The following is a 72089-nucleotide window of genomic DNA, read 5'->3' on the forward strand; positions in this document are numbered from 1 at the left end:
CCCAAAAACTCCTATAGCTGGTTTTTAAGTTCCTTTAACTCTGTCGGCGCCATTCAATAGGGTGCTGTAGAAATTGGTGCAATTTCTAGTGCAAGCTCGATTACAAACTCGATTTCTCTGTCCGGGGATAATCCTGGTAATTCTTCGGGAAACACCTCCGAGAACTCACAAACACTACAAGAAAAAATGTTTTTAATAACACCGAAAATGTGTTATCAAAACATACCATAACACTTTTTGATGTGTTAAGACCGACTATGTTATCGTAGGTCAAGGTACTTTACATAACACTTTATCATTGTTATATAGATGTGTTATTATACTGTGAACGATAACACACTTTCTGTGTTATTTTAATAAATAGATAAGTGTTTAATTATGTTATTTATACTCGATTATATAACACATTTCATTACTTATAAATTTGTGTTATACTGCACTTTAGTATAACACATTTTTTGTGTTATACTACACTTTAGTATAACATTATTTGTGTTATATAATGAAGTTTGCATAACACAATTCTTTGCATAAAAAGTGTTATTGTAATAGATATTATAACTACAATTTTTGTATTATTTTAATATTTAGATAAGTTTAAATTCTCATTATATATTTCATTTTTATAACACTAATTTATTCTATTATATTTAATTTTTTTTTATAATTAAAATTAGCTTTCTAATATATACTAGCATCATCAAATGAACTTGATTTTCAAATAACAAAAAGTAAAATCATTCAACATTGTATTAACAATCCACAAATTAGTTTAAAACATTCAACACTGTCATCAACAACAAAATATATTTTAAGTATTCAAGGAGTCTTAAATATTCAACATAATGACAAGTTACTACTTTCAACACAAAATGTTCTACAGCTGCCCAACACAAAGCCTTCAAAATTAAGTATCATTTTTTACTTCGCTTGACACATCTGCAAAATAAACAAAGAAATATTTTATTGTTATTTTCTAGCATCACAAATTACTTCAAGAAAAATGCTATGAAAATTATATCGAAGAAAGGACACCACATACAAAATAATGAATTCAAAACTACACCAAAATAAACAAAGAAACCAAACACTAAATTATAAGACATTGGTTGTTTTTTGAGTATGAAAATGTACCTCTTATAAGAGTTTGGATTTAATATATTTTGGGTTGGTTTTCAGTCAATCCAAGTCTGAGTACGTAAAACCAAACACAAAATACATTACATCCAAAATTAACTAGAAAAAAAAAAAGATCAAAGTAAACAAGATAAAATCCAAAGCCTATATGGAGGTCATTTCAGAAAGCTTAAAAGAATATGGCTATTTTGCAACATTAAAAAAAGAAACTATTTTCACCAATTAATCATCCTTTAATTTATCAGATTATAAATTGATGTAATCATCCAAAGCACTTGGTTTGCTGAGATAGTTGAGAAACAGAGGCTTATCAACCAACTTAAGCCAGCCTTCATACCACAAAATCACCACTTTTGAGTTGATTACTAAAATCTGCTACTAAAATTAAAAATCATTACAAAATCTATATGATTAAGTATTATTATACTCAGGGTGATGTCCACGAAAACCAGAAGTTTACCATGATGAATCCATGTAGTATAAAGAGCAAAAATTCATCCTCCAGTTATTCTGAAATCATAACCTTTTCTCAACTACCTGTCATATAGCCACACAAAAAATAAGCATAATAGACAAAATAAGCCAAAAAAGCCAAAAAAGATCATTTAGATATGAGAATTAACACTAATACAGTTAGTGTAACACCCCAACTCCAGGGATCGCTACAGTGCACATTGCAAACAGTGCTAAACTTGCTAATCGAGTCATTTGGCCATAAACGTGTAACTAAGTGTGATTAGCGATTTAGGGGTTAAAAACTTTGGTTAAGATATAACGTTTCACTAGAACGTTTACTGTATACATTGGGATCCCAAAAATATAATTTCAGAGTTTATTACAAAAGATTAATTACAACAAGCCGTACTAAGCGGCAAAACAGGGTTCAGCCCTAGTTCCACTTTCAAACCTCGCCCAAGTATTGGTCGAGCAGCTGCATATGTACACATCATCACCTAAGCTCTCCAACTCAAGGATGGTCCAGCTTCCTTTTGCCTTTACCTGCACCACAGAGCACCCGTGAGCCGAAGCCCAGCAAGAAAACTCATATGCTCATAAACAGTCATATCATGATATCAAATCATATCTAGCATGCCTAGCATTCATAGCTCTACTCAGCATGCAAATGAATTCAAACAGATGCTGGGGTATCCAGGATAAGAAATCCTGGCCTTCTGATTGGAGGACTATCAAGTCAATCCTAATCAGATGAGTGTCGTAACACTAAAGGTTCCGATAAACCATGCTGAGTGACCAACAAGCAAGCCACTAGGGGCCTCAGTGCCCAAGCCATGCATATGATGATCGAAATGATCATGCAGAGCCCATAGCTCTGATCAGATGAGTGAATATCACTTGAGGTTCTGGTAAACCATACTGAGTGACTGACAACCAGGTCACTAGGGGCCCAGTGCCCATTTCCCGCAATGGCTCTACATGGCTAGCCCTTGGCTAGATAAATGCTTGTTTATATTCATCGAACTTGAGTTCGGTCCTGCATTAATGCTCTTTGAGTCATTCAATGCAGAGGGTCGATTAGATCCAATCGACAAAGCTTGCACTACACACTAGGGTTGTCATGACTAGTGAGTTAGCGCAATGTGACCAGTGCCCAGTACCACTGCCGAACCTGACTAATGAGTCACAGCTTCACAGTTGATACTAACACCTTTGCCAATTCTGACTAATGAGTCAGCCCTGTGTGACCAGTGCCCAGTACCACTGCCGAACCTGACTAATGAGTCACAGCTTCACAGCTGATACCAACACCTTTGCCAATTCTGACTAATGAGTCAGCCCTGTGTGACCAGTGCCCAGTACCACTGCCGAACCTGACTAATGAGTCACAGCTTCACAGCTGATACCAGCACCTTTGCCAAATCTGACTAATTAGTCAGTACCATGCACAAGTAAGCAATGCTATCAATGTGTATCATATGCCAATTATCCAAAGATGAGGCATTCAACATGCTTACTTAACAGTTGCGAGCATAATAATGATCATGCACAAACACAGAGACTCAAGCTCTGACCAATCTCATATTCATCATTCATGGCATGCCCTAATCACATGTTTCTCGTGCATCACATGCATCACACTTAACCATCCAGCATGCCTCAACAATAATCATATGCAAATGGGCAAGATTGCCAAGCACTCATTATGCTATCAATGTTTACATTTAAACATTCAACATGCATCAATCATAACCATGCATGTCACATATGGGGTGCAGTTTTCTTACCTTTAGTCCAAGCACAGGTTACCAACAAATGAGCCACAAGCACGATCCTGATCCAAGCCTCTAGTGTTAACCTAGTCACAACCACAAATGGTGATCCAATGAGTTCAAGTTCTAAAACCAACCCTTGAACTAACACTTAGCCTCCAAGACATCAATCCTCACTAATCCGGGTAGTAGGAATGATCCCGAGGCCCAAAACCATGTTTCTGGGGTCAAAACGAGCAAACGGGGTCAAAACAGGGCAAGGGCTGCGGCCCTAGCACCTTGGGCCGCGGCCCCCAGGGTTCTCTGAGGCAAGGGCCGCGACGCCCAGCAAGGCCAAATCCTGGCACCTGCTTCTTCGAGCAAGGGCCGCGGCGCCCAAGAACAGGGCCGCGGCCCAACTTCGGGGCAGCCATTTTTCCTTCGTTTCAACCTTTTAAAACCTCCCAAAAACATGTCTAAACATTCCCAAATCATCAAATCAAAGTTCCCAAACTCCCCAATGGTCCAAAACCACCAAAACCCGAGGTTCAAACAACCTAAAAGCTCAACGATTCACAAAGCTCAATTCAAGCTTAAAAAACTTAAAACTTAAACTTGAATTACCTCTGATTGAGTTGTTTCCAACTAAATCCTCTGGCTAATAAGCTTCTAATTCTCCTTAGGATTGCTATGCCTCGATCCTCACTTGATTCCGAGTCCTAGAACTCAAGATACCTTCGAAAATGCGATCGGGAACGAAAAGGGAACTTTTGGGAGAGAGAACGTACAGAACGTTCTTTTTATTTTCTTAAAAGGTTACTTCAAGCTTAAGTAGCTTCCAATAAAACCTAATGCTCGGGGTCCCGAAAACACCCCCGGGGACATTATAGTCAAAACTTCCAGAACTTCCCCCTGGTCTTACTAACTCCCAATTTATCACCAAATGTTAATTCCCATTACCCAATAACCCGGTAATGCTATAAATACCCCTTGACTTACTCCAAGTCAAGCTTAAATCCCGTTGTGACTTTCCCACTAGCTTACCTCCTAGGATCGTCTTGTGCTGGGTAACCCTGGCATAACCAGATAATAACAAAGCACCACGCCCATTTCACATATATGCCAAAAATGCCCGAAATGGCCAAAATATGAAAATCACCCAATCAATCACAAATGGGTTCACATGCATATTTAATACACCTAAACATGCATATTATCATTAAATAGCATAATAAAGCAATTATGGCCCTCCTGGCCTCCTAATCAAGGTCCTAAACCTTATTAGGAAATTTGGGGCATTACAGTTAGTGTTAATTAACATATCAAGAAAAGCCAAAAAAGATCATTTAGATAGAAGAAGATATGCATCAAGTTGTGTAATTAATAATGAAAGCAATATCGTCATTACTTTACTTCAAGGTTTTACAAAAACTTTAGTTCTTAATTTATCAGAAAAAATGTCCTTTAAAACCTACTTTACAATTACGACTCAAATCAGTCTGATAATCTTCCTCACTCAATACAAATTCGTTAAATTTATACATCTAATGGGCATTATCTAATGGGATACTTTAATCCCTTTGTGTGTGGCCCATTCAACCCAGTACTATGAAAATCGAAATAAAAGTTTATTCTCTTGTCAATTGTCACTCTCTCTCTCTCTGTTCCATTTTTATTTCTCTCTTTTCAAAATATTAGCATAAGGGAACTTATGGGGTTAATCTTATCATGAGTTCATAAATAAGTCTAAAAACAACTCCTTAGTAATTCGCTCAAACTTTAGGCAAACATATATTAGTAAAACTAGCTCACAAGAATAACAATAACACAATAAGAAGAATCAAATGTAATAATGCACAAGAATCTAAGATTACACCATAAGTCTTTATTAAGCATCAACAATCTGAGATTACAGCCTATACACAGTTGAGAAGAACTAGCACACTCAAATTATAACAGTTCAGACATAATAGAAGTCATGAAGAAACTCTCTCACAAACCTAGTTCTCTCTTTCTTAAAGTCTAATCTCTAAAAAATACTGTATTATAGAATGAGGTATATGCCATTCTCTTTGGTTTTCCTTTGTTAAGATTTTTAGAGAACTTTTCATCTTCTGAAAAACAACTATCAGTGTAATTTACTATTAATACAGTTAGAAGAATAGTCTATCAACAAACTTGATCTTGAACAAATTTCCATAAAACAAATGTATATGTATTAGAATAGTGAAAATAAAATATTATCACTCAAAAGTTCTTAATTACAAGTGCCAAATGTACAACCACACATATTCTTTATCAATAATATTAACCACTTGTCAATTGAAAACATGCCAACAAATAATCTCATATTCTAGTTGTTGTATTATAAACCCCTGCAAAAACAGATTACAAACACACAAAAAAATGGCTAACAATATCGAAGAAAAAGTCAGCTGACAGGAATTTAATCAAACACACCAGAAACGCCCAAGTTTTCTTGGTTCGGACTTAACCAAATCAGGTTACTCCTACAGCCAAGGCAACGGAGGTCCTTAGTCAAATTCACTATCAAACATGATATTACACACTCAGGGCACACAATGACAAGAAGTTTTCTCAAGTAAGTCATATTCTGTTATATTCCACACTAGTAGGTAAGACTATAGTCAAGTAAGTCAACTAGTCATCTCAACAAGTTTAATATCACTTGTATCAGCATACATAAAATAATTTCTATTCAATATCTAAACAAATGCATCAAGTTCATTTAATTTTTAAATGTAGAACATCATATTGCAGCTTAGATGTAGTAAATCTTAGAAGAGAAATAGAAGAAGCAACACTTTTAATAACCCATGCTGCTAAACAAGCTCATTATCCAAATTCATCTCTACAGAGTTTAAAGGTTCTAAAAAGCTTGTCTCTCTGATATGAAAGCTTCTGCAGTTCACAAATGTCATTTTCAAGCATATCTTCATTACAATATTTTTCCATTCAGAATAGGTGTTATACATTCTCAATGTGCATAGAAGTGCCAAAAAAAAAGCTTCAAACCAACTTTTTAAATCTGTTTTAGGGACAGTAAAAATAGAAAGTGGAAGTATACATTCCAAAAAATAATCACCATATTCCATTACACCAGTTGATTATATATTTAGATAGAAAATAACTTGGCTTAAAATACACACTATATAATGCATAATCCAAATGCAATGACAAATGATGCCAAAGATCCTACTGTAGTTTCCACTGTCTTTTTACAGATTGAAACTTAGAATCAATGATCTGGGTTTTGGAAAGACAACAGAAAATCTTCAGGATTACATTGACTAATACCATTTAAATTATGAAAAGAACAGCTAGGGTGTTTAGTTTTCTTTCCGAAATTTGAGACAGCTCCCAAACTCTTTTCACACCAGAATTTTATCCATGCAAAACTCATTCTACATCAATCAGTTATACTAATAACTCTAACAATATCATGAGAATCCTAAAATTGATATATGTAAAAGAGAAAAGCAATTGCATGCATATCATATATACTGAAAGTAAGGATCCTTTGGCATTGTCTGAGAAAATAATTGTGAACCCTACGTTCAATGACTTTCTTATTTCCTTCCAAGAATCTCAATTGTGTCTATCTACTGCAGTAGAAACTAGAGCTTATGCACTACAATATATATCAATGCCATATTAGAGCAATATACATTTAGAAAAATTTCTTATAATTTTTTATATGAACTATTTAGACAAACAAAACAAGTAGATATGATTCAAGACACCACCTAAACTAATTTTGTACATGTCAAATGCAAAACAGATAACAAAATTTCACATATATTATAGAAACATTTAAACCTCTTGTGAAAATTTGTCCTTACAAAAACCAAACCCCAAAAGATTCAATTTCAAGTACTCAACTACATGCCCAAAGTTTATTTTCTTAGTTTATATAAACTCACACAAAAAGCATATATATAATTCAAATATTCAACAAAGAAATTAACAAAAATAAGACAAAGAGTACTTATGATTAGCCTAATCCACTACAAGCACAAAAGGAAAAATTTAGAACAACATTAGCCCAAACTTACAAGGGGAGGAAACTAATCAAAGCTTAATACTAGAAAAAAAATAAGAAAGAAACAACAAGCTACAAGCTGACACCACACAAACCTAAAACATAACCCAATTCATAGAAGAGAAATTGCTCTGCAGTTATTGAAGAGGAGAGGGATGAAGATAAAAATTAGTTAGAGAAATGATGTCCAATAGCAATAATGTATGAGTTATATTCTTTGGCAATATCCCACGTGGGACACTACAAGAACAACAAATTTAATATCCCAATGAAAAAGGATTCACAAGACAAAAACAAAGAAAAGAAAAAAAAAGAAAAAGAATCATTTAATCATTAGCAAAGCAAAAATTCTATTGTTCCATTAGAAGCAAAAACATACATGAACTTAATGAGACAACTAAAGCTAGAACCCAATAGGATTAATTTGTCCCCTGTTTTAGACTACTATAGTTCACATAGTTTATTTTGTTATCATACACATTTTTTTCTTATGTGTATGTATATAAAAATCATCACTCAACATCATGCAAAAATATGTAGGTCAATATTTGTTCATATAAACACATCATTATTGAGATTTATTATAGAAAATGTTGAACAAACATATATATAGATATATAAAGGCATTCAATGATAAATAAGCAATCTTAATAAATAATATCTTGCTCCTAAAAAACAGAATATATAATATTTATAATTATGCCAAGCACTAACATTTCTAACTCTAGAAATTAAAAAAAAAAAAAAGAGCAATTATTATTAGCCAATAGTCCAACATCACTAAATAATTGTGCCATACAGCTATGGAGCTTTTTGAGTAGCTTGAAAAAACTAAAGGCAATGAATGAATAAATATTTTATTACTCTACAAAGAAAAATGTCATACTAAAATTTTATTACTCGACAACATGAAAATTGGTCTCTAGCCATAAGAATAAGAATGCGGCCAAAAAATTTCTTCTATTTTTTTCTTCATTTAGTTTTAAATGTTGGTCAAAGTTATGCAGAACAAACTCATTAATCTCAACCAACAACAAATAATAAGTCTATAAAATGAAGAGAGAAACAGAGAAAAAAAATATCCAATCCAGAACTTAAAATAAAAAAACTCATGAACCATAATGTGGGGCAATCACCTGTTTCACATTCTTTGGTGCACACGTTTGAGATGCTTGAAATAGAAGAAGCATGTATAATTGTAGCATATTAACTATGGTGAAATATAAGAAGCATGTATAATTGGAAAATATTAAATATGGGGAAAAATAATAAGAAAGTGATTAAATGAAGACATCATTTTAACTTGTTCACTCTCCTTTATTTGGAATAAAACTAGTGGGGAAATAAGATAATAACATACAAGCTGCTATTTCTAGAAATGATATAGGTATCTTGACAACGTAGAGATTGTAAAAATGCATAAACATAACATTAAGATAAAGTGTGCCACACACACTAGAAACAGAAAAAATCAATTTTGTATGAAAGAATTTTTCTATTAGGTTCTCATTGAAATCAAAAGTAGAGTAACAAGAGTGCTTCCACGATCTAAAGATGTAGATTCATTCACCCCAGTTCCCTTTTATAATTTTGGTTTTATTTTTTTTAAAGAGAGAGAAATATGGTAGACTATTATTTTACTTACTAATAGATATTAGTAAACAATGTTTCCAAGTGTTCAAGAGAATTGGAACCCTCCCTCCCTAAAGTTGAAGCTCACAAACTTACTAATATAAATGCCTAACTCTGCCACACTAACATAGTCAATTGCCACTCAAATATTTATAAGACATGAGTACAGTAGAGAATCTTTCAGAGAGAAATTTATTTGTTCTTTTATCAAACACAAAAGTCATAAATTTGCACTACACCCCAAAAATCAATTTCGAGTAAAAGAAGCAAACAAACACATAGACATTCACATGATAGTTCTATTTTCAATATTAATCCACAAAGATAAAAAGATATGAATATCTAGTCAATCGCTTGGTATTAAGTAATTTTCTCAAAAGACTAACCTTTCGAAAGGGTGAAGTACTCGAGTAAAAACAAGGGCAGCAGAGAAAGTACACCCCTTGTGTGATCAATAATCACGAGTCTGCATTTTCACCCATGAGCCTAATAAATAGACCAACAGTCATTTACCGTACTAAACAAAAACTAATAAGTGCTTAGAAACATGAAAACAAGAAAAAATAAAGCCAAACTTGATAAACATACTTGTGGTTATTATATTTAAACTCAAAGCCAAGAAAACATACTCAAACCCAGAGAAACTTATACATATATACATGAGACTGAAGGGTATTCGAAAATCATAAAAGATTGTAGCATATTCAACAGTTATAAATAATACCCTTTTATTAACTAAGGAGAATATATATATATATATGTATATATAAATGATCATGAGTATACTCTTTTACTTTATTTACAATAACCGTCTACTACTGACTCTTAATTTCTATCTGTCAAATGGAAACTCTTAATCATTTTCAGTCACTTTAAATGGCTTAGGGTGCTGACCTGAGCAGTACAGATTCCACATCTTGAAATACGCTCTTTCAAAATTTCTCACCTGAGTTTTACCATATATGTCATATTAATAATTTGCACAGGTAAAATTATGACCCTGATATTCTCAACAATCTTTTTCATCATATCATATCATATAGAAAAATAAGAATATATGGCCAACTCAACTCACCCAGCGTGTCGTGTCAAATAGAGGACAAGTCATGCGAGCCGCTTTGAGTGTATTGGTAAGGTCTTGGAGTTTTGGACAATTTAGAGCCAACGATACTGCTCTTTCTTCGTACTCTTTCAAACTTTTCGATGTTTGGGAAAAGGATAAGTCAGAAGAGAGAAAGTAGAAAGCCAAGAGTATATGCTAATTATATCAATTAAAATTTGACGGAGATTAACCCAGTCGCACAACCAAAGAGACCTTTCAAGTGATAATCTAGTTCATTTGGGGCATATTGGTATTCAAATTGAGTGAGTTACCACAATCATTTTTCACCAAATTGAGTGAGCTTATTTTAACCAAATTGTAAGTTTGTTTTAAGTCATTACATGTTAACTATCATTTCCTCTCCTGCACCAGTGGCTAGACACAGTGAACCAGCTACTCGCGTAGCCATTTTCTCAAGTGGAAGGGTCACCATTGGAAGACCAGCCCATAGAACATCAGTGCCTGTGGCGTGCGCATTGCATAATGGCCTACTCGGACAGAAGCCATAACATCAAATGTCAAAATAAAGTTACATATTGTATTGTACTAAGATAAATACACTTGAATAATAAAAAAATAGAAAAAAAAAAGTATTAAGCATGCTTACGTGTCCAAGAATAAATCTGCTAAAGCACTGCGCTTGATATGTTCACCCTTCATGGCAACATCTGTGAAAATAATCTCATCTGGTTGTACACTTCTTTGAACAGCATCTGGAACACCAATAGCTTATCAGCTACTAATTTATCTTTCCTTTGTAAGATAAATACCCATTACTACATTATGAAATATAAATAACAAAGAAGAATTCAAATATTATGCATGTAAATGATTTATCTTGAGAAATGGTAAAATTGCAGTACAATTGCAGAGTCTTGACTCGCCAGCAGCAGGAAAACTGAGAAGCCAAAGTGCACTATTTGGTACTCGCTTAAGGATGTTGCACCTGCATTTATCGACACATGAATCAGTATAGTTATTGCTGTGATTCAATCAATTCAAAGTATGCAAATATAAACACTCAACTAACCATGTATTGAAAATATCAGGATCCATCTTGTATAGCTGGTTAAAACAAGCAAATATAAATTTGTCCTTAGGTAACCCATAGCTAGATCCCTTGGGTTGGCAGTTCGGGTCTAGCTCATCACAATTTTTCTACAAGAGAAGCATGAAGTAGTGTTGTCACACATGCAAATATACATAATAAATATTTAAAAAAATGTGAAGAGAATATTTACACAACAAACCTGCTTGTAATAATTTACAAAGTAACAATGAGGAAGATGGACAATCTTTTCTGAATAGAGAATGTGTGATGGCTGGAGTGAAGAGGCACTTTGAGAATGGGATGTTGGATGCTATTGCAGGGGCAAACACAGCATTTAGAGACTTAGCAGCATCAGTGGCATCAAATCTGAATATATTATCCCCTGTTGGACAATATAAAAATAGGTCCCCAAATTAAGATCAAGTGGCAGTTAAAAGAGATTGAGTCGATTGGGCAACTGGGTATTAACAGAGCAGAGTTAAAACATAATTAATTCTAAGAAAACAAACTAGCACAAGGTATAGACTTACAGTCACAGACTGAACAACCCAACTAGCTATTATCATGTACATGTTATTTTCAAAACTGGGTTGTCAATTTTTATGGCTAGCAAAGCAAGTTCTATTCGCTAAAAATATCACTATCAGATACAAACCCTATTAAATTTTTTTGTAAAGTAGACAAATCACTTTACTAATAATTATAGAAACAAAAACAACCCCAACTTAAGGATACCAAGTCAGTAAAAAAGAAACGAAGAAGGAAAAGAGAATATTACCAGTGAAAACGATGAGATTGGGTTTCTCGGCAAGAATCATGCGGTGGATGAAGGCGGAGGTGTTGAGATCAGAGCAACCCTTCTCCTGTCTTGGGAGCACATCAAGACAAGGAGTGGACTTTCCATCACCAAAGTGCATCAAGATTCTTCTGTGATATGTTGCTTGAAAGGTTGAGTTCAGAGAGATTCCAGTTTTCTTCTTTAACTCATTGCAGTTTGTCTTCCATGCCATGTTGGCGCATCTCCAGGTCATTAAACATTTGGAGCCCGTTCTTCAGTTCTAATTCCAAGGCTCTTTGGTCCTCTTGAGATTCAGAATGCAACTTCTGCAGAGCTTGGAGCGTTGCTTCAACTTGTAGAAACCTTAAGTGCTCCTCTTGCATCAGGGTCTGAAATTTATTTAATTCATCATTTTTTTCTGTACATTGTTGGTCTTTCCCAGATATCTTCTGCAACAAAGCATCTGCCTCTGATTGCAGAGTTTGGTTTGATCTCTCCAACTGAACACACTGTTCTTCAACACTTTTCAATCTAGCAGCTCCCATAAAAATTTCATCATTCAGGCGTTCTACATTCACTTGAGCTTGAGAAATTTCAACTTCCATCATAGCAATAATCTCCTAGCATTGCTTGTACTAAAGTGCTGCAGCTTCTTTCTCAGCATTCAGCCCAGCGACAACTTTCTTTAGTGCTTCAACTTCAGCTTCTGCTCTTTCAATTTGCTCATTAAGTAACCTGACATTTTCCTCAGCAAGTGATAGTTTAAATTCCAAAATAGAAAATTTCTTAAGACAATATTTGTACTGAACAAGCCCAGCTTCTTTCTCAGCTTCTAATCTACAAAGTTCTTGGTTAAGATTCTGACATTCAGCTTCTGCCCTTAGAGCTTGTTCATTTTTCCCCTTTCCTTCCTCTTGTGCTTGAGATAACAAATTCTCTAGGCTAGATATCTTCTCTAAACACTGATTGAATTGAAGAAAACCAGCATCTTTCTCAGCTTCTAGTTCTGAAAGGGATTCCTTCAATCACTACTACAAAATTGGGCTTTCCCGACACCCAATCACGACAGTCAACTCTGTTGACTGTCGTAATTGCTTAGCGGGACTCTACGCCGACAGTTAAAAACTGTAGGCATAGAGACCAACGCCGACAGCTAATAACTGTCATCGTTGCTTTTGACTGTCGCTATTGACCTCAACGCCGACAGTTAATTCGAAACCAATGCCGACGGTTAAAATGTATTGCTATTGACCCCAACGCCGACAGTTAATTCGAGACCAATGCCGACAGTTAAAATGTGTCGTTATTGAACCCAGCGCTGACAGTTAATTCGAGACCAATGGCGATAGTTAAAATGTGTCGTTATTGACCCCAACGCCGACAGTTAATTCGAGACCAATGCCGACAGTTAAAATGTATCGCTAATGTATCGTTATTGACCCCAATACCAACAGTTAATAAAAGTCCAATGCCGACAGTCATAAATTGTCGCCAAAATTCAAATAAAAAATTATAATTAATGAATAGTATAATTTTAAAAATAAACTAAATTATGTAAATATATATTTATAAAAATTATGTATTTGTTAAAATCTTTTAAAACTAGATTTTTTTTGTTTCTAAATTTTTCATATTATTAACTTTTGTCTTTATAATAATTTTTATATCAAAATTTAAAATTATTATTCTTTAACATATTTATAAAATTATCTATATTGTTAACTATATTATTTTTTAACATATTTAAGAAATTTGTATTAGTTAAAAAAGAGTTGTTTTATTAATTGGAAAAATATTATAAAATAATTAATGAATAGTATAATTTTAAAAATAAACTAAATTATGTAAATATATATTTATAAAAAATAATCTCAATAAAAAAAATTATGAGAATTGGAGTAAAATATGATTTAAAAGTTAATTTATAATTTTGGGACCCAAATTTAATTTGATAAGATTATTAATTTAATTAGAAAGTTAAAATAAATTGAATTGAAATTTTAACATTAGAAAATCATATTTATTACTTAATTAACTAATAAGCAAATCAAATTAAATAAATAATACTTTATTATTAATTTAAGTAGGAAATGAAAAAAAAAAAAAAAGAAAGGAAAAACACGCATACCCTCTTTCTCTCTCAGATCTACCTCTTCCCCACCAGACCTCACTTTCTCTCTCTCGTGTCCGATCTGCCAGACTTGAACGATCGCTTTCCAGTCGCCGGAAAGCTACACGTGTCGTACAGGCGTGTTCCCCGGCCTCTGAAATTTCGACCCCCGCGTACCCGCCGCCGTACGTGCCACTTAAGGTCCCCATTGGGCTTTCAAAGTTCGAACGAATGGGAGTACTACGAAGCTTTCCGAGTACTTTTTGGCCACCCTAAGCTACCACTAGCCGAGCCGCCACCACTACCATACTCCTTATGTTTTGTGCTTCAAAACCCACTGAAGGATCGGACTCAACTGTGGTCGAAATTGGAATCGACGTTTTGGCTGGCTTAAATCTGAAATGGGTATGAGATTATCAACTTATTTGATTCATATATTTCTGCGTTTTTCTTTAGTTGAAGAGTGAATGATTGCTTTTGTGAATCTTTTAGGTCTGTTATTATTATATGATATATATACATATATGAATATATGTTTGAGATATTAGTTGTAATGTTCTTTTTCGATTGATACACGCTATCTGTTTGTATATTTACGAAAAGGATTTTTTTCTTTCTTTCAAAATTCTTATGTATTTTTTTACAGTATTGGATTTTGGGATAGATCTTTTGACTTCCGATGTCTTTGTGTGATATAATGTGTCTTAGGCTTAGCTTTTCATGATAGGATTAATGTGTATCTTCATATGTTAATGTACTCAGATGAATATATATATATGTATATATAATTAATATGTTGTCTAGTTTAGCTTTTTCTCGTATTATTCATATATCATATTACTATGCTCATGAAACTTGACAACTCATTTTGGTAGACAACTTTTCTTTCTTGGAAAATAGTTTTCAACATGACAATCAACTTTGTTTAAAACTGTACTGCTACATGGCAATAAAAATCTGAATTGAAAATATTTAAATCAAGTTACCATTATTTCAAGAGAATAATTCTCTAATATGCATGGCATATTATTCAACTACTAAAAATTGTTTAAATTTAATGACAGTCATGTACCCCTGGATGATATTGCTGCACTTGATCTCCCTTTATGCTTTCCTTCTTGTTCACCGTCTATTTGGTTGAAGAATTAACAAAGGGCAGCTGTAGTGGTTTTTTGGTTTTTGGAGTTTCTAAATTTCTGCAGTCCCTGAAATGGTGTTTTAGAAAATGTCTACTGATCAATCATGATTGATTTAGTTTCCCTTTGTTTGGTAATATTACAGTTGTCTTTGGGTTTTTATGAAATCAATAGTACAGAAGAAAATGGTGTTGGTTTATGTAGTTGTGAAATATTATGTCTTTTTTCATTGTCTTAACATACCTACTCTTTTGTTAATTTTGGTGTATCTTCATTGTTTTTAGATATTTGATTTTGGACTAGCAAAATAGATGCCACGTAATGGACTCATCATTCAATTGCTCTTAATATTTCTCAGGCTGACCTTATCATCAACAAGGTATATTATCATATTATAATCTCATTTTCATTCTATCCATATATGTACTTACCATGTGTTGTATGCACAAGTAGTAGGCCGCATGCTTCTTCAGTCCTGGATTGTGGCGATTTCTCTTTGTGTTAACTGAGAAGATGAAGAATGGTAAATGTTTTTCTGTTCTTTTTTCCTTTTGTTAGTTTGTCAGTGATAACTTAAATGTAATTGTGATATAAAATATCGATCTTTTTCTTACTAGCAACTCAACTTTTGTTCTGAATTTTTTGGCTTGTTATGCTATAATCTATTTGATATATGTTCAGGTTTCATAATATTGCTTAATCGGTAGTATTTCTGTTCAAGTTTCTTCTTAATCTATTAGTTTTCTGAATTACTATGCTCTGTCATGCTTAGTATTATTGTTCACTACAAGAAAAAGCTATGTTAATAGTATTGACTTTGCACATTTAAAAGAAAATGTCATCCAGCCCTGTGAAATTTCTGGGGCCATTTAGGTGGCTTACCTTCTTGTTATCCAGCCCTATGAATTTTGTTTCCATCTCCCTATTATGTTTCCAGGGTGGTCTTCATTGTTAGAAAGCTGTCAAAATTTTCCAATTAGTTATTGATAAGTGAACTAGAGAACTACGTACGTACTCTTTTTATTGACAAGTGAAAATTGATTAATTTGTAATTAATGAACATACAATTATTATGGTTTATTATTATTATTATTATTCACTGTATATATATCTAGTTCAAAATTCAGAGATACAAGAGTTTAAAGTTGCTAGCTACTCAAAAATGGAAAATAGGACTGGAATCTCAACAACCAATCCAACCTGATCAAATAATTGAGCCAAACTACCATGATTATAGCTTCTGTTTCTCTATGTCTTTGCCAAATTCATATGTCCATACAACAATATAAAAATTAGTTAAGAATTCTAATATATTATATATACTTGGAAAAATATGATCATATTACTGGTAGCCGTACATGCAATTGTGCTCAATTATGTCATAACATTTGCGAATTTACTTTGTTTTTGTTTTAATTTTTTCTTTTTACCTTATTACCAGCTCTCTCTCTCTCTCTCTCTATATATATATCAATACTAGGTCATTGTTTTCCTAATATTATATAATATATAAAGGTGATGATCAATAAGAGTTAATTAGTATAATAAGTTGAACTGTGATTTTATTGGACTGTCATATGTCTTGTTTGCAGGTTTTTAAAATTTGGGGATGTGCTATTTGCAGTAGTTGTGCGGCCCGTTTTTTTAGAAATTTACGGACTCTTGTCTAGTTAATTTTTATAAAAATCACTCGTAGTTTTATAATCAATTAGTGTATACATTGTATATATATTAATACTTGGTCTTCCATCTAAATATTATTAATCTAAGGTCTCGTATTATATATAATACATCAACTATCAATGAGAATGAACTGATAGGTTGATTTGCTTTGCAAGCTGAATTATGATTTTCTATTTTGTGTAGACTTTCAAATGTGAATTAGATTTATAAATTTGGATTAGGCTTATTCACAACTCGTTGTGTTACTTTAACAACTTTGTCTGGTATGCTCGTTGTGTTACTTTAACAACTTTAACAAATATCATCTAGTATGCTTGTGTTACATATGAATGATCTATTAAATTTATGTGCTTGGTGATCTTATTTATACTATATTATCTTTTATTTTCTTGCTAAGTACTATGGACTTAGAATCTGATGCATATTACCTACACAGTGCATGTCTTTATATGTGTGTATATATGTATATTAATTTCTCCTTTATTGTATATTTGCTAATGTGCTATGAATGATTGGTAATTTGGTTTATTAATGTCTCTGTGATTTGATAAACTAACTAGCTTGAGCACTTTTAAATTGAGACTGATAGGTATGTATTCCGTAGTTTAAAGAACTAAGACTAACTACTTAAGTCAGAGGCTATTCAGTTTGATAAGAAAAATACAACTTTTATATAAATCATTTTTGTGACTAAAAACCAGTCATCATTTTTATTTCTTCTGCAACCTTAAGTTCTCTATTTATTTTAGTTTTGGTTTGACATTAATGGTGTTTATTCTGTATTGTAGGCTAAAACTCTACTTGGATATTTAAGATAACCAAGGGAACCAAGGCAACAAGAAATTCTTCTTCAAGTTGTTGGGTATTATTTTCTTTCTAGCTTGTAAGAATTATGTACAGTGAGGATTTTATGTATTATTTACATTGAGAATGATGAATTTTTATTGAGAATTATAATGAATTTTTGTTTAGAATTATTTAGTCTCATGAGGATTTTATGTATTATTTACATTTCAATTGTATGAATACATGTTGAATGTAAATGGATTTTTATTATGATATATATAATTTATTTTTACAAGTTATGGTAATAATAATTAATTGTGTGAGTAATTTTTTTATTTAAATTTATATCAAACTTCAATTATTAAAAATATAATTAAAAGTTTTAAAAAATATATATCGAAAAATTATTATTTATATATATAAATTTAATGTTACAGCGACATCTATTAACTGTCGGCGTAGCCTGCAACGGCGACACGTATTAACTGTCGGCGTTGCTAGCAACGACAACACGTAACTGTCGGCGTTGCCAACAACAGCGACACGTATTAACTGTCGTCGTTGCCAGCAACGACGACACTTATTAACTGTCGGCGTTGCCAGCAACAGCGACACGTATTAACTGTCGTTGTTGCCAGTAACGACAACACTTATTAACTGTCAGCGTAGTTACCCTACGCCGGCATAGGCAAATACGACAGTTAGTCGACTGTCGTTACTGCTCAATAACGACAGTTAAAAACTATCGAGAAAGCTCTATTTTGTAGTAGTGAATATTTTGATTTCGATTTCAGCTTTGCTTGCTCATTCATCTAGCAGGCCAACATCTTTTTGTGCATGCTTAAGTTCTCTATCCATATTAGATAACTTCTCTACACTTTGCTGATATTGAAAAAGGAGGGTATCCTTTTTAGCTTGCACCTTTGCCAAAGTTTTCTTTAATGTTTGAACTTCAGTTTCAGCTTTTGATGTCCGTTCAAACTCAAATAGGACCTAGTTTTTCAGCTTCTGGCTTCCAGTTGATAACTGCGAAACACTATCAAAATTTTGTCCACTCTCTTCTGCTACAGATAAACTTTGGCCTTTTTTCGTCCTTCCATATGCAACCTTTGGGTTTTCTGGCACTGCTCCTTCTGAATTAAACATCTCATGCAGCTGTTTTAGACCCCTTTTGCTTATCCCCAAGTCAGAGTCTTCTAAATTTCCACATGTGCTTTTCACTGTAAATAAGTCGGTTGATGGGTATTGTTCAATGTAAATTTCCACCACTGAAAGTCCACTTGTCATATCTTAAACTCACCATTGGACCCAAATCTGATCTTCTTTTGCTGATGGGTATTGTTCGGTTGGGCAGCTAAAACACCTGCCGAAAGCAACGACACTGAAGCTATTAACAACACCATAAATGTGATACTAAGATTGAAATGAAAACCTCAACAAGCTAATAACAAGATATTATACAGATTCTTTACGAAATAAAAACCATAAATGTATATAATTTGACAATCAAAATTATTTCAAAATATAATCTAAACAATTTAAGACATTTACCTTACGATTTCAGTGAACTGTGAGACTCGTCCCATGTCCTTGAGTTAGAAAGTGGAGTTGAGAAGAAAGTTGTCGATGGAGGGCTAGAACAGGGTGAACGACTGTCGAGATGAAAGCTGTCGATGGAATAGAGTGGAAGGTCGTCACTGAAGATGAAGAGAGTCCTCGCACATTATCGGGAGAGGGGGAAATGGGTCAAACTGCCGATGGAGTTGTTGATGGATGACTGCAACCGAGTGAGAAAGGGAAATTTGCTGAAGATAATCGATTGAGAAAGGGAAAGTTGAGAGAAATGATGGAGGGTTCAGAGAGAGGTGAGGGTTCAGAGAAACGATGGACGAGAAATATTGGGTGAAAAAATGCTTTTACGAGCTTTTTTTTTTTTTGCCCTCCATTCTAACTTTACCCAGCTTTTTTTTTCCCTCCATTTTAAATATCTATTATAATACTTTTCCAATTAGCTTATAATTATGTATTATAAAAAGAGGTATTTGGTGTAGTGAAACAATATGTACATTTTCTGGCTTTAGTTCTAACTCCATGGATTTATCCACTACACTAGCCAGGAACGCCGAACAACCATGTTGCTGTTGGAAAAACTTATACATGATCTTTATTTATTTTCATGTATATCTGATATTAAACAAATTAATACGAGATAGCCTAAAACATGTTTCTAAATTGAATTCAAAGAGAAACAAACAATATAATACTTACAGTATACGCAGCGGAATTAAGAGTCCTTCCTTCAGTTTCTCTAACTCTTGTATCCTCTCTGTCGCAGAGTATTATCAAGAAACTGAACCGATCTTCTATTTTCTTCACGATCTTCCAATGTATCCTTAGAACCACCTAGACTAGTGTGGGCAATTCTCAACACATGAGATAGATATAGAGAGAAGAAGAGAAAATACAAAGAGGCTTAGAAAATGACTTGTGTTTAGAGAGAATATAAAACTATCAGAAAATCTGACTTATCAAAAACCCTTTTTTGACTTCTCTATAAGCACTCCTTTTATAGACTCAATTAGACCATTTAATTTAATTAAAAAATCAATAAAATAACAGCCATTTTGAAGCCCTAGGTCGAAATTATCATGGGCTATAGGCCCGTGAAATTTCCCATTTGATTATAAGCCCATTAGACTTAAAATCAAGGCCTGCATTATTTTCTATTGATTTAATTAAATAAATAATTATTTAAATCCTTTATCAAATTAATTATTTATAATTTGAACCTTGATTTAAAATTATTTATTAATTTAGATACCAATTTATCTTAATTAATAAATCTGCCATAATTTCTCTTTTCTTCTCAAAATTACACAACTCTGTGAAACTATCCAAAATTGACCTGGTCAACTTTGATAATTCTAATTGATGATTAAATCAATTAATTGAGACTATCTAGATGATTTTATCCAAGGTACAATGGGGACCATGGGCCTATGAAATCAAGCTTCAATAAGTTATTATAAATCTAACAAATAAATTTACTAACTTATTAATTCCTCGTGACTCCACTATAGACTTGGAATTGCACTCTTGAATTCATAGAACGCTCTATAACAAATATAGATACGCTATTAATTATCCATTGTTACAACCATAATTGTCACTCAATCCTCTATAGACGGTCTACAATGAGATAGGACTAAAATACCGTTTTACCCCTCATTGTATTTTATCCTTAAAACACTTAGTTCCTTGTAAATGATATTTCAGTAAACTAATTTAATTACTGAAATGAGATCTCTATCATTTAACACCTTGAACCAAACTAAAAGGAAACCATCGTTTCACTTCTTCATCAGAAGCTATAGATGTTCATATCTATGATTAACACTCCCACTCAATTATACTACCGAGTTCCCAAGATGTAAGTATGGGCTAGTCCGTAGGGTAAGCTGGTAACGAACAAGTCAAAGAACTCAAATAATACAATCAGTTAGAATACTAACCACTCAGAATTGAGATTGAATTGACCTATGGTCAACTATATGATATGACTAGAATAGATAATAACGGTATGTTTACTTATCTTATCAACTGTCAATATCGGTCCTGTCCGATGTAACAAATACATCCGATCTTATCTACTTTGCTAATGTTCTGGAAAGAACATAACATTGTAATGTGTAAGTAGATCATATCGTAGATTGGCAAGTCAGTGTAAATCTGGTGCACTGACTAATCTTAGGACTAACTTATTTTTGAACATATAATCATATTTATATTCCACTGTGATTACGTCACTATAAATAAGATTAGCTATATGCTCGGGATTTAATAGAAGTTTATATTAAATAAATAATCATGAAAATAAAACATGTGAGCAAAGTGATTGACCAAGTCAAAAAATGATTTCTATTCTTTTATTGATAATAAAATGAGATTACAAAGAATTTGGGTTTTAATTAGGGCATAAAACCCCAACAGTTGCATCATATTCCGTGCTTCCAGTGCATATATTATGGGTGTTCGAAAACCCGTTACTTCGCCTCTAAAAAAAAAGACCTCTCCTTCCTTTAGCTTGAACTCTATGGTCTTCTTTCGACAGTCTATCATAGCCCCATGTTTGGATAACCAATCCATGCCGAGTATGGCATCATAATTTGGTATACTTAGTTCTATGAGATCTGCTGGGCACTCCCTGCCTTCTACCGTTACAGATGTTGATGGTAACCACTTATTTGACAACATCATATCTCCCGATGGCAACATTGTACTAAAGGTATGTTCAAACATCTTATAAGGCATATTTAGTCTATCAATCACATTCATGGAAACATAAGAATGAGTCACTCCAGAATCAATTAAGACTCTACACATCGTACCAGATATAGGGAGCTGACCTGTAACTACAGTGTTGCTGTTGGCCGCTTCATTCTGAGTTAAAGCGAAAACCCTTGTTGACACCAGGTTGTTGTTGTTATTCTATCCCACCTTCCATTGTGGGCAATTCTTCCTTAAATGTCTTGCCTAGCCGCACTTGAAATATTTATTGGTATCGGTCTGGCATTCTCCTGGGTGTTTTTTCGAGCATTTAGGACAGATAGGATGCTCTACTCGGTTGCCTTGATGGTTCCCACGGTTCTGGTCATTGAAGCGATTGTTGCGATTACTATGGTTCTGAGGGTTGTGATTGTTGCTATTCGTGGCCAGAGGTCTGGGTCTCTTATCAGCGCCACTATTCTGCCCTTCATTAGCCTTTCTCTTGTTGCCCTCGTGGAAGCCCTTGTTTCAATAGTTCTCTCTTCTAGCGACATTATCCTTCCATATCCATTCTTCCAAATATTCAGCTTCAAGAGCTCTATCCAGTACTTTTGCATAACCGACCACTTTAGCACTAGTCATCATAACGTCCCTCGTGATCATCGGTTTGAGTCCCCTTACGAACATTTGGACTCGCAATGTTTCAGTTGGTACCATTTCAGAAGCAAATTCAGCCAATCGATCGAACTTCTGTGCATAATCAGTGACAGATAGGTTCCCTTGTACCAGAGTTACAAACTTGTCAACCTTAGTTGCTAGCACAGCTGGACTGTAATACTTCTTACAAAAAGCATGGACGAAATCTGCCCAAGTCATGGTATTCAGGTCACGGGTCTGTTTAATTACATCCCACCAAATCCGTGCATCCATCTTAAGTAAATAAACTGCGCAAGAAACCCTTTGGCGATCATTTAACTCCATATGATCAAAGATAGCCTCAACCGACCTTAACCAATCCTCTGCCACCATTGGATCAACTTTCCCTTCGAAGGTTGGTGGGGCTTGCTTTCTGAAACGTTCATACACTGGCTCGAACCCATAGGTTACTGGTAGTGGTGCAGGTGGTGGTATTGGAGGCTGAGGTTGCACCACTAGTACTTAAGGTACTTGGGGCGTTTGGGATGTTTGCGGTGCTTGTCTAGCATGTGCTAATTCCTCATCTCTCAGCCTCAACTGTTCTCTTAACCTTGCTACCTCTACGGCCAGGTCCACAGATGGTGCTGCTGGAGCTGTAGGTTGAACTGATGGCATTTCTACGTCAGGGGTTGTCGTGGTTTCATACCTTGTGGAGACACCCTTTCCTCTACCTCTTCCTCTTCCCTTTCCTCCTCTTCCTCTAGTCAACATAATGAGATTCTAAGGAAATCAAAGGAAGATCATAAGGAAGGAACATTGCATAATGGTTTGATAGATATTTGCAAAGTCCTACATTCAAACCACATTATCTAGAACTTGCAACAAAATAAACCATAACATTCAAAATGTTTCAAATTATTCCAAAAATTTAAACAATTCCAAAAGTGTTTACTGATCAAAACATATATCCCATAAGGTCTTAGAAAATATCCCATCTTATTTATTAGCACCCCATGTAACGATTATGCAATGGACTCTAGTCCTTAACGGTGGACTCGTCCCCTGAACTGTAATCAAAGACGTTTTCTGGGATGTGAAAATAGCCAGTGCTCGCCATTTTCTCCATTCTAGCGGTCAGACGTGGCATAGCTCGAATTACTTCCTCAATTGCCAATTCTCCTTCCACATCGTGTACCGTTTCCACACGCTCCTCTATTCCACCGTCATCCATCTTTACTAACACCAGCTCCAGACGACTAAAATCGTAATTTACCAGAAAATCGCGAATTACGAACTCCATGGTACTAAACTCTAGGTAATCTTGCTCAACGTCATTCCATGATCGAGCCAATTGATGAAGGGCCTCTGAGTACATCGACAGTGCTTCCCTCAAGACCCAATATTGCTCTATGGGCCATAGCAAGGCTCTGCTTTTGTTCATGATCCCTTGAATGCGATCAAAAACCACCTTTGTTGTTTTCAAAACAGCTATCTGCCAATCGTAGGGATCCTCCTTAAGCTGGCCCTCGAGTATGACACGGATCTCCTTGAGTAGTTGTTTCTTAGTTGTTTTCAAAACAGGAGGCATTTTACTACTGTAGTTACGAAACTATAAGATTAAGTAAAACAGGAACAAGTAAAAGCACATGAACAAATACTTACGATGCGTTGAGGTGAGATTTTCTCGTCTTTAGCGTGTATGGGGATGGTCCTTGGAAACATGGACGATCGGCTCTGATACCATTTGTAAAACGCCCTAATCTAGTGCTTTGTAAAACATTCACATATTCATTGGTTTATAAGAGAAAGCTACTTATTTTAAAGATTTCAGTGGGGTCTTGCTAAAAACATGCAAGTTGGACCTTGTTGACTGCGTTTTTAGCCAACGACGTGAGAACGTCAAATATGACAAGCCTTCAAGAGAAATAAAACGACACAGACAGTATAATAAAGAAATTAAAGAACACACAAGATTTTTATAGTGGTTCAGCCCCGATTGTGGGTAATAGCCTAATCCACTTAGAGTTGTGATTTATAGATCTGTACTCAAGATCAGATGGATTGAGCCAACTGAGTTTCTTCAGTACAGATTGCAAAAATACAAGAATTCTCTCAAATGCCAGCACTTTCTCTCTCTAGAATACTCAGACCCAAATTTTCTCTCTCTAGAAAGAAGAAGCAGAAGAAGCCCCCCTCTAATCCCATAAGCCCTCTATTTATAGGCTTAGGGTCATACATATGGTATCCCCTAGAACCGGGATATTTTATTATATTTATTACATTTAAATTACAAAGAAACATTCAAAATTCAAAATGTAACAAACCCCCCATTTGTGGGAAGAATGAGAGATTCCCGCATATCTTGTTGAAGCTGTTTCTGGGAATCTTGACTTAGTCCTCCTTTAGCTAGTAGATCCACCTCTCCTACTGACCACTCATGCAAGTGCTGGTCGGACATGTGCATGGTGGTAGGACAAACATTTGTTGGTCGGACGTGCATGGTGGAAGGACATGCATGGTGGTAGGACATGCACTTCTCTCCTCTAACATGGCACTCTCCTCTAGCATGCCATGTTTCTCCTCGGACCAAATCCTTGGGGTCTCCTAGGACCACTCTCTTGGGGTCTCCTAGGACCACTCTCCTTAGCTCTCCTAGGATGCACTCTCCTTAGCTCTCCTAGGATGCATTCTCCTTAGCCTCCTAGGATGTACTCTCCTTAGCTCTCCTAGGATGCATTCTCCTTAGCCTCCTAGGATGCACTCTCCTTAGCTCTCCTAGGATGCATTCTCCTTAGCCTCCTAGGATGCACTTTCCTTAGCTTTCCTCGGACCAAGGTGCACTTGGCTTGGTCATCTTTCAAGCAGTCCAAATTCTTCGTCAGTCTACCGGGTCCCTTTATCACAACTCTGAGGAGTCAATGTATTTATTGACTATTAATGTGTCTTTTACTGATCATGCACTGCCACTTGTCACCTTTATTGCCACGTTATTGATCTCCAATTTTTGGGTATAACAGACCTAATAGTTTAAAAAGAAAATATCAGTTTTCATGCAAAGTTCTAAAACAATCAAAAGTTCAAGTCCTACTGATAAATAAAAAAAAAGTCCCATTAAACATAACATTATTAAAAGAAAATGGCGTTTAAAACTGATCGTTTCTCGTCCATAGGATGCCCCCACGCCATACACACCAGGACGACAGAACTCCCCACATCACCACGCGTGCCATAGAAAAACCTATTTGCTACCTAGAAGGGGAAAGTAAGGGGGTGAGTTAAAAGCCCAGTAAGGAAGTACAAACAACAAACAAGTAAGATACAACAAATCACAAACACATTCATCCATCTTTATGCATCATAACATCATTGTCATAATTGCATCAATATCATAAACATAAACATAATCACGTCAACATTAACATCATCATCATAACATAAACATCATAACATCATCATAAACATTTTCCTTGTGAACATGGCCCGCTAACTTGTCCATGTCACCCATGAGGAAAACAAGATCTCTGGTCCTTGAATAACCTCGACGCATCCACCCTTAGAGTTACGTCTTCATATCCTTAGTAACTCGGGTTACGTCTTCATATCCTTAGCAACCCCTTTTTTATATGTCGTGTTCATCACGCTAACATCCATTCATAGCATACAACATACAATCCAAACATATCTATTAAAGCATTTCATAGTTCATAGCGCAAAACATCATAACACTTTCATTCATACAAACAATCTTACCATTCACAGCATTCATAAACAAAATTCTATCTAACTTTCTTACCTTAGGTCCAAGCTAAGTAAAACGACAGCTTCTCAACGAGCCTATACCATAATCAAAATAGCATTCCTTAGCATCACATAAGCTCTATTTTTCCCTCTCATATAACTCATGTGTGCATGAGACATGCACACATGATGAGAGTTACTCACAACATCTAAACAAGGCATATTTACACATAAGGTCATAAAAGAATAATGCACATTCTACCTATATTGCATGCATGATCTTGCTATAAAAACTACATGGTTGCATAATAGACATATTTTTTAACGTAAAAGTGAATTTGCATGCAACATGCATATGTGGGAACGTTGCGTAAACGTGGCGTTTAAAACGATGATTCTACGTGTCTTACTTCTATCATTTTCAAAATAATAAAATTGTAGCATGCTTTGATTACCATTATTTATCTCTTTAAAAAATTTCATGTTGATTAATCTTCCAAAAGCATTATTTTTATTTCATAAAAATAATTTAATCAACCATTTTAAAAATATAATTATTCCAATAATCAATTTTAATTTCCATAAAATAACGAAGACCAACAATTATGTAAAATAATTATAATTTAACATGTTTTACAAAAAAAATAACCTTATAGTTCAATTATCAAATTTATAAATTTAATATGAGAAAAAAAAATCTATTTTAGATGTGGAATTTTTTTTTTTACTTGTGTTATTTTTAAAGATTAAATTTAATAATTTTACATGTGAAAAATCCAATCATTATTTTTATAAATATTTAACTAAACTTTCAGCCATAATTTAATTTACTTAAAATTCACAAGTGAACTAAATTCAACATTTTTCTTAATTAAATAAAGAAAAATTGTAACTATTAAAATGAACACTCATGTTATATTAAAAATATCACTTTTTATATTTCCATAGTTTAGTGTATTAATTTATTTTAAGATACTCACCAAATTTCTTTTATTAAAAATACAACTTCACATTTTTTACAAAAAATCCAGCAACCAATTATATCATTAAAATCACCATTTTTATTTTTTTAAAACTCATATTTTCATCAAAATATATATAAAAAAATCTGTAGGTAATTATTTGTGCAAAAATATAATTTTAAGTGTGAATTAAAACACCATTTTATTATCATAAATACTACATATCATTATAGACATTTCTTATGCATGCATATCATTATTTCACCAAACTTATTCACCAATTATTCACAAAATCAGCAAGCATAAATCATCATAAAATTCATCTTTAATTGATGTTTCTCAAAACCCAATCTATAATCTTCATGAAATCACTAATATATCAATTTATAAAAAAAATTTCAAGACAATCCTTTCTTTTATTCAAATTAACCTACTATGTTCCTAACATGTATAAGTGACACACAAAAAAAAACATCACAACATGCATCACACCCTATAGGTCGAAACCCATGCACCACCATTCCCACATGTTAGCAATTTACCCCAAACTCATAGGCATGTTTACCAACAATTTCAATAAACTCATGAACCCAAATAAAAATACAAGATCACATAATTTCCATCATGTTTTCCAAGAGTGAGATAAAATAATGATTCAACAACAACAATAATACATTTGTATGAATTCATCATCATCCTTATATTCTTATCAAAATAACCATGAAACATAACCATAAGAATTTTAGATTTCATGTATGGCCAAAATCTCTAATCATGCTTGCCTATACACACCACACACCCATGCCCAAAACTTCTATGCATCAAACAAAACAACCCCTCATCCCAACATCAATAATATCAATCAACACACATAGTATCCTACCCAAAACTCAAACCCAATTTCAACCATGATCTTTCCAAATAACAACATAAAATAACAACAACCAAAGAATTGAAGGGGGAAAAATTCCAATACCTCTCTTGATAGAAAATCAAGAGCCCAACTAGAACCACCTCCTTGCTTAAAGTCCTAGGGTTTCGAACACCATAGCCAAAGAAATAAAACACCATTATTCTAAGATTGAAGAAGAAGAATATTATTAACCAAAGATTTTAAAAGAAAACACCATAGATGAACATATTACTTAGAGCTTTGAAACCCTTTTCCTTTCTCATTCTTTCTTTCCTCCTTCTCTCTAGAAAATGGCAGCCCTTTCTCTCTCTAAATCGCCACTCTCTCTCTCTCTCTTCTCTCTATGGCCAACGACACCCAAGCCAAAAATGGCCTCCTTTCTTTTTCTCTTCCCTTTTATTCTAGCTTATGAAAATAACGACCTCATAAAAATAAATAGGTAAGTTTCCTATTCCTAATTTCCCATTAATTTTGTTTATTCTAAATTACTTAAATAAAAGGATTTTTCATTTGATCTAAAAGGAAGAAAAATATCACTTTATTTGTCTATCATCAATTTTGCATTATCACTATCCACATAAAATGGGAAAATCTCTCCTTAGCATTCCCACTACACCATGCACGTCCAAGACTCTCTCATTTCCCTTTCTTTTTATTTTATTTTTAATTAATTAATTCCAAATAAAGGAATCTACAAGTGTGTAGAAATTTCTACACATGTGCACCATGCTACCATGCACTAGCACACACTTAATAACTAGGGTGGATCACTACCTACCATGCACCTTAATGCATTCAACCATAACTCAAATAATCACATTTTAAAAATAAATTAATAAATATCATTTAACAAATAATTTCACAAAAAAACTAGCAATTAATTTAAACAAAAAAACAATAAATAAAAAAAATTCACCACACTTAACAATTAAATAAAATAAAACAACAAAATTTTAATAACTAAAAAAAAAAAAATTGTGCAGTACACATGTATCCATATACTTATTCTTAAGTTTTCATTCAATAGAAGATTAATGTTTATGATTATGATCCAACGCTGTGTTCTCAATATTTATGAGAAATTAGGGTGTTACAGTGTTAGATGCCAACTATAGCGCATGCACTGTAGTTGGCGTGTAATAAGGTCCAAGAATGTGTCTTGGATATTTCTTCAATTTATTTAATTATTTAATAATTGATTTATAATTTGAATTTTTAAATTTTAATTAATTCTTTTATAAATCTATCAGATGGAAATAGTTTCATAAGATTTTTGACAGAAAGAAAATAGATCGTATTATTTTCTCTATCCTTGAAAACTGTCGTAGACCTAATATTCCAAGATCTTATGTGTTGAGAATATCTTGTGAATCAAAAAAATTTCCGTATCATTACTTTACATGCCCACATACTTCTTGAGGTGTAGAGATACATCTTGGAAGATCTTGGTTTGAGTATTTTGAAGAATTGCTTTGGATTGGATGTTCGTTGGAGATATAAAAAGACAGCGAGAATTCTTGATAGTTCTTCAACTGGTAAATCCTCATCTTTTATTTCTCTATGATTAATGTATTGCATGTTAATGGATCAAATTATTTAAAGTTTGTTTAAATAATTTTTTTTAAAAATTTCTGGGCCCAACACCCAGTGTTTTCCGCTGCGCACATAGTAAACCAATTACAAACAACAAGTTATAATGATATTTAGATATTATGTAGAGAAATTTTAAGGATTTGAATTTCAATTCAAATCAGATATTTATAGTATGAATAGGAGTAGAATAAGGAAGTTGGTCATTGATTTGAGTGGAATTAGAAATTTCATAGGCCTATAAATATACCTTAATGGCCGAAATATTAAGAGTGCAATAAGAAGTTTGGTCGAGTACTATAGAGAGAATAAGAGTGAAATCTAAGAAAAAGGGTGATAAGAAAATCAAGAGAAAATAAATCACCTTTTGGTGCTTGAAATTTCGGCTAGTAGAATATTCAAGGTACAATTTTGTTATTTTTGGTAATTTAAATAGTCTTCTAAGAAAATCTTTAATGGGGTTTTGATTAGGATTCAAGTAATTAGCGGTTAAGAACGATGGTCTTCTTTTTCAATCATATTCTTGGGGTAAGATTTCTATTTTGGTTATAATAAGTTAAAATCTCTTGATGAATATGATCCAACACAAATTATGGTTAATCTAGGGTCATTGCTTGCAATCTCTCAACATATTATGCCTAACTTTTAGTCCAGTTGCTAAAAGTTGACCATAGACAGCTCCAATTGCTCTCAAACTTTTTGGGCATGCTTAGAAACTTCATTATATCACTTTAGACTAAAAAAGACAATTTTTGAATGCCTACAACTCAAACTCAAATTTATCATCTCCATTATGTGAAATCGGTAAGGATTTTACACCAACTTGTGTAAACTCATTTAGGCTTTGTGTTTAACTAATCCTAACAAATAATAATAAATACCAATTTTATTTTATTTTTTATATAGAAATAATACCTTAAGTAAGAATAATATTTACAAAGATTGATATTATTACCACATTAAAAAATAATTTGGTAGTTAAGTGTAACTATTAACAAAGATTTGACATTAATGTCATAAAAAATATTGATTTGATACTTAAGTACAACTATTAATAAATATTTTGTAGTATTATAGTAAAAAAATAGATTTGGTACTTAAGTGCAATTATTATGAAACATTTGATATTTTTGCCGCAAATATCCTAAATTAAAAAGAAAGATCATTACAAATAGGTGGAATATTTTGTAGTATTATAGTAAAAAAATAAATTTGGTACTTAAGTGCAATTATTATGAAACATTTGATATTTTTGCCGCAAATATCCTAAATTAAAAAGAAAGATCATTACAAATAGGTGGAATAATTGATTTGTGGAATAATTGATTCCATCCAACTAAAGCTCACTGTATAGTTTAAGGACATGTTTAGCAAATTCATGTGTCGCTTTATTATCATTGTGACCCACATGATATAGGGTTACCTTGAAAATTTATACAATAAAGGTTTAGTAATAGTTGAGGGTACACCTAGCTCATTTTAAAATCTCACTGAGTATGAAAAATTAGCTTGAACTAGGAGTCCAATTGCATGAGTCTAATCCAGTCCCATCAACCGAGCAAAAGCTTCAGCTTGATAGATCGACAAATTAGTTGTAAGTCAATAATAGATTGGACTCATCATCTAAAATTTAATCCCTCTTTTTTTGGAAGGATTAAAAAAAAAGACAAAATAAAGTATGTAAATATCATAACTATCTTTTAAAAGATGAACAAATATTCATGTTAAAAAGGATAACATGATAATTTTAGTAATTTATTTTCTCTTCATCCTTTCAACTTCACTCTTATTATCAAATAACGTAAAAAAGTGGCTACTATACTCTCCATCAATCATATTCACCATCATTCTTAAGTTCTTCGTCCGTCCTACTCTTCATCTTTTTGACCAAACATAGCCTTAGAGATAAAGTAGATTTAAGGCTAAAATAATCTCTAACCAAAATAATTCCCTTTGGTTATAAATTAATAATAATGATATCATAAATTAGTGTAGTCATGCATGATTTAACAAAGTTGACTATTAGGATAGGGCGAATGGTACGCCATTAGTCAATTCTTTATTGACATACCAAAATAATTGATGATATGAATTGAAGGGATTTTGACAATGCAACCATTACTCGTTGTTTATGTAGAGAAGATGATTACTATGATACATTAGTAGTGTTGGATATTGCAGCATTAACGTACAATGGATAGGAGTGGTCTTTTATTATTTCTCTTCTTAGTTTTGTAGATGTCTATGGCCAAAGAGATTGCTTATTTTGTTCTCATGCACTATGAATGGAATCACAATAATTAGATATCCATTGAATTATCAATTGAGGTTGTCTAACTTGTTGTCCAGGAGTTGTCTTATTTCTCTCAAACCAGACAATTCAAGCTACTATTAGTAGCTTTTGGAAACTCTCTTTTTCTACTATTTCAAATGCATATAGTAACACATATTAAAAGAGATATCATCCTTTTGATTAAAAAATAATAATAATCTAATTAGCCCTATATGCTTGTGAAAAAGGACACCAAAATACAACATGGACGTTTGAGTCATACTCCCAACTGCATAAAGAATATGTACAATTGGGGTAATGTTAGAGAATATATTATATTCAATTGGAATAGAGAAACCAAAATATAACTATAAGCAAAAAGTTACAATAGACAAAGATGATAGATAAAAAAATATGACAACTCTATTACAAAAATACAAGTAAATAGAAATAGAGGATGATAAATATATTGATAGTATAACTCAAAGTATAACAATACAAATAAATATATAAGATATGAGCAAAAAGTAAAAGAGGTAGAAGAACACAATAACGAGAAGAACAATAGATAAAATTTCACACTCATACAACCAAAGTGTAGAGTAGTGGGAATCATCAACTTGAACAAAGTTGAAGACCTTTGTCCAAAAGCTTATTTCCCCCTATTCTCTAAGCACTAAGAGATCTCTCAAGAAAATAACTCTTTGGAACTATGAAGCCTCTATGGTGTATTTTTCAGCCAAGTGCTTTGTGGATAGAAAATTGTGTGTCTTACAAGTGATCACTAGGCTCCTATTTATAGAGTTTTGAGACACCCTTTGAATTTCAAATTCCACCAACCCCCATGGCTGTTACCAATGTTTAATTAGATGTTTATGGAATTAAAATGGAGATTTGGGAGTTACTTAGGGTGTTAGAACCGTTAAAATTGGAAAAATTTGAAAAGTGGTTTTGGCTGTCAGCCTCACTGGCCGCGCCCAAGAGTATCAGTGGTCGTGGCCACTAGCCTCTGCCCCCCAGGCCGCGGCCAGGGATAAACAGTGGCTGCGACCACAAGCAATTTTCAGCATCCGAATTTTCAGTTTTTCCAAAACGTCCAAAACCCTTTTCCACATGCTTTTGTAACCTCCATACACATAATGAGAGTTAAAAGATGTCTCCAACAACAATATTTCATAATGGCTTTGTGAAATCCTATCTCAAACGTGTAACATACATTCTACACATTATTGGGTAATATTTGAAAGTTACAAATTTGTAATTGATTTTGTAACTCCAAAATATGTCACATTTGGGCACACTCATGTGTCCAATTTTGTGACTCTCAATAATATGTTACAAGGTGTGACAAATCACATTTTGTTACATTATTTAATGTAACATTATATTATTTAAAATATTATAACATTCCCCCACTTAGATTAAATAATCACTTTTTGTAACACTTATTTACTCAATCAAGCATTATATTAAAATATAATATCCCCCCCATATGATTAAATAATTATTCTCTATAGAAACCTTTGCATTGGTGCATAAAGTAAAATGTATTTCGACTTGAATTTTACCTTAGTGTAATTGTCACAAAGTTTGTTGAAATTTTTGTTGCCGAAGCATTGAGCCATTATTCCTTGATAACAAACTGGTGATAACACACACACCTTTGCTATGTTCACTTGAGACATCAATGTCTCGTTTTTGCACCATTAATGGTCATGTGCACATTCCATTCATAGACTTTTCTTGAGAATGACTTCCAATTCTCATGAGGGGCGTCACCACCCCTATGTCTATATAGGTAGAACTCTTATAGTATTTTGTTACCCTAAAATACTTGTATTTTCAAGGCCGAGTTCTATTAAACCTTTCAGTTTTAACCCTCATTTTGGTAACAAACTAGTACTCATATATCAGATGGGACAAAATTTAGGAAGCATGTGAGTGAGGACAAAGCACGCTAAAAAGACTCGTGTTGGTTTGTAGGGCCAGTCATCATTCCAGAAAGCAGCCATAGTGACGTGGGGCGTCACAAATGGTATCATAGCCTTGACCCAGCCGGAAGTGTGGCCGACGGGGACGTCGGGCTCGTAAGGGGGGGGGGGGTGATTGTGACAGTCAGAATCCCGTGATCCGTAAGGGGAAAGACCGGGTAAGCTGTGCAATCCCACACCGCCTGGGAAAGGTCAAGTGTGATGATTCTAAGACTGTGTAGGTATGGGACTACACAGTTGAAGATGACTTAAATGGACTACCTATATCAACAAGATGCATCTTCTTTTCGGCAGCCCATCACTTGAGAACTCCAAAGTTAAGCGTGCTTGACCTGGGGTAATCTAGGGATGGGTGACCTCCTGGGAAGTTTTCCTAGGAAGCATGTGAGTGAGGACAAAGCACGCTGAAAAGACTCGTGTTGGTTTGTAGGGCCAGTCGTTTTTCCAGAAAGCAGCCATAGTGACGTGGTGCGTCACAACTACTACTATTCACTTGATTGACTTGTTATTACCTATTGAACCTAACACTAGTTTGGTTACTAGTATTTAGATAGGTGACTATCAATGCTGGATCTCTTTAGGGAGTCTAAGTCTCACCCCTTGAAATATAGAAATGATTCTATTTGAGTCATTTCTTTTCTCATGTATGGATACTTAAATACTCTCATTATTTTATTCAAACTTTGTTGCTAGCTGTAGTTTGATTAAAATAGTTGCACCATTAAAATAGTGATTTTGACCATAGTCAACACCTCCACTACTTTATATTTCAATATCCAAGATAAACTTTTTCTTGAATATTAATTCTAGAAATCTCTTTGTTTCTAAAATTCTCCTTTATATTTTAAATTGATTCCTTCTTGAATCAAAATATTAAAACAATAACTTTAGACACAAAACATGTCTAGAATTATCCATTCTATACACATATAGCCAAAATAATTTACAATGTGGAATTCAAAATCACCTATTTGATAGGATGACTAAATTAATCAACCATTATGAAAATAAATTGATTCACTTTGGAGCATCACCCCCACATTTCTCACATAAAGTGAAAATATCACTTTTAAATAGAAATCTCTTTATTTCTATTAAGTCTTTTATCTTCCAAGATAAATTTAGACTTACAATTCACAAAGTTCATCATGAGTCATTTAAGCCACATGATAAACTCTCAATAGATCAAGATAAAAAAAAACCTTAATGTTTATCTTGATTTATTTACTTGCTAAAGCAAGACACACTTCTTTGAAAGTAACTTTCACTTAGTTGCTTTCTTTTATATATTTCACAAAATGAAATATGTGAACACAAATTTCAAGTGAAATTTTTTCAAGCAAATAATAACTAATTTTCATATTTAGTTGTTTAAATAATCTCAAAATTACTTAAACAACGTTTGTGAATTTTCTAAGAATCTCTTTGAGATTCTTTTTAAAATACCACTTTGACATCCATTGATTTTTCTCATCAAAATCAATTTAAGATGTTAATTTTTAAACACTTTAATCAAAGAAAATAAACCATCATTGATTTATTTAAACACTTTGACCACACTCTAGACTCAAAGTTTATTGAGTCAATACGTCATCCCATAATTTTTCAATCCACCTTGATCCATTTTTCTTGCAATAGCAAGACACAACCATTAAAAGATGTAACCCCCTTAGGTTCATCTTTTCTTATCTCATAAAATGAGATGCTCATCTTTTAAATGAAAAATTTTTAAATTCTCAAATAATTATTTTATTCACAAATCACATACTAACAATAATATAGGATAAAACATATTAACATCTCACAAATATTTGCATGATTATATTTTTGACTTATATCATACTAACATATGATTTCACATTTCTATTGATTCACAAAATCAATATATATATACATGTCATAGAAAACTCATAAAATTTTCATTCTCATAATTTCCCATCATCACAAAATAAGACAATTATATAACATGCTAGCATATTACCTAATAATCTACTAGATTATTTACACAATATGTTAATTAATCACATATAGCAACAACTCAAGATGTTGAAGTATCTTCTAATCTAACCACTATATTTGCAAAAGAAAAGAAGATTAGAAAACAATGAACCTCATTTATAAAATTTTCTTATTCTCATTTCTATCACTATTTAAAAGCCATTAGATCTTCTAAGAAAACCAAAGAAGAACATTACCTTTACTTACCATCTTTCCAAAGTTGGATCCTCACAAAATCTCTATGGTTTCTCCTTCCATTGAAAAGGAAACTAAACTTTTGATTCTTAGAGAATATATTATATTCAATGGGAATAGGGAAACCAAAATACAACTCTAAGAAAAATGTTACAATAGATAAAGATGATAGATAAAAAAGTGTTATAACTCTATTGAAACAATACACGTAAATAGAAATAGAGGATGATATATATATATATATATATTGATAATACAACTCAAAACATAACAATACAGATAAATACATAAGATGGAAGAAAAAAAACAAAAGAGGTAGAAGAACAAAATAATGCGAAGAACAATAGATAAAATCTCACACTCACACAATCAAAGTGTAGAGTAGTGGGAATCACCAACTTGAATAAGGTTCAAGACCTTTGTCCAAAAGCTTATCTCTCCCTATTCTCTAAGCACCAAGGGATCTCTCAAGGAAATAACTCTCTAGAATTATCAAGCCTCTATAGTGTATTTTCCAGCCAAGTGCTTTGTGGATAGAAAATTGTGTGTTTTACAAGTAAGCATTAGGCTCCTATTTATAGAGTTTTGAGATACCCTTTGAATTTCAAATTTCACCAATCCCCATGTTTGTTACTAATGTTTAATTGGATGTTTATGGAATTAAAATGGAAATTTGAGAGTTACTTAGGATGTTAGAACTGTTCAAACTGGAAAAAACTGAATAGTTTGGCTATCAACCTCAGTGGCCGCAGCCATAGGCAATTTTCAGCATCCAAATTTTCAGTTTTCCCAAAACGTCCCAAACCCTTTCCCACATGCTTTTATAACCTCCATACACCTAATGAGAGTTAAAAACATGTCTCCAACAACCATATTTCATAATGACTTTGTGAAATCCAAACTCAAATGTGTAAATACATTCTACACATTATTGGGTAATATTTCAAAGTTACAAATTTGCAACTCCAAAATATGCCATATTTGGGCACACACATGTATCCAATTTTGTGACTCTCAATAATATGTTACCAGGTGTGACAAATCACATTTTGTCACATTATTTAATATAATATTATATTATTTAAAATAATATAACAGGTGATATTAAGACGATGTAAGACACATAGGGTTGGTAGAATTTCATGAAAGCCTCTCCACTTGAAAGAATTTTGCATGGATTTTCATTCCCGAGAAAAATGTCTACCATACACAAAAAATCAAGAAAGCGATCTATGGTCAAGGGAAAATTGTATCCACTTTTATCCAAGTAATTTCCATGATTAGTATAGTGCCAAAGCTATTAGTCTACATGCTTAAAATGACTCATTGGAAGTGATGAAATGTGAACAGAATCTGCGATATTGATGAATTGATGTACTAGGCTCATATTCCATATACCAGGAGATTCGATAAGACCAGAGACTTTGAGAGTGCTATTTGTACTCGTAGTACAAGGATTGAACGATGGTGGTCGAGGTATCTAATGAGCATAAAAAGCTTTGGTGTAAATTCCATTAATTGCCAATACGATGTTGTAATCCATTTTGCGATAAATCTTACCAATAAATCACATTCTCTTGTGTCCAATATGTTGGATTATTGAAAGTATCTAACTTTGAACACTTGAGCGATAAGGCAAGAAGGATTTATTAGAATACATCATGTTTGGTAGGCTAATAGTGTTTGGTTATATTGAATGAATATCCAGAAACCTAATCCACCATCATATTTTGTGCCAAGACCTCCTGTTGATGCAACAAATTTGTCTTTCTAAATTGGGAGGTACTCATCGTCAAACTCTGGTTCTCCAATCCTTCTCCGTTAATGAAGATGACTCTGATGATCATCGGACCGCCTGGGAGTACCTGCAAGAAAGACACTTCGATGCTTAAGTCAGATTTCGATCCCCTTATTAGAATGAGAACAAGGTATTTATAGAATAAGAAATATTAGGTGGTTAGTCAGTTAAGTTTGCTCCCTGATTTTTTGGGGGAATAATTGAATTTCCCTCCAAAATGCTTTCAGATCTTTTAAGTATGCGAAGGACAGAGGCATAGACCGCCTCTGACCCATGGCTTCTGATTTTGTAGCTTCTGCTAGGGCTAAAATGCTCCATTTCGATTTACTTAAAATGGAGAAGCCCTTTGGGCTGAATATTTTGGGCCCGACAGACCGTTCTAACCTTGGGTTGACTCTTCATCTCCAAATTTTCGCCCAATGCCGTCGCTTCCCGTCAATCGAGGTGTGCTGCTCACGCATAGTCACATTGTTCCCTGACAAACGTCATTTCGAATTTGATGTGAACACAATTATCGAGCATTGCACTTAATTATGGTATTTCCTCTCCCACTTTGTTGTTCCAATTCAAATCACTCCATTTTCAAATCTTCCAACTTTCATTTAGACTTTTTCAGAGAGGAACAGAGAAAAAAGCCCTAAGTTCATTTGCCCCTTCACTTCCATAGGTAGCCAATCTCCCCAATTTTCATGATCATGTCTTCACGTTCGTCTCTCGAACCAGTGGACCGCGAGGGGTACAAAGCTGCACTCGATTGTATACGCAAATCGTTCGACGTCCCAGACAATGTTACGGTCTGAATGCTCATGGATTCTGAGCTAAGAGAATGGCGGTTTAAAGATGTGATCAAGCCCAGCGAGATCGTCATGAGCCTGAGGCACATTGAATGGCTCCGGTTTCCTCTTCCCACTTTGCTGGTCCAGATAATTTCAAATTCTGGGGCACATTTTGCAGTTTCTTCCAAATGCCATTCAGTCCATAGTTGGGGCTCAGATGATCAGAGTTCTTAGGAACGTCGACATTCAATCAGATGACATTTATGTGTGCTTCACCAAGTTGACGAAAAAAGAAATAGAGGGCAAGCCCTGGAAGACCTTCTATCTTTCTCCCAAGAAGGACCGAATAATTTTCACTGATTTCGACAGCTCCCACAGGAATTGGGACAACTATTTCTTTGCATTTGAAGGTGCATGGTATCCCAAATTCTTGCCCCAAGAGAAATTCCCTCTAGCCAGGGTTTTTATAAGAGGTGAGCTTCGTCTTTACTTTTCTTTTTCTCTTCTTTTGTGTAGATATGTTGCGTTTAAAGGATTATCTATTGATCTGGTCCTTTGTGTTGCAATTTTATTTTATGTTTCAAATTTCTCATGGCCTCAAGTTAGCATGAGCCCTGAGAGACAGAGCCTGTTGACAAAGAAAGAGCTCCTTCACGAGTCTAAGGAAAATGCCATTAGTATTAGAGGGGTCATGAATCCCTACTGTATGCAGATTATGACTCGGCTCTTCTTCATGGATCGAACCGATCTAGGTGCCATGCGTGTCAGAACACTGAAGGGTGACATGTCCATCTCCAAGGTTACGGCTACATGTGCGAAGCAATTGGGAGTGTTCTTAAAAAGGTCTCCCCCTGCCTCTTCGACTTTGTCGCTATCAAAGACCAAGTATGAAAGGGTGTGTTCCGAAACCTTTGCAGCATGTGCCAAGCGCCAAGGGGTCCCTGAAAGAAAAAAGAGGGATGGTTATGATCCACCCCTCGTTGTAGAAACATCCCTTGACAAATCTGCTTTGGCTCGCAGGTCCTCTCGCATACATGGGCGGTCTTCCACGCCCTTTGCTGCTTTGGAAGTCCAATCTCTCCAACAGGTGCCTTTTCCAAAGGACGCCCTGGGAAAGAGGAAGTCTCGTGAGGAGTTTTCTGATGAAGATTCAGATGATGGGAAATGTATTTCATCCAAGCTTCGTATTTCAAGAGGGTTTGCTTCTGCCACTAGAGGCTCTTCTTTGACAATCCCCAAGCTTAAGCCTAGGAAATTACCACTTGGGCAAGCTCTGACTTTACCCAAGATGCCTCTGGGGTCTGCCCCAGCTGATCCTTTACCTCTGCCATCCCCTTCCTCCTTCGCACCCGGGTCTTCTCTGGGAGAGGGCCTGAAAAGCATCTTGCCCCCCGTGGCTTTGTCTTCTACAACAACCAAGCCGTCAGAAGTAACAACTACTACACGAATGCATGATGACATGCTGGCGAGGGCGAGATCTCCCAATACCTGTCCAAGATCGGCAGAGGCGGTGTCTTCTGTCTCTGCCTTGACTAGAGGGTCTGACATCAGCCATAGACATGGTTCAGAGGGGAAACACCCCACTTCTACCTCCCGCAAGCATCATTTTTTAGAATATGCTTTCGAGGTCGGTTCAGGGACCACAAGCAGTCCTTCTCGTCCAGTCGATACGGGCCAAGCCATCACCTTGGAAACTGCTCTTGTTTGTCAAAGATCAGGAGCTATCAAGGTCGTAGGCGGTCAGAATTTGGGTGTCGATGCTTGCATAGCTTATTCTGCAGCGATTGGGACATCCTTGGGGGAGATCATCATTGTGTCCTCGGAGAAGACAAGTAATTTTGAGTCACCCAACACCTTTCTAGAGCAGCTGATGTTTTCTGCAGTGCAGACGCCAGTCTTTTTGCCGAGTGAACTAGGTGAGGATGTTGGTAAAGGGTTTTTTGTTCGTCCCTCCATGCCACAACTCCTTGAGATGGGATTAACTGCTCTGGCATCTGATAGCCTTGTGGTGTCGTCACTAGCAGGAGGCGGGGAACCGGTTGCCCTCGTTGCTTCTGTTGCTGCGTCAGCAGGGAAAGAAGCAATAGGCAAAGGCGAGGAGTTGCCAGAGTATGTGCCTTTGGTGTCAATGGAGGTGATGGAGGATTTGTTGTGCATCAGTAGGGCACACCTCCCTGTTGAAGCGGTTGGGTCGTTAAGCAGTCAGGGCGATTTGCTTCAACAAGTATCTAACCACATATGGATGGTGAGTTTTGATTAATAGAATATGTGTACAAATACCCTGTACGGATTAGAGTTAGTTTCATGTAGTGCGTGTCGTGTTTGATGTTTGACAAGTTTAGTGAGTTTTCTGCAGAGCTATCTATGCGCATCTGCTGCTTGAAGGGAATATGCAGCAGCTGTTCAAAATAGCTCTAAAATGGCTGAACAGGTGGCCATGCTTGAGGAGGAACGCGCACGGAGAAGGATGGCCGAAGCTAACTGTGATGTGCTTGTAGAGGCTATAAAAAAGCTAGAAGTGGAGCTAGCAGAGGTGAAAGAGAAAGTGGTGGCCACGGAGGCGAAGTTGATGGAACGTGACAAGCTGAAGGAAGACCTAGTGGCGATGACCAACAAGTGGATGGAAAAGAGCCAGTTCTGCTCGCAGCATGAGGCGCGGATGGAGAATCTAGATAACATGATTAGTGATTTGCAGGAAGATGTAGTATCCTTGCAAACAGATAAGGAGATGTTGGAGAAGGAGAATAAGGAATTGCAACAAAAGGTGGGGGGGGGGGGGGGGGGTTGGAAATGAACGTTGCAAGTGCACGTAAGCAGAAGTTGGAGGTTGAGCTCCAGTTAAAAAATAAGTTGAAAGAGAAAGAGGAGGCCATAGCCAGAATTGAGGGATAGTTGAAAGAAACGGTCAAGGTATGTATTGTATAAATTGTTATGATGATGTTATTTTTGAACTTTGTGTTTCATGTGTTAAGTAGTCGACTTGTTTGTATTGTAGAAGGCGGAAGAGGTAGAAGTAGAAGCCACGAGGTAGCGCATCAGGGATCGCGAGATTACCAAACGCAAGTTCGTGAGGATTGCCGAAGTGGATACTGCAAAGTATCTAGATCTTGCACTGCGTAATAAGAAGCAAGCCCCAGAGGAGAAATGGGCTAAGCTGGAGATGTATTGTAAAAGTATCGATGTGAAGGATGGAGAATATGACGTCGATAAATATCTCAGTGAGCTCGGGGATCTGCGAATCAACTACCCAGTGCAGCATCTGGAAGAATTGAGGCAGAGGGGTGACACCTTGGGCTCAATTTATACTGCAAGTGGGGAACCTGCCGAAGAAGGCGATATCGCAGGGCATGTGTCTTCTGTTTCAGGCATTATTGTCGTGGTAGAGGCTTCTGGACAGAGGGTGGTGGAGGCAAACAGAACGCCTACGTCAGTTGCAAAAGCAATCCCAACTGGTGAAAGAGGTGTCGTAGAATGATCGACGCAGTTTTGCTATACTTGTACATATGTGTTTACTTTTCTTTATTTGTGATTGTTTGGACAATTGTAGATGAAATGATGTGCAAAATACCAAGACAATGTATAAAAATTCGTTTGTGTTCTGTGCTTGGTCGTTGGTGAATATGTTTTCTTGATATTATGACAATTAAAATATTATAGCTGATGAGGTCCAGTTGACGTTCGTTGATAAGAGGCTTCATAGACCCTTCAGGCCTCTGGGTGTGAGATACAGTAAGAACCCGTACAGATGGTGGGAGAGAATTCCCAGTTAAGTGCTGAGTTAGTTATGCGACATAGTTTTGAGGTGATTGAATGGTTCTGATGATATTTCCATTTCAGGTGAACACCGTGACTGGGTAAATGTGTCATTTCTGAGGCGAATCTTTGATAAGCCATAGTGGTTGTATTCAATGTGGGCGTTAAATGAATTAGTGAGAAGTCGAATCCCGTATTACATAGCGTGTGAGGGATATGGGTTAGGTCATCCGAAGCTAGAGAGTGCGATGGCAGAGGATACACGTCGTATTGAATATGATTAGAAAGTCCCAGGCGATGTATGTAATAAGTAATGTTATTTGAGTCTCAAACAAAAATGATGGCGAGTGATGTAAATAATTGTAAAGTGATGTTTAACAGAACATATTTTAGAAATAAAGTTGATCTTTCGATAAGTTGTTGATTTACAAAATTTATGTTCATTATTCGTGCGATTGCTGAGAGAGTTGAGTGCATTGCCCTTATATCTTTGAGAGAGTTGAGTGTGTTGCTCTCTCATTAGAACTAAGTTGTCCCCTTGGGTGCGTGAAAGAGCAAGTTAGATGCCTTACCATTTGCGAGAGGGGGCGACGTGGCTGAGCTCGGGCGCAGAACACAGCATGCTGGGCTGGGGGCCGAGGCAGAGCTGAGACTGGCAAAACTTGGGATCAAACATTTTTCCATAGCACCCATACCGTGGTTTATTTGGTACCTTTTGCTGGGATAGGCTATCAAACCCAACAGAGGTAGACGACATGTAAGATGCGGGTGAGAATGCTGGAAAAGTTCCTCCCAGCCTTGGATTGCCAAACCAGTTACTTTGTAACTGAGGCAGAACCGAAGTGGGGTGTCCGATGGTTCTGCTGCAGTAGTCAGGGAAAATTAGACTACAGGGTGAGGTTCCTTTGTTTGCTGGACCCGATGGGGCTCCTTTGTGGCCACAACAAAGTAAGAGGATAGGGTATATGGTGAAAATTACCCTGGTTAGTCAGCCAAACTCGCATAGTCAGGCCAGATTAGACTGCGAAATGGCTGACCTTAGCTCCTCGTTAGTTTATTCAGGTCATATTATAATATGTTTGGCTAGGTAATGCATGCCTTGATGGTGGATACATTGTGTGATTGCCATGAGTAGAGAGACTCACAGTGGAAGGGTTCGCTAGGTGAAACCATAAGTTTTTGTTTGCAAGAGAGTGGGTGGAGTGGTGGAGGCACCATGCCTCTGTGTGTATTTTGTGCGTTTTAAGTGACCCTTTCAAGGCCATATTTATAGTGGCTTCTATTCCATACACCATGGCATAGGGCGACTCGCCTGTAGAGGTTCTTTTTGTCGTTTTGTACGCCCATAGTACCTTTGGTAATTTGTCTACCCATGCGTTTTTTTCATCTTCCAAGTTTTTCTTAATGTTGGAAAAAATTACTTTGTTAGAGGCCTCTTCTTGGCCGTTGCCTTGGGGATAGGTGACAGAAGCAAAACTTAACTTTATTTTGTAGGAGTCACACAGTTCTTGTACTTTGGCGTTTTGGATGAGGTTTCGTTATCCACGACTATTTCCCATGGGATCCCAAATTGGCAGATGATGTGCTTCCATACAAAGCTCACGGTGTCTGTTTTGCTGACCATAACGTAGGCCTCTGCTACGACCCATTTAGTGAAGTAATCAGTAGCTAACAAGGCGTACCATTTTCCTCCAACAGCTCTAGGCAGTTCTCCAACCATGTCCATCCCCCACTTTGCAAAGGGCCAAGGGGCGATAGTGGAATGTAAGACTTGAGCGGGTTGATGGATGGTAGGTGTAAATCGCTGGCATCTGTCACATTTTTTTGAATAGTCGCGTGCTTCTATCATCATGTATGGCCAGTAATATCCTGCTGTGAGTGCTTTGTGTGCCAAGCTTTGTCCCCTTGTGTGGTTCCCACATGCTCCTTCGTGGATCTCCTCTAATAATCTTTTAGCTTCCGAGGGATGTAAGCACCGAAGATAGGGGTCGCTAAAGGATTTGTGATACAACGTTCCATGGATAATGGAGTAGCGTTGAGCTTTAAGGCGCAGAAGCTTTGCGTCTTTTGCATTGACTGACAGCTCAGACTTGGTCCGATAGCAGATAATTGGGTCCATCCAACATTCTGGTTTTGGCGAGATGGAACAAATTTTCACAGCTTCTTGTGCATGACTTGTGGAAATTGCTGAGTGTCGTGAACATTCTCCCACAAAGGCTTGCTTTGCGAGGGCACTGACCCTCTGCTTTAGTTCCTTTGGTATTTGTACGAGCTCAAACTGCTGGAATTGTGACTTTAATGTAGATTCTTTTTCCAACAGGTTGGTCAAATGGGATGCCTTAGTGTCAAAATTTTCGGCCACTTGCTCTATCATCAGCTTCGAATTCCCTCTGACTCTCAGTTGTTTGATGCCCATGCTTCGTGCCAATTCTAGACCATAGATCAGCGCTTCGTATTCGGCTTCATTATTTGTGGCGTGTTGCTCCAACCGTATGGCTTCCTCAACTTGTAATCTAGAGGGTGCCTCCAATACGACGCTGATCCCAGCTCCTTGCGAATTGGAAGCTCCATTTGTGTGCATTGTCCACGTCCATTCTTCTTCAGAGTTCAGCAGTTTAGGCGTGGTCTTGGGTGTGAAAGATTGTATCTCAACCAGGAAATCAGCTAGTACTTGACCTTTCTTTGCTTTTCATGGTGAGAACCGTATATCATATGTCCCGAGGTCAATTGCCCATTTGGACATTCTGCCAGAGAGGTCAGGCTTGCCCAAGATCTGTTTTAATGGATAGTCTGTGTATACTATAATGGTATGGCCTTCAAAATATTGTCGAAGCTTCTTCTTTGCTGTAATTAACGCAAGGACCAATTTTCCATCATGTTGTAGCATGTTTCAGCGTCTAGTAGCATCTTACTACAGTAGAACAGTGGCTTCTGCTGACCTTCGTCTTCTCGAAAGAGTATAGAGCTCATGGCAAAGTAGGAAACAAACAGATATAAGAAGAGATCTTCATTGAGGATGGGAGAGTTTAATATGGGGGGAGCACTCAGATAGGATTTTAATTCCTCGAAGGCCTTATTTTGGTCTGCCCCCTAGGTGGTGTTGGTGGACTTCTTGATGCAATGGAAGAAAGGCTGGCAACGATCGGACATGCGTGATATAAACCTGCTCAAGGCTACGACTTTGCCTGTCAGAGCTTGGATATCCCAGATGGTTCTAGGCTCCTTGACTTCTGATAGCGAGGAAATCTAGGTCGAATTGGCCTCAATGCCTCTCTGGCTAACCACATATCCTAAGAACTGGCCAGAGGATGCCCCAAAAACGCATTTGGCTGGGTTCAACTTCATTTGATAGGCGTCAAGTATGTTAAAGCATTCAGTTAGGTCTTCCACATGCGTGATACCCTGTCGAGATTTGATCACCATGTCGTCAATGTATACTTCCATGTTCCTACCAAGCAATGAGGAAAAAGCTTGTGCATCACCCTTTGATATGTTGCTCCTGCATTTTTCAGGCCAAAGGGAATGACTTTGTAACAGTATAAACCGCACTCTTTTGTGAAAGCTGTGTGAATCCGATCTTCTACTTTCATTGGGATCTGATTGTACCCTGAGTAGGCATCAAGGAAACTCATTCTCTCGTAACCCATCATGGCATCTATCATTTGATCAATTTTTGGAAGAGGGTAGCTATCTTTAGGACACGCCTTGTTCAAATTAGTGTAGTCTATGCACACTCGTTTTTTTCCATTTTTCTTCAGGACCACTACAAGGTTGGCTAGCCAACTTGGATATAGGCATTCTTCGATTGCTCCTATGCTTAGTAACCATTGTACCTCTTCTTGTATGGCCTGGTTGACTTCGGGAGCGAACATCCTTTGCCTCTGCTTGACGGGTGGGAAGCTGTTCGATATGTTGAGGTTGTGACTCATGACAGTAGGATCTATTCCCGGTATATCGTGTGGGGACCAGGAAAAAGTCCCAACATTGGTTTTTAGGAATTGGATTAGGGTCTGCTTCTCTATTTTGGGCAGCTGGGCACTTACCAGCAATTTTTGGGGTGGATCATTCTCATCTATGCATATTTCTTCTAGATTGTCGAGAGTCGTTTAGGGCTTATCGTGATCTTCTTCTACATCTATGCCTCTGAGATATGTTGGTAAGTTGTCCTTTGATTGCTATTTGGTGGGGTCGTCGCCAGGGGAGGAATTGACGATTTCATTTATCTCCTTCAAGGTCAGGTAGCATTTCTTTGCCTACTTCTGGCACCCTTTTATGTCGATGGTGTAGTGCCTGTCAGGTGATTGACATCGCATAACTTGATGCAAAGTGGAGACCACGCCTTGCATCCTGTGGATCTAATTCCTCCCCATGATAGCATTGTAGCTTGTGACGGAGTCCACTAAGAGGAAGTCTACTGGCAAAGTGCATTCTGCAGCGAGTACATTTAACCTAATAGCGCCCTTCAGGTACACTCTTTGGCTGTTGAATCCCAGGATTGGTGTAACAGAGGGTCTGATCTGACTTTCTTCGAGACCCATCTTCTGGAAGGCTTCCCAGAAGAGAACATCAACGCCGCTGCCCCCATTGACTAAAACTTTTCCTAATTTGCAATGGTAGACCTGCAGCGAGATGACCAAAGGGTCGTCATGGGGTAGGTGTATTGCCCGTAGATCTTATTCTGTAAAGGTTATTGCAGAGGCTGGGTAGCATCTGTCTTCTGAGGTGACAAAATGGACGATGTGGCCTAATGATCTGTACCGCTTTACCCTTTCCTCCATTCTTTTATGGTTTTTGGTTGTCTGTTCTTGTTCCATGGTTCACTCCACACTCCCGTGTATCATGGGGATTTGTTTGAGAGGTTCGTGTGAGCTCGTGGAAGCCATATTTGGGGAGGGTGTCGCTGTTGGTGGTGTCGAGGTAGAAGCAGTGTTACGCCGTGGGACGTCGGGCCTGTCCGATCCTTTGATGTATTGGGTCAATCGTCTGTTTCTCATGAGGGCTTGAATCTGGTTGTGGAGGTTGTGGCATTCAGAAATTGTGTGGCCATGGTCCTTGTGGAAGATGCAGAACCTGTTTGTGTCTCTTCTTTGTGGGGGAGTGGTGATTTTGTATGGTTCCCACCAGATGGGCCTGTCTTTGTTTTCTTCGTAGATGACCTCCTGAGGGACGGTGTACTCGAAAGAGGTGTATCGTGGTGGATCTCAACTTGTTCTTGGCTTCTTTCCCTCTTTCATGTGGTCAGACTCCTGCCTTTTTCTTTTGTCATCCCTTGTAGATGGAGGGGGAGGGTTATTTTTTGGTGGTGTTGAAATACGGCGGACTTCTTTTGTGCACGCTCTTGAAATTCCAAGACCCTAAAGATGCCCTCGGCACGGGTCTGGATTTCAGCCATGTCATACGGTGGTGTCATAGTGAGGTTCTCGTGTAAGAGGGACCCCACTTGTAGACTTTTGACGAAGAGGTTAGCTGCGGTTGCTTGCTCTACATCGTGGATCTGGTGTACAAGGTCGATGAAACGTTGCGGGTATGGTTTCGGGTGCTCATTTTCTCCTTTCTCAATTCGGTAGAGATTTGCCATCATTCTTGGCGCTTCGTAGTTGGCTTTATATTGCTGGAGAAAGGCTCTGCGAAGATCACCGAAGCTGCTGACAGAGCCAGGTTTTAGTTGTTTGAACCATAGTAGGGCTGGTCCAGAAAAGGTTGTGGAGAAGACTTTGCATTGTATGGCTTCATTGCTGACTTCCAAGGCCATCTTCTGCTGGAATTGGAATAAGTGATTGAGTGGGTCTCCCTTTCCATTGAATGCGGGTAGGGGGGAATCACGAAGTCCCTTAACTTGGGCTCGTTCTGTATCCATTCTGCGAAAGGCGATTTCTCGGCGGTTCTTAAAACCAAATCTACGTAGTCAGAAGAGTACGCAGATCTCCTGTCAGAGTACTTCTGCATCACCTCTCGCAGCATCTCTTCCTTCCAGCTTCCCAAGAACCTGACAAAGGGGGTACTTTCTTCGACTGCTGCGCCTTGTGGAGCTCGTGCCTGGGTCTGTAGGGGCCCCTTCTCAGCGTCTGGTTGGGATGTTTTTGCGGGCTCTGCGTCGGTTCGCGTATGTGTTTTGCATTGATCCATCTGTTGCTCAGTAGTCCTTTGATGGTGATAAGCTGGAGACGATGGCACAGGACCCTAGGACCCTTCCCTGATGTGGCGAGCATTCCTTTCGGGTGAGTCGATCTGGACGACTTGAGTTCCTACCCCATCAAGGTTGAGACTTTCTTTGTCTGGGGCTCTGCACGTGGCTTCGTGTGTTCTTCGCAATTCGACGATCTCATCTTCTAGCTTGGCCTGAGCTACAGTCAATGCCCTGATGGCCTCGTCAGATTTTTTCTGACTGGCTTCCAGCAGTCGACACATCTTGTCGATCCGGTCGCCAACGTCCGTTGCGGGGGTGACTGTACCCGGTGGTTCGTTGTTCTTTGGCGGCATGGCTTTCGTGTTCGAGTGAATCTTGATCGTTCGGAAGTTTCTTGATTTAAAGATGTTGTGAGAGAGAGGTTTCCCACATATGGCACCAATTTGGTGATGCAACAAATTTGTTTTTCTAAATCGGGAGGTACTCACCGTTAAATTCTGGTTCTTCGATCCTTCTCCGTCAATGAAGATGACTCTGATGATTGTCGGACCACCTGGGAGTACCTGCAAAAAAGACACTCCGATGCTTAAGTAAGATTTCGATCCCCTTATCTGAATGAGAACAAGGTATTTATAGAATAAGAAATATTAGGTGGTTAGTCGGTTAAGTTTGCTCCTTGATTGGTTGGGGGAATAACTGAATTTCCCTCCAAAATGATTTCAGATCTTTTAAGTATGCGAAGGACAGAGGCGTAGACCGCTTCTGACCCATGGCTTCTGATTCTGGAGCTTCTGCAGGGGCTAAAATACTCTGTTTCGATTCACTTAAAATGGAGAAGCCCTTTGGGCCGAATATTTTGGGCCCGACTCCTCCAATGTACTTTTCTTTTGAATTCGTAGATCCTCACTAATAGTGAGATAAGAGACCCTAAATTTCTTGACATATGTCCTCCAAAATTCTAAAGCACTACATAAGATACGTTGACATTACTTGGATAATCGTTTTTAAAAGAGTTTCTCATTCTCCTTGATAGAAGAGTTTTGTTTGCTATGTATGAAGTCACATCCAGATTTTATCCATTATTGTTCTAAACATCACATTTTTCCTTTTGCCTCCAAACATTTGTAGACCCAAGTAAGTTTCCATAGCTTTGGTCATGTGCATATAGAGTGAAGATACAAAAAAATTATAGACATCCTCTGGAGTATTATGGGACATCAGGGATTTGTTCAAATTTATCATATTTAGAACACTTTCAATAATTACTCTATTTTATCTTTTAAATTACTTCATTAAAATCTCACTTTTTTTATTTTACCCAAAATTTTTACATTACACCATACATCACATACTCTAGATTATTTAAATATTATATTTTTATCAATTAAAATAATATAAAAAATAGATAAAAAATAAAACATAATTGCATTAAAGAAAGAAACAAAATTCAAGGAATAAAAAAATATATACAATTGTTTAAAGTAAAGGTAAACCATATCTACGTGTAGAGATGGAAATGTGTTGAGGTAAAATAGAGCATTGCTTTAACTCATCCAATGGAAGTGTCAAAAACCTTTTTTCTTCAAAATTTTAAAATTTTAGCTATTATACAACACCCTTTGGGAGTGCTCTCAATAGCTCCTCTAAAAGGGAGAATTCTGTATAATAAAGAATAAGATTGTTAAAGTTACCATCCAATAGCTCCTTTAAACTACTTCTTTAAAATGAAGTTTCTTTATATTCTTTATTTTCTTCTCTACATTTATAAATTTTTAAGAGCTTCTTTATACATTTTTTTTTCTATTTTCTATTCACATTTTTTTTCTTTTTCCAAAATTATTAGTTATTTTATTCTTTTAATTAATAAAAATGTTTAAGGATATAATATTTGAATAGTGTAAAGAAATATACAGAGAAGTTGATATATGATATACTATTATAAAATTTTAATGTAAAATAGAGAAAGTGGAGCTTTAAGTGATATATTTTAAATGAAATAGTAGATGTAAAATAGAGAAAATGGAGCTCAAGTGATATATTTTAAATAAAATAGTAGATGAGCTGCTAAGAGTGTTGATGTATCATATGCAATTAAAACAGTGGTCTCATCTAACTATAAGTTGTATTAATTAATAATTATAATTGAGTTTTTTTGACAAGAAAGAATTATACTAATATTGGTCTAATATCTCTATAGTTAAGTTAATACTAAAATATTAGTCACTATTTGACAAATTAATGTCAAAATATTTTGTAGCATGATTTCGGTCTAGTTTATCTTCAATATAATAATATTTAGGGAAATCTACAAAAATACACTAAAAGTTAAAAAAAATCTGAAAAATACGGTACATTACAAAAATACGGAATTTTTGGATAAAAACACGGAATGGCAAAATTGTAAATACGGAGTGGCAAAATCATAAATAAAAACTGTAAAATACAATTTTTTGTGATCAACGTTTACAAACTAGTAAATATATGTTACGAACTTGTAAATATCTGTTATGTGTTTGTAAATAATATTTATAAAATCAGTTATAGAATTGTAGACTTTTTGTTTTTGTTTTTTTGTAGATAAAACTTACAAACAAATTCGTAACTAATTTTTTTTTTTGTAACAATAGTTTACAAATCTAATTTTTCAACTAAGAGAGATATTTACCAAAATATTTTATAATTAAGAAATCATAACCAAAATATAAATAAAAATATTATATTTTTTCATATTGTTACAATATTGTACCAAAAAATTATAGGAACCATCATATTTATACTATATATAACTTAAAAATATAAATTTAGGATATTCATTATTTATAAAATACTTTATTAAATATATATTTATATGAAAAATGTTGTTACAGAGTGGTGAAATACAATATTTTTTAAAACAAGTTTTACATTTTTGTAACAATAATTTACAAAATTAATTTTACAACCACAAAGTTTATTTTTGTAACTAACATTTACATAAATATTTATAAATTTATTTAACATGATTGTTACAAATATTTACAAAACAAATTTTTTTACCTTTAAAATATATTTTTCTAACAAAGCTTGAAACTTGTACTAGATTATGATTTTGGTTTAATATTGAGGGTTGAGATTTAACTAGCTATGATTTTCAAAAAAATATAATAATTTTTATTACTATTTTTTTTCTACTATTAATATATGTTACAAAAGTTCATGGCGTCATCAAATAAGCACAAAACCATTTCATTTTTACAATTCAAGGCATATTTTAAAATTTTGTCTTTATTCATATAAGTAAATGTGTCTAATTAATGATGTCAATGTATATCGAAAATAGATAAATTAAATAAAGTAGGTAATAATTTTGAAATTTTTAGATTAATTATATTTTTCTCAATAAAAAATAAAAGTTTGACAAAAAATATTAAAAAAATATTTAATATAGAATCTCAAGTGATTTGACAATAAATATATTTATATATCTATAAAAGGTTAATTTGACTAAAGTAAAATGCTGACTCAAAGTTATAAATACACTACACAAAATGATATCAATTAAGGAGAACAAAAAGTTTCGTACACGGTGAACACCGTAATTTTGTAATTTATTTAATCTGCCGTATAAAACGAATTTTTTTTTAAATTACCGTGTAAAATGTAATTTTTCCTAATATTTATTACTTTTATGGCCTCCTAAATAGTTTTTAACAACTAACATTGGCCTCGTCTTTTTTTTTTTTAAGATTTATGATTACTTTTTACAAAAAAATTGTACTAATAACATTTGCTTTCTTCTACGTACTATTACAAGTACTCTCTAATTTCAAACAAAGATGCGTCACTTAAGTGAAGTCCCTAATTGGTTGATGACAAGGCCTTTCTCCTCTTCAATGACAAGCTTCCACTACCATTTTTTTTTCCAAACTAATGAGCTTGAGGCTGGCTCTGAAGGACTTCTCCATATCTCTCTTTCCAAAGTCCCACCATCATCATCATCTTCATCACTTGAGCTCTGAACCTCATCAACAAGTACTTTTTCCTTTCCCTTTGTGATCATGTTTTCTAAGAACTCATCTTCATGGAAATCCGAGCTCGTTTCTTCATCTTCTTCTTCACCATCACTTCCATCCATTGTTGATGATGTTGTATCACTCAATGTATGAAACATTGTTAATCTCTCTTTCTTTGACCCTTCAATAGATAAGCTCCTTGTTTTTTCATAATCAAATAGTGGAAGTAGAGACTTCGACTTTGAGTTTGACCTTGAGCTGTTTTTGTCTCTCCCCAAACTATAAGTTGTCAAAAGCTTCCTCTCTATTCCTTCCCTTTCTCTAACCAAATCATCTAACTTTTCAAGCACTTCATTGTTGTTATTATTAGCCACTGCTTCTTCTGCAGCTTTGGTTTTGAGCTCTGTAATGGTTCTATCAAAGGACTTCTTCTTGAGCAGTAGAGAGCGCTGTGAGGACCGAAATGATGGTAAGAAAAACACAAGTAGATGATCAAGAGTGAAGAATTCTGAATTGGGTTTTCAATGTTTTCTTTTGTTTATTCAAAGCAGATTTAATCTCATGGATTAAAAGGTTACCCTTTTGTCAAGAAATCTTCCAAGGTGTTGGCCTTGAAGTTTCTTTTTCCTCCAAAATATGCAGCAAAACCGTACTAGTCCAGCTAAAGCTATCAAGATTACTGATTCGAATAGTAGAAACAAGAATATTGCTCTCTCATTCCCTGAAAGAAAAAATTAAGGAACTACAAAGATCAAGATCTTGTGATTTATACAAGATGTTCAAATTCATAGTTTCAAACTTAGTTACCTGTGTAAAGCCTGAGAAGCTTGGTTCTAGCTTGGGAGCAAGTAGAAATGAGCTTCTGATCTGCATAAAGTTAATGAATCATTACACAGAAATGCTTGTGAGATAGCTTAGCATGCAAGCAAACAGAATAATGATTACTCACGTCTGGTTCGACATGCCAATGGATTTCCAGTCTCTGCATCAGAAAGAAAAGAATTTGAGTTTTTCAGTACACTAGAGATGTAGATGAAATCACCATAAAGCTGCTGAATTTTTTCATGAATCTAAAGTGGTCAAGTCAATTGTGTAGTTCATCATAGATTCTCACTTGAAGCAGCAAAAAATGCAAGCAGAATCCTTTCATCCAGCACATAAAGGTCCAAGTCAGTCTTCGCCAATGGGGGTGAGAAGTCACCTATAAAACCAACAGGTTAGAGCCAATGTAGAGTTTTAAGTAAAAGCACATGAAAAATGACTATTGCATTACCAGGATATCTTTCAGACCAGTAGATGGATCCGGTTGCTGGGACAAATAGGGTGAAGACTACACTTCTTGGTTTCATTGCTGAGACATAAGTATAATCACCTATAGTACGGCTAATCTTTCCCTCCATTTCAGTTTGAGATAAATATAAAGCATAGCCAGAGCAATCAAGGACTGGACTCACTTGGATAACAGAATCTGCTGCAACTGATTTGGAGAATTTTTTAAGAACCCCATTTGGCGAAAATGAATATAGGAATCCGTCCAATGAGCCAATAGATACCCAACCTTTAAAACAGTTTAAGTATAAGATGAGTGAGTGAAGGCACTATGATGATCAAACCACATACATTCTAACAAAACTCCAACTTTACCAAGATCACATGATTGATGGTTTTGTAATGAGCGTAAGTATCAGGAAATAGAACAGGTTTTTTCTTTTCATTTTTATTTTCTCAGTTAGCACACATGAAAATCAATAAGTTACCATTAGTATCAACAACTGGTGCAGAGTCTACTGAACTTAAAGGCCCTATAATTCCTTGCCACAGCAGATTTCCAGTGGAAACATCAAGAGCAAGCAGAAGAGACCTGACTGGCACAACAACATATATGCGACCATTATTTCCAGGAGTGACAGTGAAAGCCTTGTCAAACGAACTGAAGTCATGTATCCACAAAAAGTGAGGGCTCTTAGTAGACAGTGAATACAGCTCTCCCTCAGTATTTGAAATCTGCAATAGAAGTACAATGTGATCAAAATAAGACTAGTATCCCTCTCAGTATGCTCCTCTAATGGTATGAATTAGAACAAAAAGGAAAGAAACAAAGATTTAAGTCAGGGACTAGTTGAACCTTACATAAATACTAGCCTCACATTGATCAATCACTGGGATTGAGTTGAAATAACATTCCGTGACATTTTTCCTACATCCCTGGCGGTAGCCAAATTGATTGAGCACAGGTCCAGCACTCCACAGAAGTTGTCTACGCGTTGAGTATGCGAAGAGTCCCAGACCCCTAATGTTGACAAACATAGAGGAACTCAACGTGCTAACTGAGAATCCGATGATCTCACGTTTTCCTTCTTTATCTTCTGGTTGAAAACTAAGGGCAACTTGTGCAGTTGGTTCAGAAGTTCCAATCTTTAATAAGTTAACTTCTATTACTCTATTCTCTGCAGCCACGTATATCTGCCAATATTTGCAAGATTTTTAATTTTCATGGCTCATAATGACTCATAACCACTCATAACAATGCTAGAGAAAACTATGCTATCAAATAAGCTACTTGAGAAACCCTAGATAGAATATTTTGCTAATCTTGAAATCTAAATGTAGAGAATGAAAAGAGGATAAAAAAACATTACAAGAAACATAGACAGAGACAGAGAAAGAGAGAGAATATATGAACCTGAATTACAAGGAACAAATCAAGAAAAATGGCGTGTACCTTTTCCTTTCCACCATAAACTGGAGCCATATCAGCATAACATGTATAATTCAAACGAATTGTCCAAGCATTAGAACCATTACTTTCGAATGCAAACAAATCTTTCTCAGAACAAACATATATCCTCCCATCATTTCCAATTAGAGGTTTCGAAAGTCTGCGTGCAAATTTTCTTGACACCGCTTCAGCTTGAATATGGAGAAAAGAAAAGAAAGTAAGAAAAAAACAAAACTCAGAACCAAAAGCTTATTGACAACAATGTATGAAACTCAGTAAATCCCACATTCACTTTCTTTCTGTTCATTATGAAGGTAAACGACATGTCGTATGAAACAGGAACTACCCTCCATTCAATTAGGCTCCTCACATATTACATACCTGAAAACAAAGAAGAATCCTTTGGGTAGTTGGGCAACTCTGGCGGTTGACAATGTATAGAATTCAACGGAACCAACAGGAACAATAATAAGAAAACGACATGGATTCTTGGCAACATTGAAGAGTAAGTAGCAGTGATCCCAAGCTAGAAGATAAAAAAAACATTACAAGAAACATAGACAGAGAGAGAGAATATATGAACCTGAATTACAAGGAACAAATCAAGAAAAATGGCGTGTACCTTTTCTTTTCCACCATAAACTGGAGCCATATCAGCATAACATGTATAATTCAAACAAATTGTCCAAGCATTAGAACCACTACTTTCGAATGCAAACAAATCTTTCTCAGAACAAACACATATCCTCCCAACATTTCCAATTAGAGGTTTCGAAAACCAAATCAATAAACAAAAATAAATAAATAATACGGGGTTGAACGACTTTTCTCCTGGGCTTGTGCCTCTTTAGATCTGCGTTTTTTCTTTTCTCGTTATTTAGTTTTTTTTTTCACCTCTCCTCATTAATTTGAACTGTCTTTCTGTGACTTAATTGTATGAGTAATTTTTTTCCTTTATTTATTTAATCATATTTATTTGTACTCCTCATTTTTTCTTTTTTTATACTGGTTGCTATAATTTTTTTATTGTTTCCATCCTATATGATTTAAGTAGCAGTTAGCAACACCTATGTTGGTCCCCCTTCAACTGGATATGCCATGGGTATTGGGCCAACTTTTGATGCCTATAAAGCTAATACTTCAAACTCATGTGATGGAAATGGTACATTTTCTAAGTTTCTGTTGATTAGTTCCTTGTTTTATTTACTTTAAATGTTATCATGGTTCATTTTGTTTAGTTTTCCTTTTACCTCTTGTACATATTTTTTATTTGTCTTTGCAGAAGTTTTCTTTGCTGCTCTTACCCAACCTATTCATGATGCACCCAGTTACCCTTATGGGAGATGATACAACTTCAACGGTAACCTCTATGGGTGGAACCGAGTTTTTGAACGTCATGCCTATTTCCTCTATGGAGTCTCCTCTTTACCATGAAAGACATGAAGGTATACTAGCTGTGGGTCCAAGTTCAGTAGCATTAACGAAGGGTATGACTGCAACTAAAGATGCTTCCTTTCCTATCTCTTCTGGGCATTTTGATTCTACTATACCCGTATCAATTGTGCAAAGCTGTACTAAAACAAATGTATCTTCTAAGGGTAAAGCAAAGGTTGTTGAAGACTACCATACTTTATCCACATCACATATTGATTCTACTATAGTTAGTGTGATGGAAGTTGAGCACAATGTATCTTCTGCCTCTAAAGGAAATGATAAGATGATCAACGATATAATCCCTTCTGCTGAAGCTCCAATGTTCTCTCACGTGGACTCTGCATTAAGTGGGGGGAAACGTACCAAATCAAGTGAGGATAATCCCTATGCCAAGATGTATAAGAAATAATTTCTTATGAGTTGTTAATGGCTCGTTCTTCACGTTGTTGTTTCTATATAGCTATGTTAGCTGTTGTTTTCTACTTTTTGCCTTATAACACTAGTTACATGCTATGGTTTTCTGTAATCTAAGCTAGTAATTTCCAAATTTACTTTTTATACTCTCAAACTAGTAGTAATTATAAGTTGTTTAAGTAATCAAACTGTTGTGTTACTTAATATTATATGTCTTCCAATGCATCCCAGTGGCTTCCTGATTCCATTCATACCCCAAAATTTCTCAATTTGCTATCATGTAATTGCGATAATTATTTGCTTTACATCCCAATATAAACTAAAACACAACTAAGCTACAATTGAGGCAATGGAGTTCTTTGGTATTGTTGATGATGACCATTTATTATATAGCAAAAGAAAAAGTAAAAGAAAATCTATCTTCAAAACATAGTCAATTTTCTTTTCTGTGTGTAATAGTTATAAATATACTAGCAGAATAATAAAAAATCATTGCGCCATACTGCCATGGAAGAAGTAAAGATAATGCATCGCTACCATTTTAAGTCAAATCTACAAGACAGCTAATCTCAAATCTCCTGACCTTTTCATTCTTATTTACGTTATATATGTTATTAAATACAGTACCAACAAACTATATGAATTTTAAACCTTATTATTTAATTGTTAAATTAATTGATTTATCAAAAAATTCTTTTATGCCAGCCAACAAATTAGAAGGGAAAAAAATTACAGAACAACACCATATGATGGACTTTCTATCAAAAATACTCCAAGGAAACCATAAAATATCTCAAAGACTGTCATCGTGGTGTGCAAGAGAATTGTTAATCAATGCTATGATTAACTCAGAGCACATTTCATCAATCCTATGATTAACTCTGATTGTAAGTTTGTTCCCTATCTACCACAAATATTATTCATATGATTGGTTCATATCACCATATTGGTTTCCCCTGCACATGCACCATTGACCCTCCCAATGATTGATTTGAAGCTTACAATTTAAATTAATAATCACAATTTCTAAAAACTCAAATATATATATATATATATATATCACCCCTAGAGCTGTATCGGCATACGCTGAAATATTATACACGTAATTACACTTTTTCAGCCTAATTTGAATTGAGTAAATAGATAAAATCTATAAGTGCTGCTATGAGTGTCCAACTAAGTCACAGCTTGAACCAAAATCCACAGTAATAAATATACTATAACTTCTACTAGCTATTATTACTACTACTACTACTACCACTACTATCTAACTAGCTAAGTAAAGTTCTTGGACTCTACATTTTTATATGCTGAATGTGTTAATATTTCTAACATATGAGCATTATAACATTATCAATTATGAAATCAATAACAATAAACCATGCTCATGTAAGCTACAAGATCAAACTTTATTTAGGGTATTGAATTGAATATATAGAGATAAACATACCTGACATTGAGTCTCCAATGTTCATCTTTGAATCTCTCACAATCTACACAAACAAAATTAGAAAATCGCAATACAAGAGAGAACTTATGGAGAGCAACCCTTACCAAAACCACATGCTTATGTTCACCCAACAACATATATGTTCTATATATATGTCTCGTATGCCTTCTTACCCTAAGGGGTATATTGGGCCTATTGAGCTTATATTATTAGATATGGTGCACTATGGTTTAATGAGCCAACCTATAGTCTGTAGGGTGCTACCATGTGCTTCAAATGCAATTAGATTAATATAAACCATCCCATTATGGTCTTTAACTATTCGTAGGCACTCTAGAAAATGATTGTGATAATAGAATTATGTTTGTAATTATATTAGTCCATATAAAATTCTAACAGAATGTTATTATATGATTATGCTATAATATGTTATGTTATGATATGTTATATATATATATATATGAATATGTTTTTGGGGCTTATAGTTGCTTAGCTAGCAAACCCCAATGTTTTTATGTTGCTTGGGGCTCATAGTTGCTTAGCTAGCAAACCTCAATGTATTTTGAGGCTTATAGTTGCTTAGCTAGCAAACCCCAATGTTTACCATGGACATGGGTTAAAATTGTGATGTATGTTTTGTAGTATATTGTTTGATATTGTCTTATGTTTATGTTATATGTGTTAGTAGATTTTCCTTGTTGGGCATTAGACTCATTCATTTATTTTTATGTGATGCAGGAAAATAGACATGGCGGCGGAAGGATTCATGGTAGTTTGGCTTGTGTATTGAGGAAGAAGTAATTTGATGGACTGCGTGATGATTCGAGGACGACGTTATTTTTAGTCTCTATAAATTATGTTTTCTTTTGTGTATTTTCCGCATTTAGTTTTGTAAACAACTTCATTTAATTTAAAGTGTTGTTTTATTTAATAACAATGGGATCCCATACCGCTCATTTATGTATTTCAATATTTACTTTAGAGTTTTTAATAAAGTTGTGAATGTTTCTTATGTATGTTTTCCCAAAAATAGTGGTTATGTCTAGTAGTTTTAATGGTCCAAAGTCTTAGAATTAGTTGGGTCATTACATTAAGCATCATTATGATGTTTCCTGTAGAAAAAAAAAATCCTAAGGAGACTACTTGTTTTATCTGTTTATTGTTCTCTAGATTTCTTCTTCATCTTAGTTCTTTAGGGTATAATCTATGAACAATTATTTGAATGTTATGGTTATTATGTCTGATATGAGCTAAATCCTCTATCTAAGGGTTAATGTAGTCACTTGGATTTCTATTTAATTTTATTATGATGTTTATTGATGCTTCTTCTTTATTCTAATCTATGTGATGTTTGCTTAATGCTAATAAATATACTTGATCACTATTTGCTTGATTTATGATTTTGATTCAAAATTCGAAAGACGCGAATTGAATATGCTATCGTTATATAGACATAGGTTACATATTGGAAAAACGTACCTGTATGACTTGTGTAGCAATTAGGTTACCATTCTTAATGCATGCTATATGTTTAAGTTTATCACAGAGATGTAGAAACTTGCATATAGGTTGAGATCTTATATCTTGAAAAAGAATAGGAATCGATTTTTGTTGGATTGCTATTAGACATAGGTTACATATTGGAAAAACGTACCTGTATGACTTGTGTAGCAATTAGGTTACCATTCTTAATGCATGCTATATGTTTAAGTTTATCACAGAGATGTAGAAACTTGCATATAGGTTGAGATCTTATATCTTGAAAAAGAATAGGAATCGATTTTTGTTGGATTGCTATTAGAATAGGAAGAAGAGATTTATAACTGATTAGTAAAATTAATAGAATGAAAAGTTGATGAAATTAATTCCCTAGGCTTTTTATTATTGATTTTTAATCCGTTGATTCATTTTTCTGATGACAATTATTTAAATTGTGTTCATAGTTAGAATTATTCATTTTAATTTTAACAGCCAAATAGAAATTTAAAAGCAATTATTGGTAATTGGTTGATAGTCCTTGTGGGAATGATACTTTACTTACTATTTTATTACTCGAATCGATTGTGTATACTTGCACATCATATTTGACCAATCAATATCCATCAATTCAATATACATATCAACATACATATAACAAATGCAGGAAATACATACAGTATTTAATATATATATGTATAGACTGTTCTGGTACCAATTGTTGGTGTTAAATGATCAAATCAAAGATACATAGTGGAATATATGGACCCATTTTAATAAATATTAATACTACCGAGGATAATACACATATATAAATATTAAATCACATACAAATAGATTAGGGATTACCTATTGTACCTATCAAGTGTCCTTGAGTATTTTTGTATAAATCAACGATCTTCCTATCTAGTGTTCTGAGATCTCACACCCTGATCTTCTAGACCAATCCTCAAGCACACAAGGACGTGTGTGGGTACGTAGGATTCAAAAAGTTGATTTATGTGACTATTATATTCTATATAATGTTTGATTGATTAAATAAGTGTTACAATAGATAAATTATTTAATCTAGTGGGGGAATGTTATATTATTTATAATATAATGTAATATTATATTATTTTATAATATAATGTTTTAGATTAAATAAATGTGACAAATAGTGTCACATATTGTAACATATAATAGAGAGTTACATTATTTAGATATATGTGAAATATCCAAATATGTAACATATTTGGTGTTACAAATTCAATCACAAATTTGTAACTTCCAAATATTACCCAATAATGTGTAGATCTGATATTACACATTTTGATTTGAATTTCTCAAAGCCATAATAGATATGGCTGTTAGAGATGTGATTTTAACTCCCATAATGTGTATGGAAGTTACAAAATCAAGTGGGAATGAATTTGGAACGTTTTGGAAAATTTGGAAAATTGGTTGCTGAAAAAACGTCTTGGGCCACGACCTGAGTTTTTCAGGCCGTGGCCCAAGAGGCAAAAAACATCGTCGGTTGCAGCCCAAGTGGCTGACAGCATTTTCCAAACTTCAGTTTTATCCAATTTTGAACGTTTCCAATAGCCAAGTAACTCCCAAATATCTATTTTAATTCCATAAACATCCAATTAATCATTGGTAACAGCCATGGGGGTTGGTGGAATTTGAAATTCAAAGGGTGTTTCAAAAACTCTATAAATATGAGCCTAATGCTCACTTGTAAGACACACCATTTTCCATCCACAAAGCACGTGGCTGGAAATACACCATACATGCTTGATAATTCCAGAGAGCTATTTCCTAGAGAGATCCCTTAGTGCTTAGAGAATAGGAGGAAATAAGCTTTTGGACAAAAGTTTTGAACATTGTTCAAGTTGGTGATCCCCACTACTCTACACTTTGGTTGTATGAGAGTTTGTTCTTTTTATTGGTTTTATTTTCATTCTTTTGATCTTGTTGATCTTATTTACTTGTATTATTATTGTTTTGAGTTTGTAATATTTTTCTTCTACATCTTTCTATTTACTTGTATTTTGAGCAATTGAGTTGTAATATTTCTTTAATCAATATTATCTTGTCTATTGTATTTTTGCATAGAGTTGTATTTTGGTTTTTCCATATTTCCATTGAGTATAAAAATATATTCTCTAACAATCAAAAGCTTATTTTTCTTTTCAATGGATGGAGAAACCATAGAGATCTTGTGAGGATCCAACTTTGAAAAAATGGTAAGATAATGTAATGTTCTTCTTTTGTTTTCTTAGAAGATCTAATGGTTTTCATATAGTGATAGAATTGAGAAGAATAAAATTTTATAAATGAGGTTCATTGGTTTCTAATCTCCTTTGTTTTTTCAAATATAATGGTTAGATTAGAAGATAATTTAATATGTTGAATTTTTGTTATATGTAACTAATGTGTAAATAATCTAGTAGATTATTGGGTAATATGATGACATGTTATAGAATTGTCTTATTATGTGATAATGATAAATTATTAGAATGACAATTTTATGAGTTTTATATGACATGCATAAATATATTGATTTTGTGAATCAATAAAAATATGAAATCATATGTGTGTGTATTTGTAATTTATGTTTACATATTTATAAAGAGCCATGTTAGTATGATATAAGTCATATGTGTTGACAATTATGTGAAATTATATTGACATATAATCATGCAAATATTTGTGAGATGTTAATAGGTTTTATCCTATATTATTGTTAGTATGTGATTCGTGAATAAAAGAATTATTTGAAAATTTAAAATATTTTCATTTAAAAGATGAGCATCTCATTTTATGAGATAACAGAAGATGAACCTAAGGGGGTTACATCTTTTAATGGTTGTGTTTTGCTATTGCAAGAAAAATGGATTAAGGTGGATCCAAAACTTGAGATAGCACATTGCTCAATAGACTTATAGTCTAGAGTGTGGTCAAATTAAATATATTTGAGAATTTTTTAGTGACAATAATTCTTAAATATTCAATGAGGAGATATTTCAAAATTGGAGAAACAATTTTGAATCTTTACACCAATGGTGAATAAAAGAGAACTTTATTCATTTTGGTTAAAGATGGTGTTATGTTTAAATTAATTTCAATGAAGAGATAATTTTAAACAAAAACATAAGAAATCAAAGTGTTTAAATAAATCAATGAGGGTTTATTTTCTTTAATTTAAAGTGTTTAAAAAATTGACATTTTCATTTTGATTTTGATGAGAAAATCAATGGATGTAAAATTAGTGTTTTCAAAAGAATCTAAAAGACTCTTAGAAAATACACAAAAGTTGTTTAAGTGATTTTGAGATTATTTAAACAACTAAAAGTGAAAATAAGTTATTATTTATTTGAGAAATTTTCACTTGACATTTATGTTCACATATTTTATGTAATGACTCAACTATTTCTAAGACCTTGAATCATTAAAACTACTAGACATAACTACTATTTCGATACAAACATAAGAAATAACATGCCTTTATTGAAAATCCAAAATATAAGAAATAGTATGTCTATATTAAAAATGTAAAATAAAATGTGATATGGTATGGGATCCCATTGTTTACAAAACATAAAACATAACTTTAAAAACAAGTTCAAAAAAACTGAATGTGGAATTACAAAAGAGACATATTTCAAAAGACTAAAATAAACGTCATCCTCGATCGACACGCAGCCCATCCATTCCATTCATCCTCAACACACATGCCATGCTACCAAGAATCCTTTCGCCTCCATAATCATTTTCATGTATCACACTAAAATAAAGGAATGAGCCCAATGCCCAGCAAGGAAAATCTACTAAAAACAAAATATACATCGTAAACATAAGCATAAGACTACATCAAATACTATAAAAGAACATAAGACTATCTAAAACATATATCATATATCATAAGCATACACTATAAAACATATGGCTACAAAAACATCTATTACAATGGCCATCATACATCTTGGGGCTTGCTAGCTAGGCAATCACATGCCCATAATTCTACAGGGCTGGTTATCTAAACAAGTTATATAAATTTATAGGGCTTGTTATCTAAACAAAACATATACCCAAGAACTAAAACATATCATACATATACATATCATAGCATAAACATATAACATAACATAACATATAAGCAAATAAAATCTATCCTATTTTCCTTACCAACACCGGGATATGAGAACAAGGACGGGATTTGGAACACTCCTAAAACCAACAATACAAATTGTGAGTATTTCTAAAGAATAAAGAATGAATGTGAAAACTAAACCATCAAGAAGAAACTTACCAAGAAAGAACATAAGTTTCAAGAACCTAATCAAGAACCAATAACGAAAGTTAGGATCTGAATAAAAGGAACTAAAAAAAACTAAAGAGTTTTAAAGAATTGGACTTAAAGAATACGAGTTCCTTAGTTGACCTTATGGATTGGTCTAACTCTAATACTGAAATACACTAAACTATGGATTGGTCTAACTCCAATACCGAAATACACTAAACCTCACTTCCCAAGTATTTTATAAAGATTAAGAATGACAAATCTTTTTCCCAATCCAAGTGTTTATCACTCTTAAGGTCTCACTAGCACCTTGGAGTCTGATCACAGCTGAAGAGTGAATGGAAGGACTCGGTTCTAAGTCCTATTTATAGAGTTCTAGGAATAAAAATCTTCTTTTTGGCTTTGAATAAAAATAATGAATTTAATTGAAATATTTGAATATTCGTCACTCAAAGGCTTAGAACTCGGCCAAATCGTTCAGAGGGAAGTCTATGGAGTCAAAGCTTGTTTTAAAAATTAAAAAAAAAAAAATAGAATCGTAACTTCTAACTTCCTAAATCTCGTAACTCTAAACTCACCTGTAGTAAAATCAATATAACTGGAGTTGTAGGACTCCGATTTAGACCATCTTTATACGGTTAGATAGCTAATTTAATTATTTACAACTTTTTAGAAATACTATTTTTCGAAATTCATAATATAATTGGGTCAAAAATAGGTCGGAAGCTACAATACCCTAAAGTTACGGGAAAATCCACTACAAGAAAAACTGCATTCCATAGCGTTTTTAAAACGCTGTCTTTAACAAACGATAGCGTTATTACAAACGCTATATTATCCCATGTTATTAAAAGTCTGGACCTTTTCATAGCGTTTTTAAATTGTGATGTAAAAATGCTATTGAAAGATATATAATAGCGTTTTAAAAATATAATTAGATGTCAGTCATATCATTTATGTATGTAGTCATTGATTATGTTAAATTGAAAATACTTACTTTTAATAGCGTTTTTAAAATGCAATTAATTATAAGTCGTAGCGTTTTATGTTTGTAGTCGTACTTACTGTGAATAGCGTTTTTAAATTGTTAAGTAAAGATATACAATAGCGTTTTAAGAATGTAATTAGTTATCAGTTGTAGCGTTTTATGTTTGTAATTATCCTTACTTTTAATAGCATTTTTCAAACGTTATGTAAAGATATGTAAAAGCATTTTGAAAATGTAATTAGTAATCAGACATAGCGTTTTTTGTTTGTAATCATCCTTACTTTTAATAGCGTTTCTTTATTGTTATCATTAATCATTTTCCTAACATTTATTAATTGTCATATGAACAATTTCATGGCATAACAAAAACTTTTATATTTTTTTATTTTTTAACATATGAATAATTGCAACAAATGATAAACATATAACACATTAAAAATTATACCTTAACATAAATTCAAATATTCTTAATATGTTTGCTACATAAAGCTAAAATATCAATATCCCAAAAGTACGAGTATATTGCAAGACAAAATACATAAGCAAAAGTTTTAAAACAAACTGATTCATAATTTGTTGATCATGGGCGTCCCTCCAAAATATTACACTTCATTCATTAGTTGTGCACCTGTAAGAGTGAAAAATATATAAAATTAAGAAAACAAATGTAGCCAAAATAGTTGAAAACACATGTTCATTCATTAGTTAATTTTATGCAAAGATACGTACCAAAGATATCTACCAAGAAACAATTGAATTTCATCCATTATGTTAATTTCCTATATATTTTGATGATATAATTAGTTACTACAGCTGATTTGTTGTACTATTTATAAATCATTTTTAAGTTGCATGAAATTTTACCTCATTGTAACTTTATTAGAAGGCCAAGCAACAGTGCAACCAACCGCTTCTTCAATTGTACTCATATGTGATGTTTGTCTCCATAAATATGCAGTAGGTTTCTTAGCAACATCAACCCAAACTCTCATTGCATTAGGCCCAAGACGAAGATGATGCACCTCACATAAAGGATCACTAGAAGACCATCGACCTTCTGCAACAATTTCTCCACTTCCATTCCAATCAAGTAAATTGCAAGCATTGTTTTCAGGAGTGAACTTCAGATTATTAACACTTTGTTACATGATAAAACATATATTAATTTATAGATAATATGGATACTTAAAAAATTAAAAGTGAAATGATAGGTGGTAATTAAAATTGTAGTTACCATAGGAGAAGGCATGTGTGACTCCGCTTCACTTGGTTGAGTAAACCCCTACAAGTTTGAGAATAATTTAGTCATTTATAATTTTCAATGAATAGAGTAAAATAAACAGAAGTCAATTAATTTAATTTACCTGAATGTTTACACTTTTTGCAATAGTATTAATAAGATTCATCATCTCAGACATTTTATTCTTCATCTCACATTGACTTGATTCCAATTGTGAAATATGGTCATCTCTTGCTCTTAGAATAGCTAACTTTGTATTAGTTACTTCCCTCCCATTAGCTAATGATCTACCATTCTTGTCAGGACCAAATATGATAGTGAGAGCATCTTGTACAGTATTCTGTGTTGTGCATGAATCTGGTTTTTTCATTTGCAAGAACTTGTAGCTTCTCCTATAAATCATTTCAAGTTGACAGTTAAATAAGTCTATGTGCATACAAATACATATGTTTCTACAAACAAAGGGTAAATTACTTACAATAACTTCAGCAACTTGTGCATTCACAGGTTCACCATTCTTCTTTGTGTGTGTCTTTAAGAAAGCTTGAACTCTTGTTACAGGTTTTGAGCTTTCCCTACTCTGTATCCAAGTACATTTTTCAGAAAGAGAACATATATTTTCTTATGTTTAGCTACCAAAAATATTTATTAAATTTTTACCATGTCATCCATTGTTCAAGCATATCCTCTCCTGCTGCATGTATGTGGGAGTTGTTTCTTCCTCATCTCTTTAAACTTATTGCTAATCGCCTAAAATAAATAAGAAATGAACCAGCGATTGAACATACAAAATACCAAACACTCCAGCAGTAAAACAAAAAAACTAAACCAGTATTCTAGCAATAAAACAGTAACTATGGCAGCAAAGAAAAGAGTATGTAATAAACACTCCAACAGTAAACACTCCAGCAGTAAAAGAAACATACAGAACCAGTATTCTAGCAATGAAATAGTAAACACAGTACAACTCCTCCTGAACAGGGATGGGATGGTTGGTGGACTGTGAATGGTGATAATAGTGTCTCTTGAATAGCTTTGTCAAATAAATTTAGAAACACATTTTCAAGAAGAGAATTGGAAAAAAATAAATCATTTAAAGTACAAAAGTTTCATGAAAACATATCACAAACTGCTCACATAATTTGAATACAATTAAGCCAATTATAAATTTGGAATCTGAAATTTGTTTGTGGTTGCAAGAGTTCAAATTTAGAGCATAAAGATATTCTAAAAACTAACCATAATTGTAGTCTCAATGCAGCTCTTGAGGCCAATAGAGTTTAACTTTCATATGTGCATATCAAGCCAAGACAATCTAATGTTGCTAAGATTATGCAGAAACTACTAAGGATTTCTACTGCCTTAATTTCATCAGACCTGAAATAGTTTTAATTGACTGATATAGCATAATGCATTATTCTAGAATAAGAATATTATATACTCCATAACACTAAGAAAAAAATATCTTACTTATCCAATGCCTCCCTCAAGTTACATTTGCTTTCAAATTTCAAAGTAGATTTTCATAAAATATGTTGACATCCATCCTGGTGAACATTATATGCTGAATAAAATTTATACATAAATTACAAATAGCATAATTGCACCAATCTGCAACCAGGAATGCAGAATAGAAGCCAACACCATTATTATGAAAAGGAAAAAATAGCCAAATAACAAGGAATACATTCAATGATCTTTCAAACTCAACCTATCACAAGCTTTGTAAAGGTAATTTTGTTGTAGCAATTGAGTCACATTCAACCACAACAAAGTAATACTTGAACAACAGTATATGAAAAACAAAAAGCTTAGTGACATAATGCCAAATAGTAAGAAATTCATAAAGCCAAATAACCACGTATTTTTTGTTATTTTGTTCTTCTGTACTTGTTATTGTCTTTTGGGATTTTGTTTTTCTTTGCTTTTTGAGGATTTTTGTTAGTGTTTCTGATTTATTTTTATGAGCCATGACAAACCATGAATACACATTGCTTTCTTTGTTATTGAAAATAAGATAAGTCTCCTTCTTTTTTGATACATAACTAAAGTTGATTATCTGAAGAGCTTTCAAAGAATAATCTTAATTTTTGTCCATCCCAAAAGCCAATCTCTTGATAAACATTTTCACCTAACCAGATATTGAACTGGGTTTTGTTTTCTCTGTCAAAGCCTAAAAAAAAGAACCTTTATCTGGATCATCAGGACTAAGCCATGACAAAAGAAACTACACCCTTGGTTGACTTGCTCTTTTTGCAACCCAAACTGCCTTCTTGTCCTTATCATTCTTAAACCAGATTCCTATGTACTCATTGCTTGAATCACCAGAACTGAAGAATTCTAGCTCAAACACCCCATTAGAAGAAACCAAGGTTTCATAATTATACAAAGTCTCTCCAGGTTTAAGGGTATCTGATGCATGGGATAAGTAAGAAAAGGAGGAAAATATGAGGATAAAAGAAAAGGCATTGGAGTTGTAAGCTGTCACGTTGAATGTTGTACTAGGTTGGTTGGTTTCAATTCTATGGTTGGAGTATTAAACAATGATGAGGCATATAACACTTGGTCAGAAATAAGAATCATTATAATAAAATGTGACACCAGTATTTTGATCTTACTATTTTTCTGATTTTTTCTTTTTCCTTAAAAATGACTAGTAGAGAACAATGGGCTGACCAAGTTAGAATGGTGGTCAATATTGCAGCCTCCTTAAGACTTCATTTTGGGTTTTATGTGGCATATGTTATTAAATACAGATGGAAATGGAAATAGAATATATATTTCCTTGAGGGTTGACAAACAAAAAAAAAAAAAAAGAGAATATTTAAATGGTAACACTTCTATGGTAAGATTTTTTTTTGCCCCTTAATAAAATTGACTCTGTGTTAATTTATAGGCTAGTGATGCCTATAACCTCTGTGTCATTTCTTCTCTGTAGCCAGAAATTTCTTCTTATTTTTTATTCTATTTATGCACTCAAAATTATCTATATATATATATATTAAATAGAATATATATATATTCAGTTCAAGTTTTAAATGACAGTGTAACTATTGCTCAAATATATACATTTATATATATACTCAATTCAATTTTTAAATACAAGGGAAAGCATAACTTAATATGTACTATAAACAACCTTAGCAGCAAGTGCAAAAGAATAATGAACTTCTTTTGCTAAATACAACTTTAATGAAAATTAAACCTGCTACTGTTTATAGTGAACACCATGATTATAGATACCAAAAGCATTAAAACTATAATTCATCAATATCAGAGATGTAACAGCTAAGTAAGCAATGAGTGTTTTTTTTTTCTCAATCTTTCTCCTGATAATAAACCAAACTGAAATAAGTATGGCACCCAATTTATTTGTAATAAGCAGAATCTATATAATACATATATCGAAATTTTGGTTACCTGAAATTGTTTACTGGTTTTTTCACGCACAAATACTCTCCATTCAGTTTCTGATTTGATATTATCAGGCTTTAATTTTAGTCGTTCTTGTTCATTTGGTAGCTCGTTCAGCTTAGTAACTAACTTGGACTTGGAAGATCTCCACAGGTCTCCCATTACTTTCATACACCAGTCTCGTTCCCAATCTTTGTCCACCTTATACCTTGTCTGCATTCACATTAAATATTAATTTATGAGTATTCACCTAAAAATAAATGATTTTAACACATGAATAAATATAAGTTTAGAACCTGGATTGTTGACCACAAAATATCTTTCATTGATTTTGGAACCTTTCGCCAATCAGCTATTGTGTATGGTACAAGTTCCCTTACAAGAGGACCTATAAATGATGAAAGACTAACCGAGCCTTCCCCTACAGCTTGCCCTCTTGCATTAAACCTTACAGTAATACGACCATCAGGTTGGAGAGCAATACCTTTCAGCTTTGTTGGGCCTCTTTTTCTTTTGTTTTGAGTGACATGCTCTGTAGAGTTAACTAGAAATTCTTCCTGATTATTATTGAGAGGCACATCTTCTTCATGAGCAATAGATTGGCGATGGGAGGACCTTGTATTAGCAGCAGGAGAACCTTTGGTTGATGGCCTAATCAACCTAGACTTGGGTGACTCGTTCATCATAGTTTCTGAATTCTTTTGTGGAGTGTTAAAATCATCTTCAAAATCATTGTCAACAAAATGGCGCAGAGATCTTCTTGTTTTGTTCAGGTTGTGGAGTGGAGATGTTGCTTGGGTTCTACCTAACGCAGTTGCTCGTTGTGGGGACATGTTTTCATCTTTGTTGTCATCCTCATTTGTTGGATTTATACCAAACGCTGCTTCATAAGATCTTTTAGATGCAGGTGGTGAATCCATTACAACTTTAGTAGAGGATGCAAAACGAAGCTTCGATTTCTTCTTCTCTGCCAACTTTCCAAACTTAGCTGCTAATTGCCTCCTCTTTTCTGCCACAATTGCTTTCAAAGCACCAGGTTGCAAGTGAACTTGAGTTGAAGGTGATCCAACCTCCTTTTCATTGACTAAACCTCCATCCTTTTCATTGACTAAACTTCCATCCTGCTTCTTTTGTCTAGTCTCCATATTGTACCTGTATAAGATTAAGAGATTAAGAGATTTAGTTAAAAGTAATTTGAAATATGCACTAAATTTGCATCATACAAAAACATGTATTTTAAATATGACAATCACAATGCTCAAGTTAAGGAAACAATTTTTAAAGCAGTTCAAGAAACTTAATAAGTACAATAATAAAAAAAAATCATACTAAACGCACAAAAAAAATCATAAAAAATTAATGACTATACATTTTATGATTAATAAGAAAATGTTGTACTTTTTAACTTTGAGCAATCGGATTCTCATCATGTTGGTCATCATATATTTCTGATTCGTAGTGTCCTCTTGGTAGAGCCTTTAACACAATATACCAATTTGAATTTTCATTCTCCCTTGCGTAAAATATCTATTTAGCTTGTGAAGCAAGTATAAATGGTTCTCTAATAAACTCTTTTTGTCATTGGTGTAGGTTTACAAGAGTATACCAATCAACCTTCTTTACACCCTTGCCAACATGTGCCCAATTGCACCTAAATAAAGGGATATGAAAACTGTAATAGTCCAAGAGTATAATCTGATTAATTAACCCATAATATCCTACAACATCAGCCAATTGTGCATCATCTTTAGCACTAGATCTACACATTGTTGTTGCTTCCATATAAACACCACTATTTTGTGTCGTTCTCTCTGCATCCTTAGTATGAAATCGCTACCCATTAATAACATATCCCTTATAGGATATGACTGCTTTACGAGGACCATGTGCTAATCTTGATAACATAGCATCAAATTCTGCAGTAGAAAACTACAGAAGGAAACATTTTTATCACATAATTTCATCATAATTTCATAT

At 34.4% G+C, this 72089-nt stretch overlaps 3 protein-coding genes and 3 long non-coding RNA genes across 6 annotated transcripts; 1 reads left to right on the forward strand and 5 right to left on the reverse strand.

The window, feature by feature from the left end:
• Positions 1-9941: 9941 nt before the first annotated feature.
• Positions 9942-11277, reverse strand: LOC133816006 (uncharacterized). The gene is made up of 4 exons (XR_009884947.1): positions 11172-11277; positions 10749-11087; positions 10115-10629; positions 9942-9985 (listed from the first exon to the last, which is right to left on the reverse strand). It is a non-coding gene; the product is annotated as an uncharacterized LOC133816006 (long non-coding RNA).
• An 11-nt stretch (positions 11278-11288) lies between these two features.
• LOC133814208 (probable inactive purple acid phosphatase 29) lies at positions 11289-12522 on the reverse strand. Its single transcript, XM_062247200.1, has 3 exons — positions 11971-12522; positions 11392-11574; positions 11289-11299 (listed from the first exon to the last, which is right to left on the reverse strand). Exons 1-3 carry the CDS (start codon positions 12221-12223, stop codon positions 11289-11291), a joined length of 447 nt encoding a protein of 148 aa, XP_062103184.1. The 5' UTR covers positions 12224-12522.
• Positions 12523-14060: 1538 nt separating this feature from the next.
• LOC133817762 (uncharacterized) lies at positions 14061-17980 on the forward strand. The gene is made up of 4 exons (XR_009885709.1): positions 14061-14485; positions 15501-15595; positions 15670-15739; positions 17688-17980. It is a non-coding gene; the product is annotated as an uncharacterized LOC133817762 (long non-coding RNA).
• A 7630-nt stretch (positions 17981-25610) lies between these two features.
• LOC133816007 (uncharacterized) lies at positions 25611-28596 on the reverse strand. Its single transcript, XR_009884948.1, has 3 exons — positions 28433-28596; positions 28264-28317; positions 25611-25836 (listed from the first exon to the last, which is right to left on the reverse strand). It is a non-coding gene; the product is annotated as an uncharacterized LOC133816007 (long non-coding RNA).
• Positions 28597-44056: 15460 nt separating this feature from the next.
• On the reverse strand, positions 44057-45154 carry LOC133814209 (uncharacterized). Its single transcript, XM_062247202.1, has one exon. It carries the CDS (start codon positions 45152-45154, stop codon positions 44057-44059), a length of 1098 nt encoding a protein of 365 aa, XP_062103186.1.
• A 7226-nt stretch (positions 45155-52380) lies between these two features.
• LOC133817763 (protein GAMETE EXPRESSED 3) lies at positions 52381-56267 on the reverse strand. Its single transcript, XM_062250362.1, has 11 exons — positions 56034-56267; positions 55793-55937; positions 55415-55602; positions 54823-55155; positions 54450-54696; positions 53966-54250; positions 53807-53893; positions 53642-53674; positions 53500-53559; positions 53271-53413; positions 52381-53141 (listed from the first exon to the last, which is right to left on the reverse strand). Exons 1-11 carry the CDS (start codon positions 56061-56063, stop codon positions 52587-52589), a joined length of 2106 nt encoding a protein of 701 aa, XP_062106346.1. The 5' UTR covers positions 56064-56267; the 3' UTR covers positions 52381-52586.
• Positions 56268-72089: the final 15822 nt, after the last annotated feature.

The sequence above is a fragment of the Humulus lupulus genome, chromosome 2 (genome assembly GCF_963169125.1).
Source record: "Humulus lupulus chromosome 2, drHumLupu1.1, whole genome shotgun sequence".
Taxonomy (NCBI): Eukaryota; Viridiplantae; Streptophyta; class Magnoliopsida; order Rosales; family Cannabaceae; genus Humulus; species Humulus lupulus.

Excerpts from the sequence above, each read along its gene's own strand:
- LOC133814208 (XM_062247200.1), bottom strand. The coding sequence starts at position 12,223 with ATGACCTGGAGATGCGCCAACATGGCATGGAAGACAAACTGCAATGAG. Across the intron at positions 11,575-11,970 it reads CAATCTCATCGTTTTCACTG|GGGATAATATATTCAGATTT; the intron begins GTAATATTCTCT and ends ATTGTCCAACAG.
- LOC133814209 (XM_062247202.1), bottom strand. The coding sequence starts at position 45,154 with ATGCACACAAATGGAGCTTCCAATTCGCAAGGAGCTGGGATCAGCGTC.
- LOC133817763 (XM_062250362.1), bottom strand. The coding sequence starts at position 56,063 with ATGGCTCCAGTTTATGGTGGAAAAGAAAAG. Across the intron at positions 54,697-54,822 it reads AATGTGAGGCTAGTATTTAT|ATTTCAAATACTGAGGGAGA; the intron begins GTAAGGTTCAAC and ends CTTCTATTGCAG. Across the intron at positions 53,675-53,806 it reads TGCATTTTTTGCTGCTTCAA|AGACTGGAAATCCATTGGCA; the intron begins GTGAGAATCTAT and ends TTTCTGATGCAG.